We start from the raw sequence: 72,089 nt of genomic DNA, 5'->3' as shown, positions 1-72,089 counted from the left end.
ATCCTTTCATTTAACTTTGAATTCGTATAGTAATGAACACTTAAACTTTGCTCAATTTACCGGCACGAAGCCTACTAGGCACGAAGGCGAATACACATCACCAAAGATGAATGCTCTTCGACCTAGCCTTGGATATAACACCAAAGACGAATGCTCTTCGGACTTAGCTCGGATATAACACCAAAGACGAATGCTCTTCGGACTTAGCCGGATATAACACCAGCACGAATGCTCTTCGGGACTTAGCCCGGATATAACACCAGCACGAATGCTCTTCGGGACTTAGCCCGGATATAACACCAGCACGAATGCTCTTCGGGACTTAGCCCGGATCATCGGCGAGACCTTTAGCTCGGATGAAATCTCCACAAGAAGCCAGCGGGTCTTACCCCGGGCATAATCTCAAGTTTCATGTATAATTAATCACATGGTACAACATTTCACATAAATCATCACATTTGTAATTCATTTGCCTCATTCGCATATAGACATATAACATGCACCTTAACTTTATGTCGTAAATATCATTCGACTCTAATACGTATATACTTCTTTTACTAAACTTTCGGCTCATTAGGCAAACACACATAAGCATATATCCCTAATCTTTTTCTTTGTTTAATTCTCTAATAGCCATTCGGCTACATATCAAACATGTATAAGGTTTCTTTCCCAACAACCTTATCATGGTAAGGACAATAGGACATCATTCATCTATCATACATGTATATCATGGAATTTTAAATTAAATACCAAAATCAATTACTCAAAACTTACTTATTATACCTTTCGCAATATTGACACACCGTAAGCATGTCTCAGTCCTCTTAATACCATCTGCTACAGCTCGATCGGGATCGGAATTCATTACAGTATAAGAAACACTTTTTTTTTAATTGTCAAAAATCATCACACTATCACTTTATCACTTTATGGCATGTATAAATAGACTCATGCGTGCTACATTAGTCCTAGAATCGACTAAACTGTAGCTCTGATACCAATAAAATGTAACACCCCTATCCCGTATCCGTCGCCGGAATAGGTAAAGGGGCATTACCGGACTTGAAACTCATATCCGAACAGTAAAAATTTTAAATATTTTTATTTTAAAATTATTTATAAAGAATGTTCCTTTAGGTAAATACTAAAGACAGTCAGGGATACAATTTAACTGCTATAAGTACACATTCAAAATATGCCATTTTCGCATGGCTTATATACATTAACCAAAATATTCTTCTACCAACGGTCTATTCTTTACATGCCATAAAATAATTCAAAACATAACAAGAATAAGCGGTGGATAGTGATAGTGTGACTAGTTGTTTGACGATCCCAGAGCCTGTAGCTTCCAAATGAGATCTATAAAACAGAGGAAACAAAGTAAATGGAATAAGCATTACAATGCTTAGTAAGTTTTAAGCAAAACAAAGTGTTCTCATTCACTATCATTGGTCATTCATTTCAACTGTTCGATGAAGTTAATCTAGAGCTTCACCTCGAACTATAATATCAATAAACGCATCACTTGGCTGTCACATATGTACTTTCGAATAATAGTGACCTAGATGGTCAAATCTTTCCAAAGCACATTCTTCATCAATTTTCAACTTTCAATAATCCTTTCCACTTGTTCATAATCACATCCATATTTTTAAGTATTTCAACATGACAAGTACTAAATTACCGTAGGCACATAAAGAACCAAACATATTCCTTATCACATATACGTAAGATTACAAAACATAATCCTTACCTTGTACTGGCACATCTAGCTGAACCCAACCCATACTCAAATCATAAGGCTTTTGGGCGTAATATGCACTAATACATCGAATATTTCATCACATACTTCATTATACAAGCATACCATTACCAATTAGATCATTCTCATATTTGGAGTTATAATATTAATCACATTTACCTACCTCTTTGATATCGATAATTCACCTCGAAATCACTCCACCGATGAGTAAGTTATACGTACCTGAACATCTTAAATACATAATACTTATTTGATGGTAACTTATTGCAGATACTCAATATCAAAGTCTTACTTGAATCCTAGCATTTAGCCGTCGGGTCTTTAAAGCTCGGATATAGTACGAGCACGAAGCCTACGGACATTAATCAGGATAATATTCTCGCACAAAGCCTGCGGGGTTTTAACCCGGATATAGTACTGACACAAATGCCCTTCGGGACTTATCACATTTATACACTTTCACATCCATCACATTGGCCATTCGGCCTTATCACATATTTACACCTTCACATCCACCACATCGGCCATTAGGTCTTTTCTCATATATACACTTTCACATTCATCACATTGGCCATTCGGCCTTATAACATATATACACTTTCACATTCATCACGTTGGCCACTCGGCCTTATCACATATATACACTTTCACATTCATCACGTTGGCCATTCGGCCTTATCACATATATACACTTTCACATTCATCACGTTGGCCACTCGGCCTTATCACATATATACACTTTCACATTCATCACGCTTGGCGATCGGCCTTATCACATATATACACTTTCACATTCATCACGTTGGCCACTCGGCCTTATCACATATATACACTTTCACATTCATCACGTTGGCCACTCGGCCTTATCACATATATACACTTTCACATTCATCACGTTGGCCATTCGGCCTTATCACATATATACACTTTCACATTCATCACGTTGGCCACTCGGCCTTATCACATATATACACTTTCACATTCATCACGTTGGCCACTCGGCCTTATCACATATATACACTTTCACATTCATCACATTGGCCATTCGATCTTAAGCTAGATATTACGCCTTGTCATTTTATTTCGTCTTAGGTACAAAATCACATTAGTAAATTGATTCAAATACGTAAAATTTTCCATTCGGCCTTAGAACATTCATGGCCACGTCATATTTTTCAATTTAGTCATTTCTATAATAGTATCCATTAATCAAAACTCAAAATAAGTTTAATTACTTAGAGACTTACCTCGAATGTCGTCGAACGACTACGGATCGGCTATTTGGTTAGTTTAGCTTTTCCCTTATCCGAATTAGGCTCCTTAAGCTCTTGAGCTTAATCTAAAACAAATTTAACTTATTAAAATCCCATTGTGCTTGCTTATGGCCGAATACCACAAGAAATTTAATAGGCCATATAACTACTTTTAGCTCAATATAAAATAATTGTACACATCTTTAATCACCTTAAACAAATTACTAAGTATTATAGAAAATCAAAGCATACTCATCGTTAGCCTTATTCGGCCATCTCAATACGTTCTAAGTGACCATATGTATATACGTCTATACTAAAGTGCTTTACATTAATAGCACCATATCAACAATGTATAATGCCGACCCCTTTAAACCAATTATCCATACAAATATTATTTGTACACATTTCCTTACCTAAATTTCACATTCGGCAACCACTTAATCAACTTAACAAATTTTCTATACTTCAAAACCACAAGTAAATATCATAATTTGTATCATTACATCGATTAAACTAAATCATGCATTAGCTTTTAGCACATTCGGCCATTAAAGAGACAACCCAATTAACATTCAAACCTTTTTAAGCTTAGATTTCCCGAAGCCGAATACCACATAAAAACCTTTAATGCACATGCAAAGTTTACACTTTAACTAATTATACATATACTAATAAACTGAATATTATTTAAACAACCATTTGAATTGTAACGCCCCGCACCCGAGACCGTTTCCGGAGTCGAACACGAGGTGTTAACGAACTTAATTCATTTATTTTCACAGTTCATTTTAAAATTTCCAGACAAGCTGGCTAACTGCGTCACTGTCACCTTAAAAATCATATCTCGAGTTCCAAAACTCAAAAACTGATTCCGTAAATTTTCCCTGAAACTAGACTCATATATCCATCTACAAATTTTTTTCTAGAATTTTTGGTAGGGTCAATTAGTACAGTTTATTAGTTAAAGCCTCCCCTGTTTCAGGGTTTGACTACTCTGACCTTCATGCATTACGACTTAGATATCTCCCTGTACAGGGCTTCAATACTTATGCCGTTTGTCTCTAATGAAACTAGACTCAAAAAGGAATCTGTTCATATAAAGCATGACTTCTAATTATATCTGGTTAATTTATGGTAACTTTCCAAAGTCAGAACAGGGGATCCAGTAACCGTTCTGGCCCTGTTTCACGAAAACCTAAACATCTCATAAAATACAGCTCATATGGTCATTTCGCTTCTTCCATATGAAAATAGACTCATCAAGGTTCGATTACATAATTTATTCATTATTTAATTACATTCCTACTATTTTTAGTGATTTTTCCAACTTACGTCACTACTGCTGTCAGCATCTATTTTAAGGTAGATTTTACCTATTTCATAATTTTCCATGAATCAACTAGCAAATTGACATACATTATTTTCAAGGGAAATCCCGATTAGCCATGAAGTACGTAGCGCCAATAGGACCATGATTGGCCATTCCAATGGCTAGCCATTACCAAACATTTCCATACCACTTAGCAACCATATCACAAGACCATCTTAACTCATTTCCCATCTTGTTAACAGAAACATAGTAAAGCAAATCTTTATACACAATTATTATCAATTCATCCATCCACTAGGGACTTAGCCTAACGTTCAATAGCAACTCCTCCTTTATCAATTACATATTCGGCAAGAACATGGTAACTTATACTACATCAATTTTAAGTACATAAATTACTCAAACATAATCAAATTCACATTCGGTCTTGGTACATAATAAGGTAGCCGATTCTTTTTCCTTAGCACCCAATGCTCACATATGCTCATTTGTATAGTTCAAACACTCATCTACCATTGTTCATCTAAATTTATCATGAAACAACAACCATCACCCTTATTAATTACCATAGCCGAAACCCTACTCATTCCCACAATCAAAAATTCAACATGGGTTACTAAAATAACTCGATATGTGACATCCCTAATTTGACTCTAGTCGGGAAGTGGTTTCAAGACCCCAAAACCGAGTCACACAAGAAATTGATTGTTAAATTTCATGTCTATATTATGTTACAATTTGTGTGTGAAATTTTGATGCTTTGATTTTGTCAATTGAATGCAAATTTAATCAAAAAGGGCTTATGTGAGAAACATTGAAAATGTGTTGGTTAAATTTTAAAATGGCCAAATTGTTGCATGGATTAAATATGGGGACTTGCATGTCAAAGTCCCCATTCTTCATGATAGTGGCCGGCCATGTTGATGTTTATGACAATATATATGTATTATTTACTAGTTTTAAGGCAACTAAATGGTTTTATAATTTTATAATATTATTGAATGAAGAAATAAGTGAGAATTTGGGTGAAGAAAAAAAAAAGCTTCATCTTTGTTATTCATGACCGAATTGTAAGAGGGAAAGGGGGAGCTCCATTCGGTCACTTTAGGCTTGAATCAAGGTAAGACTTCTAATCAATTCTTAAAATTCTTGTTAATTTTAAGTTAGCTACCAAGCTCTTTATTCAACCCATATTAAAATTTTGATTTTTGGAAAGGATTTGAGCATTCGACCATGGGAGAAATTGAAGAGGATAGATTGTTGTTCTCATGTTTTAATGAAGTTTGAGTTAGTTAATACTTAGTTGTTAGTAATTATATTTACTTGAACAAATGCTTGGTATTTAAATGTTAAAATGTAAGCTATTGCCGTTTGGGTTATAGAAGTGAATGAATTAGAGGTTTGGCATTGTATATGAATTTTAAGGGTATAATTTGAATAATGTGAGTAGGGTTATGCATAGGTTTCGCTTTGATAATATTGTGTAAAGTGATAAGTAGAAATACTATGATGACAAAAGTTTAATAACATTTGGCTAAGGACTATAAGTGTTAGTTAATTCGGTATAAAAGTATGGGTGTTAATTACTTCAGATTTAAAGTTGTGAAGAGTAGGTAATGGTCAATTAAAGTGATGAAGGTTAAATTTTGAAGTTTGGTTAAATTGGACATTCGGCATTACGTATGACATTGGATAAGAGTGTAGGAAAGTTTAAGCTTGAATGGTTAGGGCTAAATGGGGCATATAATGATCTTAAATGGATTGTATGCATATGAGAGTGTAAGTATTCGTGTGTACAACATTGAAGATAAATGGAAATTGGTATTGTGGTAAATGTTGATAAGATGACAATGAATTAGCTATATGTTTTGGAACTATGCTGTAATTTGAAAATAAAAGTATATAATATTAAGGCATGTATTATACATATATGCATGTGTGTATGCGGTTGTGCATAATTAGGAGTAAATGGTTAAATGATGATAGTCATATATAGGTACGAACATATATATATATGCCTTATGTATGTACCATGTACACACGAGGACATTCAAGTAGATGATTAGATTCATGTATAAGAAGCATGATAAATTAAGTGACTCTTTGCTTGTGAATGTGAATTAGATATAAATTAAATAAGCATGAAATTGAGTCATGGCATGTTTTATTAAATATGATACATATTGAAATCTATTGTTTTAGATATAGATTAAATGATAAGTTATTTCCAAATGTGATTGTTGAGTGAATAATATTAGTTAAGTACTTAAGCAAATCTATTGTTTTACTTAAGCTTAAGAGCAAAGAGGATCAAAGTCGGATAGGAGAAAAGAGAAAGTAAACGAATAGCCGTGGATATCTAGTCGTCGACCACTTCCGAGGTAAGTTTTAAGCGATTAAACGTTGAGTAAATTCAACCATAATAGGACATAATGAGTTGATTTAATAAGATATGATGTGGCCATGATATGTCTTAAACTCAAATGGTAAGTTCATATGTGTTTGGACTTGGAAATTTAAGAGCAAATTGTAATAATTTGCTTGGACAGCAGCAGTAATGTGATTTTAGAAAATCACTATAAATTGTTGGTGTGGAATTATAGGCTGAATAATATATGTAATCAAATCTTAGTTGGTCTAGTTTCGTATAAAAGAGACCGTGGAAGCAAAGAAATTTCCTATAAAGAGATATTTAAAGTTGTGTGGGACAGGGTCAGAATGACTCCGAAATCCCCTATTCTGTTTTAAGAAAATCACTATAATTTGTACAAAAATGGTTACAAGATAAAATTTATATGCTTAGACTCCTTAATGAGTCTAGTTTCAAATGAAATCAAATAGAACATACTTTGAATTCTGTACAATGAGAATTTTGATTCGTAGTGAAGACTGGTCAGGTTAGTCAAACAGTGAAACAGGGGAAACTTTAAGAAAAATCTGGTATTGATTGGCCAAACCTAAAATTCTGAAAATTTTATGGATGGAAGATATACGAGTCTATATTCAGGGAAAATTAACGGCAAGTGATTTGGAGCCTTGTAGCTCCGGTTATAAATAATTTAGTGACCATTGGTCAGGAAAACAGCTTGTAGTGAATATGTGATTTTTGTTGTAAACATGGATAAAACTTGTTTTAGTTGCTCATAAGCTATTGATTAAACCCATACTTGAATTCTAATTGTGATATTGTAAAATGATATATGAGTGTTAGATGGATCTTTGATATTAAAATTTGTGAAATTGTAAGTTTATGAGTATTCGAATATGAAATGATAGTATGGCGTGAAATTGAATTATTCATTGGAAAAGTGATTGATGTAGATTCAACCAAGCCCAAGTATGTACATGATAGTATATGTGGTATGTGAAGCATATTTGAATAATTGTGATGTGAATACATGAAAAATTTATATTTTGGTTTAAGATTTTACGCGATGAATGTGAATGTGTATATATGTGATAAGGCCTAATGGTCGATGTGATGAATGTGAAGGTGTATATATGTGATAAGGCTGAATGGCCAATGTGATGAATGTGAAAGTGTGTATATATGTGATAAGGCCTAATGGCCGATGTGATGAATGTGAAAGTGTATATATATGTGATAAGGCCTAATGGCGATGTGATGAATGTGAAGGTGTATATATGTGATAAGGTGAATAGCCAATGTGATGAATGTGAAGGTGTATATATGTGACAAAATGAGTGGCCAACGTGATGGATGTGAAAGTGTATAAATGTGATAAGTCCCGAAGGGCATTTGTGTCAAGATACTATATCCGGGTTAAAACCCTTGAGCCTTATGCGAGAATATTATCTTGATTAACGTCCATAGGCTTCGTGCTTGTACTATATCCGAGCTTTAAAGACCCGACGGCTAAATGCTAGGATTCAAGTAAGACTTTGATATTGAGTATTTGCAATAAGTTACCATCAAATAAGTGTTATGTATTTAAGATGTTCAAAAGTATTACTTACTCATCGGTGGAGTGATTTCGAGGTGAATTATCGATGATCGAAGAGGTAAGTAAATGTGATTAATATTATGACTCCAAATATGTGAATGATCTAATTGGTAATGGTATGCACGTATAATGAAGTATGTGATGAAATGTTCTTATGTATTAGAGCATATTCTGCCCAAAAGCCTTATGATTTGAGTATGGGTTGGGCTAAATGTACCAATACAAGGTAAGAATTATGTTTTTCACATTTACGTATATGTGATAAGAAATATGTTTGTTTCTTTATGTGCCTACCAGATAATTCAAGATTTGTCATGTTGAAATACTTAAAATAAGGGTGTGATTATGAATAAGTGGAAAGGAACATGGAAAGTTGAAAATTGACGAAGAATGTGCTTTGGAAATATTCACCATCTAGGTCACTATTATTCAAGGTATATATATATAAGACAGACCAAGTAATTGTCTATTGATATTATGGTTCGAGATGAAGCTCTAGATTAACTTCATCGAACAGTTGAAATGAATGACCAATGATAGTGAATGAGAACACTTTGTGTTGCTTAAAACTTACTAAGCTCGCAAAAGCTTACTCTGTTCAATCATGTTTTGGTTATAGGTTGTGGATTCTGACTACCAGCTCGGGGATCATCAGCACTTCGTCACACTATCTACCATTGCGGCAACTATGTAATTAGACTTAGCTTATGGCATGTATAGGATAGACAATACAGTAGAATGATATTATGACTATTGTATATAAGCCATACGAAAAATGGCATCTGTTGGACGTTTACTTATAGAAGTTTAGATTTTATCCTGGCCGTGTTTAGTACTTATCTAAATGAATGTTCGTTATTTCAAAAAAAACAACATTAAAGAAGGGAGTTTAAAATTTTATTCTTCCGATCTTATTCCTAATTTCGTAACGCCTCATCCTATTCTCGCGGCGATTACAGGATAGGGTGTTACATTTAGTGGTATCGAGCTACGGTTTAGTCGATTCTAGGACTAACGTAGCACATGTCAATCTAGTTATACATGCCATAGAGTGATAATAAGATAGTGTGATGATTTCGACGTTAAAAAGTGTTTCTCATATTGTAATGAATTCGATCCCAATCGAGTCAGTAGAGATGGTATTGAAAGTCTTGAGACATGCTTATGATCGTCAATATTGAGAAAGGTATGATATGAGTAAGTTTTGAGAAAGTGAATTTGGTATTTAATTTAAAATGCCATGATATACATGTATGATAGATGAATGATATCCTATTGTCCTTACCATAATAAGGTTATTGAGAAAGAAATCATAAACATGTTGTTTGTGTAGCCGAATGGCTATTAGAGAATTTAACAAAGAACAAAATTGGGGATATGTATATATTCTTATGTGTGTTTGCTCATTGAGCTGGAAGTTTGGTAAAAGAGGTATACATGTATTAGATTTGAATGATGTTCACAACACAAAGTCAATGAGCATGTTATATGCCTATGTGCGAATTAGTGGACTTGAATTTCAAATGTGATTTTGCTATGTGAATCGTGGTAACATGTGAATAAATATGTACGAGACTCAACGATGTGAATCCGAGCTTAAAGACCCGATGACTATATGTGTGGAGATTATGTCGGATTAAGATCCGCCGGCTTTATATGGAGATTTCATTCGAGCTAAAGGTCTCGACGATGATCCGGCTAAGTCCCAAGAGCATTCGTCTTTGGCGATATATATCCGGTTAAGTCCGTAGAGCATTCGTCTTTGGTGTTACATCCGGCTAAATCCAAGAGCATTCATGCTAGTGATATATCCGGCTAAATCAAGAGCATTCATGCTAGTGATGTATCCGGACCGAGTTCAAGAGCGATCATCTTTGGTGATATGTATTCGCCTTCGTGTTTCCTAGCGTGCTTTGTGCCGATGATATGTATTCGCCTTCGTGCCTAGCGAGCTTTGTGCCGGTGATATGTATTCGCCGCCGTGCCTAGCGTGCTTTGTGCGGTGATATGTATTCGGTCCTTCGAGCCTAGCAGGCTTTGTGCCGGTGATATGTATTGGGGCCTTCGTGCCTAGCAGGCTTTGTGCCGGTGATATGTATTCGGGTCTTCGAGCCTAGCAGGCTTTGTGCGGTGATATGTATTCGGCCTTCGAGCCTAGCGTGCTTTGTGCTTGATATGTATTCGGTCTTCGTGCTTAGCGAGCTTAATGCCGTGATTCGAGCAAGGTTTAAGTGTTCATTACCGTATGAATTCAAAGTTAAATGAAAGAATACGTTTAAAGTGTACATATATGATGTTTTATAGACTTGGTTAAGTTTGTTTTCAATGTGTAATAACGAATGAATAAGAGCACTATGTGTGTGAATGATTAGAGGCACTTGTGTGTGTGCGAATTCCTTTAACCGAGCACTACGAGTGCGAGATCGGTCGATGGGCACTAAGTGTGTGAAGTGGAATTCATGTAAGACCTCGTGCAGGGACGAAGGCATTGATTTGAGATAGTGTGTAAGACCATGTGCGGGACACGGCATCGGCTCGATATGTGAGAATATGTAAGACCATATCTAGGATATGGCATTGTAAGAGCTATATGTGCTTAATGAGTATCCGTAATGATTTGAATGATTCAACGGGTATATTTAAGATGATAAATTAAGTAAGATTAGAATAAGCGATACCGGTATGTGGAAGTTGATTTTCTGTTGGAAATAAGTTAAGTTGAATAGTGAGAGATGATGGAGTTATAAAGGATATTTATTGGGATGTTTGAATATATGTGTACGTTCGGTCAGGGTTACACTTATACATGAATGAAAATGTGGGTTACAAATATGTGGGTTGATGATGTGAATTATACATGTTAATATGTGCTTAATATGTGTTTGAAACGCATTTGTGAATTAAATTAAGTGATTATTGCTTATGAAATCAAGAAAATGAGATATATGTGCCTACTTGTAGAAATGTTTATGTATTTGTTTTAAGATAAGAAAATGATTTTATAGATCGATGCGAAATCAATAATGAATTACAATTGCTATCGATGAGTTAATGTTTATATGGACATGATGTAATAAGAGGACATTATCCTAACCTAGCCGCTAGTAAGATTTTCAGGGATGAAAATCCCTAAAGAGGGGGAGAGTTGTGACATCCCTAATTTGACTCTAGTCGGGAAGTGGTTTCAAGACCCCAAAACCGAGTCACACAAGAAATTGATTGTTAAATTTCATGTCTATATTATGTTACAATTTGTGTGTGAAATTTTGATGCTTTGATTTTGTCAATTGAATGCAAATTTAATCAAAAAGGGCTTATGTGAGAAACATTGAAAATGTGTTGGTTAATTTTTAAAATGGCCAAATTGTTGCATGGATTAAATATGGGGACTTGCATGTCAAAGTCCCCATTTTTCATGATAGTGGCCGGCCATGTTGATGTTTATGACAATATATATGTATTATTTACTAGTTTTAAGGCAACTAAATGGTTTTATAATTTTTATAATATTATTGAATGAAGAAATAAGTGAGAATTTGGGTGAAGAAAAAAAAAGCTTCATCTTTGTTATTCATGACCGAATTGTAAGAGGGGAAAGGGGGGAGCTCCATTCGGTCACTTTAGGCTTGAATCAAGGTAAGACTTCTAATCAATTCTTAAAATTCTTGTTAATTTTAAGTTAGCTACCAAGCTCTTTATTCAACCCATATTAAAATTTTGATTTTGGAAAGGATTTGAGCATTCGACCATGGGAGAAATTGAAGAGGATAGATTGTTGTTCTCATGTTTTAATGAAGTTTGAGTTAGTTAATACTTAGTTGTTAGTAATTATATTTACTTGAACAAATGCTTGGTATTTAAATGTTAAAATGTAAGCTATTGCCGTTTGGGTTATAGAAGTGAATGAATTAGAGGTTTGGCATTGTATATGAATTTTAAGGGTATAATTTGAATAATGTGAGTAGGGTTATGCATAGGTTTCGCTTTGATAATATTGTGTAAAGTGATAAGTAGAAATACTATGATGACAAAAGTTTAATAACATTTGGCTAAGGACTATAAGTGTTAGTTAATTCGGTATAAAAGTATGGGTGTTAATTACTTCATATTTAAAGTTGTGAAGAGTAGGTAATGGTCAATTAAAGTGATGAAGGTTAAATTTTGAAGTTTGGTTAAATTGGACATTCGGCATTACGTATGACATTGGATAAGAGTGTAGGAAAGTTTAAGCTTGAATGGTTAGGGCTAAATGGGGCATATAATGATCTTAAATGGATTGTATGCATATGAGAGTGTAAGTATTCGTGTGTACAACATTGAAGATAAATGGAAATTGGTATTGTGGTAAATGTTGATAAGATGACAATCGAATTAGCTATATGTTTTGGAACTATGCTGTAATTTGAAAATAAAAGTATATAATATTAAGGCATGTATTATACATATATGCATGTGTGTATGCGGTTGTGCATAATTAGGAGTAAATGGTTAAATGATGATAGTCATATATAGGTACGAACATATATATATATGCCTTATGTATGTACCATGTACACACGAGGACATTCAAGAGATGATTAGATTCATGTATAAGAAGCATGATAAATTAAGTGACTCTTTGCTTGTGAATGTGAATTAGATATAAATTAAATAAGCATGAAATTGAGTCATGGCATGTTTTATTAAATATGATACATATTGAAATCTATTGTTTTAGATATAGATTAAATGATAAGTTATTTCCAAATGTGATTGTTGAGTGAATAATATTAGTTAAGTACTTAAGCAAATCTATTGTTTTACTTAAGCTTAAGAGCAAAGAGGATCAAAGTCGGATAGGAGAAAAGAGAAAGTAAACGAATAGCCGTGGATATCTAGTCGTCGACCACTTCCGAGGTAAGTTTTAGCGATTAAGCGTTGAGTAAATTCAACCATAATAGGACATAATGAGTTGATTTAATAAGATATGATGTGGCCATGATATGTCTTAAACTCAAATGGTAAGTTCATATGTGTTTGGACTTGGAAATTTAAGAGCAAATTGTAATAATTTGCTTGGACAGCAGCAGTAATGTGATTTTAGAAAATCACTATAAATTGTTGGTGTGGAATTATAGGCTGAATAATATATGTAATCAAATCTTAGTTGGTCTAGTTTCGTATAAAAGAGACCGTGGAAGCAAAGAAATTTCCTATAAAGAGATATTTAAAGTTGTGTGGGACAGGGTCAGAATGACTCCGAAATCCCTATTCTGTTTTAAGAAAATCACTATAATTTGTACAAAAATGGTTACAAGATAAAATTTATATGCTTAGACTCCTTAATGAGTCTAGTTTCAAATGAAATCAAATAGAACATACTTTGAATTCTGTACAATGAGAATTTTGATTCGTAGTGAAGACTGGTCAGGTTAGTCAAACAGTGAAACAGGGAAACTTTAAGAAAAATCTGGTATTGATTGGCCAAACCTAAAATTCTGAAAATTTTATGGATGGAAGATATACGAGTCTATATTCAGGAAAATTAACGGCAAGTGATTTGGAGCCTTGTAGCTCCGGTTATAAATAATTTAGTGACCATTGGTCAGGAAAACAGCTTGTAGTGAATATGTGATTTTTGTTGTAAACATGGATAAAACTTGTTTTAGTTGCTCATAAGCTATTGATTAAACCCATACTTGAATTCTAATTCGTGATATTGTAAAATGATATATGAGTGTTAGATGGATCTTTGATATTAAAATTTGTGAAATTGTAAGTTTATGAGTATTCGAATATGAAATGATAGTATGGCGTGAAATTGAATTATTCATTGGAAAAGTGATTGATGTAGATTCAACCAAGCCCAAGTATGTACATGATAGTATATGTGGTATGTGAAGCATATTTGAATAATTGTGATGTGAATACATGAAAAATTTATATTTTGGTTTAAGATTTTATGCGATGAATGTGAATGTGTATATATGTGATAAGGCCTAATGGTAGATGTGATGAATGTGAAGGTGTATATATGTGATAAGGTTGAATGGCCAATGTGATGAATGTGAAAGTGTGTATATATGTGATAAGGCCTAATGGCCGATGTGATGAATGTGAAAGTGTATATATATGTGATAAGGCCTAATGGCGGATGTGATGAATGTGAAGGTGTATATATGTGATAAGGTTTGAATAGCCAATGTGATGAATGTGAAGGTGTATATATGTGACAAAATGAGTGGCCAACGTGATGGATGTGAAAGTGTATAAATGTGATAAGTCCCGAAGGGCATTTGTGTCGATACTATATCAGGGTTAAAACCCCGCAGCCTTATGCGAGAATATTATCTTGATTAACGTCCATAGGCTTCGTGCTTGTACTATATCCGAGCTTTAAAGACCCGACGGCTAAATGCTAGGATTCAAGTAAGACTTTGATATTGAGTATTTGCAATAAGTTACCATCAAATAAGTGTTATGTATTTAAGATGTTCAGGTCGTATTACTTACTCATCGGTGGAGTGATTTGAGGTGAATTATCGATGTCGAAGAGGTAAGTAAATGTGATTAATATTATGACTCCAAATATGTGAATGATCTAATTGGTAATGGTATGCTGTATAATGAAGTATGTGATGAAATGTTCTTATGTATTAGAGCATATTCTGCCCAAAAGCCTTATGATTTGAGTATGGGTTGGGCTAAATGTACCAAATACAAGGTAAGAATTATGTTTTCACATTTACGTATATGTGATAAGAAATATGTTTGTTTCTTTATGTGCCTCTGATAATTCAAGATTTGTCATGTTGAAATACTTAAAATAAGGGTGTGATTATGAATAAGTGGAAAGGAACATGGAAAGTTGAAAATTGACGAAGAATGTGCTTTGGAAATATTCGACCATCTAGGTCACTATTATTCAAGGTATATATATATAAGACAACCAAGTAATTGTCTATTGATATTATGGTTCGAGATGAAGCTCTAGATTAACTTCATCGAGCAGTTGAAATGAATGACCAATGATAGTGAATGAGAACACTTTGTGTTGCTTAAAACTTACTAAGCTCGCAAAAGCTTACTCTGTTCAATCATGTTTTGGTTATAGGTTGTGGATTCGACTACCAAACTCGGGGATCATCAAGACTTCGTCACACTATCTACCATTGCGGCAACTATGTAATTAGACTTAGCTTATGGCATGTATAGGATAGACAATACAGAGAATGATATTATGACTATTGTATATAAGCCATACGAAAATGGCATCTGTTGGACGTTTACTTATAGAAGTTTAGATTTTATCCTGGTCGTGTTTAGTACTTATCTAAATGAATGTTCGTTATTTCCAAAAAAAAACAACATTAAAGAAGGGAGTTTAAAATTTTATTCTTCCGATCTTATTCTAATTTACGTAACGCCTCATCCTATTCAGCGGCGATTTGACAGGATAGGGGTGTTACACGATACCTCATTCAAGATTAACCAAAATTTCAAGAATTAACATAACTTCTTACCTTAATGCTCACTTAAGATGACTTAATGCCTTTTCTCCCATCTTCCTCTTTACATTCGGCCAAGAAGAAAGAAACTCAAGCTATTTTTTTTTTCATCACCCTTCATTTCCTTATTTCAATTACTTTTTCCTTATTTATTTATTTATTTATTTATGTCATATAATATAAAGCTACTAACTAATAATTAATACATATTGTATGTATTTAACCCATCATGGCCGGCCACTACTTGTCATAGGTGGAAATTTGACATGCAAACCCATTATTTTCATAACATGCACTAATAGATCCTTATAGATTAACCTATCACATTTCAAAAGTGTCACACACAAGTCCTATTAACTAAATTCACATGCAATTGACTAAATTCAAACATGAAATTTTCACACATGCATATATACCTCATAATAAGCATCAAATATGACGGTTAATTATTTTTGTGACTCGGTTTTGTGGTCCCGAAACCACTTTCCGACTAGGGTCAATTTAGGGCTGTCACACCAAGTCCTCCCATGCCCTTTGGTTTACACAAAGTCTTGCAAGGTAGCATTGTCCAGAATCTGCCCTTATCTTTACCTGCCAACCACGTTTTGCTTAGTTTAGCTTGGATATCCTCGATTACTCCTTTCGGAGCTAAGAAAATCGACAGAGCATATGTTGGTATAGATTGAAGGACGGCTTTAATGAGAACTTCTTTGCCACCAAAAGAGAGCAGCCTCTTTGTCTAGCTGGTGATCCTACAAGACAACCTGTTATTAATGTCCTTAAAAGCCTCTTTTTTCTTCTTACCTATTGGAATGGGCAGACCACGGTAGCTGTTCAAATTTTCCACCACCGACATGCCTAAAAGACCGCTAAAAATATTTCTTTCAGCTCTAGGAGTGTTGGGACTAAAGAGAATCATTGATTTTTCACAATTTATCTCTTGTCCAGAGATGTTAGAAAAAGAATTAAGCAAATGGACCAACATTTCCACATCACTCTTTTTATTTTTCACGAAGAGGAGCACATCGTCAGCAAAAAATAAGTGGTTTATCCTCGGGCCATTTATACTAGCCCTGATGCCTCTTAAAATATTATTATCCTGGGCTTGGATAAGCATTCTCGAGAACGCTTCCATGCAGAACAAAAACAAATACGGGGAGAGGGGATCCCCTTGTCGAAGACCCTACTCGGGGATAATAATATCGGATAAAATATTATTGCATTTAAACATATATTTAACCGAACGAACGCATTTCATAATTTCTTTGATCCACTTCTTGTTAAATCCCATCTTTAGCATAATTGTTTTGATGAAATTCCACTCCACCCGGTCATATGCTTTGTTCATATCGAGCTTGACAACAAACCGTTTGTTAGGACCATTTTTAGAGCTTTGAAGATAGTGAAGGAGCTCGTGTGCAATCAGAATATTATCATGAATCATCCTCCCCGGCACAAAAGCGCTTTGATTCTGACTGATGCAGCTAGGCAAAACAACTTTTAACCGGTTGGCATAGACCTTTGCAATAATCTTGTAGACAAACCTGCATAAACTTATAGGACAAAAGTTAGTCAACTCACAAGGGTCTTTAAATTTAGGAATTAAAATGATCACAGTCTCATTAAGGTTAGAAATATTTTTGTTCCCATTAAGGACATCCAGGCAGAAATTAATAGTGTCGCGTCCCACAATCTCCCAGTGATGTTTGATGAAATTTCCCGAGAGACCGTCGATGCCAGGAGCTTTATTTGGATCCATCTGTTTAATGGCTTGAACGACCTCATTCTCCATATAGTCCCTAGTGAGCCACTCATTTGTCTCCCTGGTCACACTTTCCTGAATATACCCCACCTCTTGAATATCAACCCTTTGACCATTTGACTTAAACAACTTCAGAAAATAATTTTTCGCCACCTGACTTATGTCCTTGCTACTTGTCACCCAGTTTCCATCCATATCTCTAAGCTTCTGAATAAGATTTTTCTTTAACCAACCAGTAGCTTTAGCATGGAAATATCTAGTGTTCCGATCCCCCTCCTTAAGCCATTTTGATCGAGACCTTTGTGCCCAGTAACTTTCTTCCCTAGCATAAAGAAAATCAAGCCTTTTACGATAATGAAACAGGGACACTTTATGGTGCCAATGCTTCTGCACCAATGGGGGCCCAAAATTAGCTTTGGTGCTCGACCCTCCCATACATCCAATGCACCAAGTTGCCGATACTGCACGATGCTCTGACACATCGAAGGGACCGGTGGTGCCCGATGGCCTCGCACCACGGGATGGCACACGATGCCGATGGTGTACGAGGCTGCCACACGACGGGGGACCAAAGGTGTCGGAGGGTCTTGTTGAAAAAGAGGAGGGACAGGGATGATTCATTCATTGTTGGGTACCAAACATGCAACAGCATCCGAATTCTACCTTTGGGGCGGTTCATTCATTATTGGGTACCGAACATGTAACGGTATCAGAATTCTACCTTTTGGGATTAGGGAGGGACTCATTAAGCCGTTTTTATATCCCGGGATGGCTCACCGGATCATTATCGGGATGGATCATCGGAGCACCACCGAGAACTTTTGGACGATGCTTGTAACACCCCTGACCTTTATCCATCGCTAAAACAGGGTTACAGAGCATTACCAAACTTTATGAATTAAATACAGACATTTCACAACCTTTGTTAAACATATTATGAATCAATTATGTTACACTCATATTGGCCCTTAGATGGGCCCTCAAGGCCCAATATACATCTTAGAAGTGAAACGGGACTAAATCGGATCCTCAGGGAATTTTTCCTAAAATTTTAAAAATTTTCTTAGTAATAGGGGACACATGCCCGTGTGGCCGGCCGTGTGAGTAAGAGACACACCCGTGTCTTAGGCAGTGTGGGCATTCGATATAAGGCACACGGCTGTGTCCCAGCTCGTGTCCTTACCTGTGTAGCTCTCTGACTTGGGTCACACGGCCAACCACACGTCCATGTGCTAGGCCGTGTGCAAAAACATGGGCATTATATTTTGAAAATTTAAGGTGCAGGGGACACACGGCCAGACCACATGCCCATGTGCTAGGCCGTGTGTCACACACGGCTGAGACACAAGCCCGTGTCTCTGCCCATGTGGACAAAAATAGGTCATTTTAAGGCCACTTTTCTCACCCTTTTTGATATCAACCTATACACAACATTTCAATAAATCAAATAGCCCCAATCAAAAAATCAACACACGCCAAAAATCATGTTTTAAACATAACATAACATCACAGAGCTCATTTATCTAAACTTACCAATATAATTCATTTCATTGATTTACCAAAATCTACTACTAATTACTTGTATACAATTATATATATATATCATTCACGACCATACTTCAATTTAGTTCTTTTTCAATTCAACCCTATACATGTCATATAAACTATAAAATATATAACAAAATCTACCGGAGCAACTAGATAGTGTAACCCAATGTGTTGTTCAGATCTCCCCAATTCTTGAAAATCTACAAAGAACATTAACGACACAAGTAAGCTTAATGAAGCTTAGTAAGTTCATTGGCTTTAAACATAAATCTTACCGAACATAATATAACAATTCATTTAAATAAATTGTTTAATATGCATTTCCTGCCAATCACAACTTCAATTGATAAATTCGCTTATTTGAACTCAATATCAATAATAACTTTAAATATTCAAATATCAAATTCCATATCACTTACCAACTCTTGTCAAATTAGAGAACATCTTACGGAAATGAGTACATCATAGACGAAAGCCCAGAGGCTGCACAGAAGCACATAAGTGCTAAACGGAAACCCGTAAGGGTTCAACGGAAGCTCAGAAGAGCTGAACGAAAACCCATAAGGGTTAAACTGAAGCTCAAAAGAGCTAAACGGAAACCCATTAGGGTTAAACGGAAACTCATTAGGGTTAAACAGAAACTCATATGAGTTAACTGAAACTCATAAGAGCTAAACGGAAAGCAAACACGAGAGTTCGCAACAAATGCTGAACCTCAATTTACTTGGAAAATTTACCGTCAATTACTATTTTTCACTGAACGACTGTACTCAATCTTGCGTTCCGTTCACTTTGAACACTTGATTCAATTTCACAAATTTAATAATAATTTTATTTTCAACAAATGTTACGAATAAATACAAAATACCATTCATCAAATAAACATATAACATTAAAATTTTTAACCATACAAACTTACCTGAGCTAAATTGTAAGTTTGTAGTAGTTAGGGACTATTCTGTTAATTTTCTTTTTTTTTGTTGATCTACGGGCTCTTGATCTAAAATATAAAATTATTCATCCATTAGCATATTTTTAAATTTCAATTCACTTTACAATCAGTACCCTTCAAATTTTGAAATTACACAATTACCCTAAATTTTATAATTTTTACAATTTAGTCCCTCACCAATTGACCTATCAAATAAGCTATTTTTCTTAACTAACACTTTATCTAAATATTATAAGCTATTATATAGCCTTTGATAAACAGAATTTAATACCAAACCCTAAGATTTAATATTTTCACAATTAAGTCCTAAAATTAATTTCTATTGAAATTACTTGATAAAATCATCATATAACAAAATTAGAGCTTCAAATTCATGTTAATTCATCATAAACATTTAGCACTCATCAATGGTAACTTTCAAAATTACCCAAAAAATAAAAAAAATAATGAAATAGAAATTGGACCTAGTTGTAAAAATCTTAAAAACATAAAAAATTTAAGAAAAGAACAAGAATTGCACTCAGGTGAAGCAAAATATGAAAACCAGCTTTTAGAGCTCTTCAATGGTGTTTTTGGGCAAAAAATTGATGAAGAAAAATGTCTAGAAACTTTTAGATTTTTCAATTTGATATTTAATTTCATTTGTTTCCAATTTTGCCCTTTCATCACATGATTTTTGTTTTCTTTTCAGCTTATGCCGCCCCTGCCTTCTAATAGGTGTTTATTTCTCTTTTTGGTCCTCCCTTATTTACTACTCTTGCTATTTAATCATTATTTATTTAATTAGTAAATTTTGCATATTTTTCAATTTAATTCTTTTAATTAATTAACTATCAAAATGTTAAAATTTTCTAATGAAACTTTAATATTAACTCAATGACACTCTGTAAATATTTATTTAAGGCTCAATTTATAGAATTGAAGTCTTAATACCTCGTTTTCGAAACTATTTTACTTAATAAATTCTTCTAAAACACACATAATCAATTCAAAGATCTTTTTGAAATTATACTTGACTCGTAAATATTAAATAGTAAAATTTTTCTAACTCATTCGTTGAATTTAGTAGTCTTGAATTACTATTTCCGACATCACTAAAAATTGTACCGTTACAATACAATACTTCCTAGAAGAGATTGTGCCACCTTAAGGGCATAGGAGTGCTCGGCTTCAGGGATATTCAGCTCTTTAAGTTGGCTCTTCTCGGGCGTCAAGTGTGAAGGCTTATTAACAACAAAAATCCATTATGTTACAAAGTTCTAAGCTCAAAATATTTTCCTCATGGGGACATTTTCCATCCCAAAAAAATTGACAAAGCCTCGTTTACTTGGTATAACATTGACGTTGCGGCTGAAGCTCTCAAGGAAGGGTTCGAGTGGCAAGTTGGTTGTGGTGAGCGCATCAACATTCGCACTGACAATTGGGGAATGGAAGGTTTAAATGGTGGTGCTGTTAAGTCAAATTTGTTGAATCCCAATGAGTATAGAGTTAAAGACCTGTGGCTTGATGAGAGTAGAAGTTGGAACATTCGTAGGGTCCGTGAGCTGTATGGGCAAGACTTGAGTGATAAAATATGTAATTTACCGATTGGGGACGAGAATCATAATGATATAATGGTATGGTTCCACAACTCTTTAGGCTCGTTCACGTCAAAGTCGGTTTACTCATGGCTGTTGTTGAAACAAATGGGTTTTGGTCCCCATAGGTTCTTGTGGAAAGCATTATGGAAGCTCGACACCATCCCTAAAATTCTTGTGTTTACCTGGCGAGTGGGACATGAGATTCTTCCAACCAATGTTAAGATTGCTTCCGTTCGGCGTGGCTTTGGTCAAGAATGTCCCAGGTGCGGTGCTGAGTATAAAACTCTTATACATGCCCTTAAAGATTGCCCTACTTCGAGGGCAATTCTCTCTATTGGTGGTCTGGATAAGAGTATCATCTCTAAGGATTATAAATGCTGTATCGACTGCCTGGAAGTGCTGGATAGAAGAGCGATGGCTGACCTCCTGACTGCTTTGTGGAATTGTTGGAATAATAGAAACAACTTCTTTTTCAGGGCAAAGGAAGAAGAGGCGCAGGTTGTTAGGGGTAAGGACAGTATGATTAGTAAAGATTTCCGCATTTGTAATTTGTTGAATGAGTCACTGCTTTCCTCTCAGCTTGTCGCTAAAAAAAGGGAAAAACCTCCTAAGGGCCATGTTAAAATAAATTTTGATGCGTCGATTTCTTATAACAGAGTTGGCTATGGCGTAATTATTAGGGATGAAGATGGTTTTGTGTTGAGAGGTGGTGGGGGTTTTAAGGACATGCAGTTGTTGGTGGATGAAGCTGAATGGTACGCGTTTGACGAGAGCATTAAGCTGGCGTGTAAACTCAATATTAAAGGGGATGTGATCTTTGAGTCGCATGCCTAGTCAACAAAGTAAAAAATCATCAAAGGGACGTGACGGTCATAGGTGCGCGGATCAAGGAAAACATTAAGGCCTTTGTAAATTTTAATTCAGCCAATTGGGTTTGGACTAATCGAAGTTGTAATTCGGTTGCCGGTTTTATTTGTAAGAAAATGTGTGCAGAGGCATGTACTTTGTTCTTTGATATGGATTAATCCTTTGGATTTCCAAATTGCTGTAATTTGTGATGCAATTTAATAAAACGTTGACCCTTGTGGTCGGTTTATGTTTAAAAAAAGAAAACAATGTCGCCTGGCAGCAGCGTGATTTCTCTCCAAGATTGGTGCGATTGTTTTCTTGTTTTTGTTTTTTGGTGTCTGCCTTTATTCTTTGGTGAATAATTGGGTAGTAGGGGTGGGTGTTGTGTGCCCCTGTTGTGTGATTTCCCATTGACGGAGCCGTGTGTCTTCTTCGAGGATTGTACGGTGGCTGCTATTTTTAGTGCGGTGAGTGGGGTTGCGTCAAATCAAGAATTGCTTTCGAGAACTTGTGGTGATCGTTAATCGGTGAATTTTGTCTTTTTCCCCTGAATCTTATATTTTCTTTTGAGTCTTGATTTTACGTGCTCCTTTTTTTGCTTCTTTTCTTCTCATGCATGAAAAGTTTCTTTGACTTGTCTACGTTCGTTTACATGAATAATCCTCTTCTTGGTTTTTTATAATTTTTGCATTTATTACGTGTTTTCTTTATTCCTGCATGAGTCCTTAATAGTTTCCCAAGTACGAAGACTTCTATCTTATAGGGTTTTAGTTGCTTTATGTCTTCTTTTGTTTCATAGTTTTTTGGTCATCTTTTATTTTGCGTTGATAGTTTTGGCTTTCTGATCGTTTTATGTTTGTTTCTCCGATTTCGTTTTCTGCAGTAGTAAGGTTAGTTTGGTTAGTCTCTCTTAGCAGTTTTCTGTTGTATTGTTTCTCCGTTGTTTTGTTTGTCTGTCCTCCGATCGTCGTGCCTGTTCTCGTGCGTCTGACTTTTTTTGTTTCCTTGTGCTTTCATATTCCGTTTGAGCTGAGGGTTTTCTTGCCTCCTGTTTTGGCTGCGTTTTTTGTTGTGAGCTAAAATCGAGAGTAGAGAAGAAAAAGAGAAGAAAGGAAGAAGAATTTGATAGGAGAGAATTCTGATAATTTCCTTCAATATTTCATAACTGTACCCATATAGCTCAGACTTAAAATAAAGAAAACTAACAGCAATAACGTGAGTCATTCTGTTACAATCAAAACGCTCCGTTTAATTAACCTCTATGCTTCGTTTTGCTGAGTTAACTCTATAGTCAAAACTCACCGTTTTGTTTAAAAATAGCTCCTTATTTCTAATTTATTTTTTTAGCCCATAACAATATTCCCCCCAGAAACAAATCCTTGTCCTCAAGGATTGAAATTAGGAAAATTGGTCTGAAGAAAGTCAAGGGATCCCACGTAGCATCCTCAGGAAAAGAGTCAATCCATTCAACTAAAACCTCCATAATAGCTTGGTTCCCTCTTTTCACAATCCTTCTTTCCACAATTCTAACTGAATCCTCAATAAGTGCACCATGAGTATCGACCAATGGTAATTGAGCTTGAGTAGGCTTGGAACCAACATGTTTCTTCAGCTGAGAGACGTGAAAAGTAGGATGGATACGGGAGCCTAGAGGTAGCTGCAATGTGTAGGCAATTTCTCCAACTTTCTTAAGCACCGGAAAAGGTCCGAAATACTTAGAAGATAATTTTTGGTTAAGCACCCTTCGAACAGTTTGCTGCTTATATGGTTGTAAACGCAAGTACACCAAATCACCCACTTGGAAGCTCCGTTCTGACCTGTGTTTATCAGCGAAATGCTTCATGCAAGATTGAGCCCTTTTTAAATGATAATGCAATAACTTCCTTGCTGCCTCCCTAGCTCGCAAACTTCTATCAACCACAGCTACTGAAGAGGTTCCTGCGAAGTAAGGCATGTGGGAAGGTGGTGGTGGGCCATACAAAGCCTCATAGGGAGTGAGTTGAATAGAGGAATGATATGAGGAGTTATACCACCATTCAGCCAATGGTAACCACTGTAACCAGTTAACAGGAGCTTCACCAGTCATGCAACATAAATAATTCTCAAGCCAATGATTTAGAGCCTCCGTTTGACCATCCGTCTGTGGATGGTATTTCGTGGACAACAAAAGCTTTGTACCTGCCTATCGAAACAACTCCTGCCAAAAGCCACTAACAAAAATTCTGTCCCGGTCAGAAATTATGGAGTCAGGCATACCATGTAGCTTATAGATGTGAGTCAGATACTCTTGGGCCACAACCTTAGCTGTATAGGGATGAGAGAGGGCCAGAAAATGACCATACTTAGTCAAATGATCCACTACAACTAGATTAGAATCCTTCCTACCTGACTTCAGTAATCCGTCAATGAAATCCAAACTGATAATCGACCAAGCTCGATCAGGTATAGGCAATGGTTGGAGGAGTTCTGGGGAAGCCACAGTTTCACTTTTACACCTTTGACAAACCAAACATTCGCGAGTCCAACGTTTAACATCAGTAGTAAGGCCCTTCCAGTACAGTAAACCAGCCAATCGTTTCTTGGTAACATGTATGCCCGAGTGACCTCCCACTGCACTTGCATGAAAGTGCTGAAACAATTTTTGGCACAATTGTAAGTCCTTCCCAACTACAATCTTCCCTCTTCGACGCATAAATCGGCAGTCCCATAAGTACTTGTGATCATGATTAACCAGTTGCTGAATGTCTTGGATGATCTTCTTGAGCTTAGCATCCAATTCATATGTATTTTGTACCTGGACTAATAGATCATATATGGCTGAACTAGTAGACAAATGGAAAAATTGGCCTTGCTCCAACTAAGGTTGTTGGGACAACGCGTCGGCCACCTTGTTGTTTATCCCTCTTCTGTATGAGACTTCGAAGTCATAACCCAACATTTTTTCCATCCAACGCTACTGAAATATAGTAATAGCCACTTGATCAGCTAAAAATCACAAGCTTTGATGATCAGTTCGTATTTTAAAGTGTCGCCCCACCAAGTAAGCGTGCCATTTTCGAACAGCTAGTAGGACCGCTAACATTTCTTTTTCATAAATTGATAGGGCTTGATGACGCACCCTTAAGGTCTTACTAAAAAATACCACTGGTTTCCCTTGTTGTTGTAGCACCGTTCCAATGCTAAACCCACTCGCATCAGTATCGACAGTAAATTCGAGCTGGAAATTAGGTAAGCTCAGGACAGGTGCTGCACATAGGGCCTCTTTTAGTGATTGGAATGCTGCTGTTGCCTCATCAGACCAAGTCCATCCATTTTTTTTAACAAGTCCGTCAGAGGTTTTGCGACGATTCTATAATTCCGGATAAACCTCCTATAATACCCGGAAAGACCAAGAAAACTTCGCAATTCCTTAATTGATTATGAAACAGGCCAAGAAGAGACACATACAATCTTAGATTGATCCATGGAAACCGTTCCCTCATGTAGGACATGCCCGAGGCATTCAATTTGAAAAATGCCGAAACAACATTTGCTCTTTTTAGCAAACAATTTGTGCTCTCTCAAAAAGAGAAGAACAGTTCGCAAATGTTGCAGATGATCGTGCCAAGACCGCGAATATGCAAGTATATCATCGAAGAAAACATGCACAAACTTCCTCAAGTACGGTTTAAACACAGAACTCATCAGAGCCTAAAAACTAGAAGGGGTGTTCGTAAGACCGAAAGGCATTACGAGGAATTTGTAGTGCCCTTCGTATGTTCGAAATGCTGTTTTATGGACATCAAGTTCCCACATTCGTATTTGGTGATAACTTGATCGCAGGTCTAGTTTGGAAAAAACTCGAGCCTCTCCCAACTCTTCCAATAATTCCTCAATAATAGGAATGGGAAATTTGTCTTTGATTGTGTGCTGGTTTAGTTGTCTGTAATTGACACACAACCTCTAGCTTCCATCCTTCTTTTTGACTATCACGATAGGGGAAGCGAAGGAACTATTGTTGTCACGAATTATTCCAACCTGTAGCATCTCCTGAATCAGCTTCTCCATCTCATTTTTTTGAATGGCTGGATACCTATAACGTCGAATCTTAACTACCACTCCCTCATCCTTCAAGGGAATCTTATGGTCGTGTAACCTCGATGGGGGTAATCCTTTCTTACGCAAAAAACATCATCAAATTCTTTCAAAAGACTTTGAAACCGGTCAACACACCCCGTACTTGTCATAGCTGAGAGTTTTATTTGAGTTGGTGTACTCATTTCCAAAGTGTACGGTCCTAGAACTTGGCCAACAATCGTAAAATATCTTGAACTTAAGTCACATTCAGTCGATACCAAAGAGCCAGGTGCAATACCATGGATAGTACATGGCACACCCTTAACTACAAACTGCATGGTTAAGGAACTAAAGTTCCAGATAATGTCCCCCAAAGCCAGCAGCCATTGCACCCTTAAAACCATATCACACCCCTTTAGTGGCAACACCATAAAGTCTGTTTTGAACTTATAGTTTTGGACTTCCTATGGCACTGATTTGCACATCTCTCTCGTAAATAAACAACTTCTATTTGCGACCACTGCCTTCAACTGCTCTTGGGGCGTTACTGGAAATGGTAATTTGTTGACCAACTTGGCATCGATGAAATTATACGTGCTACCAGAGTCGATCAGTATGATGGCCCAAAACGAGCCAACTCGAGCAGCAAGTCTCATAGTGTTATGGCCCTATAAACCAGTAAGAGCATGCAATGAGATCACAGGGCTTTTAGATGATTCTTCTTCCAGACTACCCTCTTCAAGCTTGTCGGAGCACTCCTGGAATTCTTCTGCTTCACTGTCAGATTGAGGTTCCCATAGGAACTGGTACAACTGAGATTTAACGCATTTGTGCACCGATTGATATTTGACTCCACACCAAAAACATAACTCTTTCTGCTTACGTTCGGCCAACACTGCTGGTGGAATAGATCGAGTGCTCAATTTGTTGACTGAAGCATTATTCAAAGACTGCGAAACTGGACCCTGTTTGGTTGAGGAGGAAGAATATCCTGACATGGTAGAGGGGCTGAGCAATGTCCTAGGAGAATTGTGTATGGGTGTTGAAGATTTCCTTGTTAGACTAGAGAGAAGCACTTCGATTTTTCTAGCTAATTGAAAAGCCTCCATTAAGGTGGAAGGTTCAAACAGATCCAAATAGTGGCTATTTCAGTCTTCAGATTACTCAGAAAAATGCTAAGAGCATAAGATTCCGGAAGGTGTAATTGATTCAATAACCCAACAAACATATCTTGAAATTATTCGACCGTACCTTGCTGCTTCAAATTCACTAACTCTTTCATTGGATTGTCGAACTGACCAAATCCAAAACGATCTTGTAAACTCTTAATGTAAGCTGGCCAAGATAGCATTTGAAGGCTGTCGTTCTGCTGAGAATAGAAATGGTACCATTCCAAAGCCCTTCCCTTCAAATTGAGTATCACGATACGGACCTTACTAGCCTCTGGTATAGCCTCCGCCTCAAAATATTACTCCAGTTTAGTCCACCATCCTCGAAAGTCACTACCATCAAATATAGGACATTCAAGTTAACTGACCTTATCAAAAACACCCATCACATTCGAATGGTTCCTCAAATTCATGCTACCCATGTCTGCCAAATTTGGCCCCTGTGGAACATTGGGAATCTTCGTAGCCTTCAGGGAAAATCCAGGTGGTGCATCCAGGACGCTTTTCCCTTTATCAAAGGTTGAAGTTGTTAAAGGACCATTCGGTGGAGGACCAAAATACTGTCCCAATAGTGTCTGCAAATACCCACAGAATTCCTCATTGAACTCCTAAAGTTTGGTGTCCATCTTGGCTTCTAGGCGCATCATCTCCTCTTGGAGTTTGGAAAGTTCTTGCTGCATGCTGCCCACCTCCTTCTGTAACCGAGTTGAGATGCCATCGCCGGCCATTGTGAGGATCGTGTGAGCTCTGATACCTTTGTTGTGAGCTAAAATCAAGAGTAGAGGAAGAAAAAGAAAAGAAAGGAAGAAGAATTTGATAGGAAAGAATTTTGATAATTTCCTTCAATATTTTCATAACTGTATCCATACAGCTCAGACTTAAAATAAAGAAAACTAACAGCAATAACGTGAGTCATTCTATTACAATTAAAATGCTCCGTTTAACTAACCTCTACGCTTCATTTTCTTGAGTCAACTCCATAGTCAAAACTCACCGTTTTATTTAAAAATAGCTCATTATTTCTAATTCATTTTTTTAGTCCATAACAATTTTCTCATTTTGTTGGGTGGTTGCGCAGGTTTTCTTGGTTTATTTTGTTCAAGGCGGTGGAAGGGATTGGGATCCTTGGTGGCATTGTGTCCAGTCTGCTCAAAATGGCCAAAGATATAAATTTTTTATTGGAAAATTTAAATTTTTATAAAGAAGAATCCATAAGAGTCATAAGCACAACCAATACCGAAATCAATATCCAGGGTTTTGAAGCTTGGGCAGTGGGGAAAATAGTGGCAAAGGAGAAAATTAAAAGAGAGGCGACGTATTGGGTGTTCAAATCGTTATGATTCACAAAAGAAGAAGTGAGTTTTGTGGCATTAAATGAATAGGTGATCTTGGTCAAATTTGGCAGCATAGAAGATAGAACAAGAATCTTCAATCTAATGCCATGGCTGTTCGATCAATGTCTTTTCACAATGCTGCCTTTCATCAAAGGAAAAGAACTAGATACTTATGAGTTTAATCCCACCCCTTTTTGGTTAAGGATTTATAATATCCCGTTGGAACATATGGATAGAGAAACCGTCATTGATATTGGTAAGGCTTTAGGAGAGGTGGTGGCCATAGATTGGAAGGATAAGAATGGAGGATAGACATAATTTATAAGACTAGAAATTAAGATAAATGTCCTAAGTCCCCTGTGAAGAGTGGTGCATCTGGTTGGAAGGGATGAAGTTGAGACTATATGTGTTATAAAGTATGAAAGACTGCCAACATTTTGCTATATTTGTGACCTTATAGGACATATAACAAAAAAGTACCCTAAGAAAGATGAAGCTCTTGAAACAAACAGCCTAAGCTTTCAGTATGGGAACTGGCTTAGGGCACAAATAGGAGGTCCCAACCAAATAGAGGCATGTGGAGAAATGGGATTGAAATCTTGGGCAAACCAAGTTCATCACATGATGTCAACAATGAGAGTAAGACAGGCACTAGGGAAGAGAATAAAAACATGATGCAAAAGGGGAAAGAAAGGGCTCGAGATAAAGATTCTGTCTCAAACTCGCCAATGGAAAAAGTACGTCAAAGTCTGCCTGAGATGGAATGGGAAGATTTAAGTGTAAAAGGAAGATACAAAAGGGAACCAATGGAGAAAACACGGATGAGAGCCCCTCTAGAATGGTTCGAAAGAAGCTGATGGATAGATTATCACCCTGTAAGGCAGCGACTGGTGACCAGCCCCGCCAAGAGCAATGAAACTCTTCTGTTGGAACTGTCGAGGGCTTGCGAACCCTTCAATAGTTTGTGAGCTCAAGCAACTCCTTGTTGTTAACAATCCCGACGTGATCGTTTTAAGTGAAACTAAGATGCAAGCTAATAATTTCACCCAGATACGTAATGCTTGCAGGATAACGAGTTGTTTGGCGGTGAGCTCAAATGGTCGTAGTGGTGGCCTCGGGATGCTTTAGAAAAAGGGTGTTGAAGTGACCATTCAAAGTTGCTCGAGTAATCATATCGATTCAGTCGTGAATATGGAAAACCAGAGCAAGATTCAATTCACTGGCTTTTATGGCCAAGCGGATCCAAATGTGAAGAACCATTCCTGGGATACCATTAAGAGAATTAGCAGAATGGTTAAAGAAGATTGGATTGTGGGAGGGGATTTCAACGCAATTATGGATGATGCTGAGAAAATGAGGACTAGGAGAAAACCAAGAATGCAAATAGATGAGTTCAGAGAAGTTCTGGAGGAGTTGCCTTTGGTCGACATAAAGACCACTCGTGGTTGGTTTGCTTGGATTAATAATAGGGATGGTAATAAGCTAGTCAAGAAGAGATTGGACCGTTTTGTTATGGCTGCCAACACTTTCTCTGTTTTTCCTTTCATCGAGGCAAATGTGATAAGGCATACCAAATCGGACCATGATGTTGTGTTGCTGGATACGTTGGTAAGGAAGCCAAAAGAGAAGCAAAAAGACCCGAGGCTCTCTTTCAAGTTCAATGCGTGCTGGGCAAATGATAAGAGAGCCAATGAGATTATTAAAAATGTTTAGTGCAGAAGAGGCAACAATATTTTGGAGAAAGTTGATAGGGTTCGTGAGGAGTTGGGTCCATGGCAATTCAATAGATATAACAAGATGAGGAATCACATCCACAAGCTATTTGAGCAGATTGATAGAATGATCGATAGGCCTCTTACGATGTCAAATACTAACAGGTTGAAGGAAGCTCGCATTAAATTGGCAAAGCTTTATGCGGATGAGGAAGGCTACTGGGCACAAATGTCCAGGATCAAATGGTTGAAGGAAGGGGATAGAAACACTAGATTTTTCCATATGTGCGGGCTGCTAGTAGACATATGAAAAACAATATTGAGTGGCTCGTGGATCATAATGGAAGTTGGGTGCACGATACAAAGGACATGTGTAAGGTGGTCGGAGACTATTTTCAAAATTTATTTACAACTAGTAATGTTGCAAATGATGATAACGGCATGAGCTTTATCCAAAGACGTGTCAATCAAGATGTTAACAACATGCTGGTCAAGAGGTTTACGGATGAGGAGATTTTGGACACTTTCAACCATATGGATCCGAGAAAGGCTCCGGGAATTGATTGCCCCTCGAGTATTTTCTTTAAAGAAAATTGAGAGGTCGTGGGTAAAGACATCCTTTCTTGTTTCCATGATATTTTAAATGGAACCAAATGTATTTCTTGCATTAACGAGACAATTATCGTCCTTATTCCCAAAATCTAATTTTCGGCCTATTAATTTGTGTAAAGTTATTTACAAAATTATCGCAAAGACACTAGCAAATCAGTTGAAAAAAGCTTTGCCACTTTGTATTAGTCAGAATCAAAGTGCCTTTGTATCGAGAAGGATGATCCATGATAACATTCTCATAGCACACGAGTTGATGCACTACCTCAATAGTTCTAAAAATGGCCCAAATAAAGGTCTCGTGGTGAAACTTGACATGACCAAGGCGTACGACCTGGTGGAGTGGAATTTCTTACAAAAAGTCATGAGAAATTTAGGTTTTGATGATGTTTGGGTTGATTTAATTATGAAATATGTTCGGTCGGTTAAGTATGTGGTTAAATGTAATGGGATTCTTTCGGATACTATTATCCTGGGGTCTCCGTCAAGGGGATCCCCTCTCCCCCTATCTTTTCTTATTTTGTATAGAGGCATTCTCGAGTTTGCTTCTCTGTTCTCAGAAATGTGGTCGTATTCGTGGTATTTGGGTGAGTATTAATGGTCCCATTATTAACCATATGGTTTTCGCAGACAATGCTCTCCTCTTTATTAGAAATAAAAAGGAGAAAGTTGATGCTTTTCTAAAAAATCCTTAAAGATTTTGAACTCCTATTGGGACAACAAATTAATCTTGGTAAGTCGATGATCTATTTTAGTCTGAATACCCTTACGAACTAGAGACAATTCTTTGGTAATACACTTCGCGTGCACATTGTTGATAAGCTGGATAATTATCTCGGGTTACCTCTTTATATTGGAAAGAAAAAATCATTACCTTTTAACCACATTCTAAACCTGTTTTCTTGTAGGATTAATAGTTGGTCTAAAAGACTATATATATCCTATAGGGGAATAGAAGTTTTTATTAAATCTATTCTTCAGGCATTACCTACTTCTCTATTTTTCTTACTCCCAGGGGCATCATCGAGGAGATGCACTTGAAGATACATAGATGTGGTGGGCATGCAAAGATAAAGACTGTGGATGGGCCATGCTCGTGTAGGATAAAGTCTATCTCCCAAAAGGGATGGAAGGGCCAAGATTTAGAGACATTCACCTATTCAACATGGCTCTTCTTGGCAGACAAGTGTGGAGGTTGCTCACAAAAAAAGACACCTGATGCTTCCATTTCCTTAGCTCCAAGTATTTTCCGGAGGGTAACCATTTCCATCCCAAAAAAGTTGATAAGTCGTCTTTTACAATGAACAACATAGCTTCTGCAGCTAGGGCTTTGGAGAAAGGTTTTGGGTGGCTGGTTGGTGATGGTAAAAATGTGGACATCCATATGGATAATTGGGATTTTGAGTGCCTTTGTGGGGACTATCATTTGCAACAAATCACACGTGCATAAAAAATGATGCATAAGTTATGGACAGTTGACCATAGGTATTGGAATAAAAATAGAGTTCTCGACATTTATGGTAAGTGCATGGGAGACCAGATTTGCAACTTGCCCATCATTCCAGGTGGCCCAAAAGACTGCCAGGTTTGGTACCATAATCATCATGGCTTTTACATGTCGAAATCGGCGTATTCGTGACTACTTCTCCAACGGATAGGTATGGTATCGAAATGAAAAAAGGGTTCGTCTTCTTTTGCCATACCATTCGCAGTGTCAGTGCTACTCTAATGTTGTTCTTTTGTAGCAAAATATACAGAACAACTTTCAGTAACGGATATCTCAACTCTCACATCGTTGAAGAACGTAGTGAAACGTGATACTTGGTGTGAATTGCAAAATATTGTAAACCATCATGTCTTTGAACGGAAGTTGTGCCCCAAACCATTAGGCTGAGGGCACGTTTGCCTGAGTGTCACACATCATCGCTTCCATCCAACCCCGAGCCCTTGGGCCTCAGTTGGATTGCGGGGGGAAATTGGCCTTCTGCGTGTTCACAGCCAACAGTTGGCCTAAATTCAAGTCCTCAACAACAGCATCGTCACGACGAGCGGTGGTAATGCTGTAAGCAACCTCGTTTAGAGTAATGCACATTCATTGATCAAGACCTTTGAACCCTTTTGACATTGCATGGATGGTACTTACATCATGACCCTAGGCGAGGTGAGATTACCAGCTGAGTTTAAACATATCAATAAACAGAGGAAAAGAAAGTTACCAGGATTGCTTTAGTAACGGTGAGCGAACTGAGAAAAGCCCATCTTGACAATTGGACATGATCGGTGTTCGAATTGTAGTCTAGAGAAGTGTCCTCAGTGTCAAACTAGGCCTAAATCTCGTGGAAAGGGGTGCCAGAGAGGGGGGTAGCCCCGTCATGCTCGAACCCTGTTACACTATGAGGCACTATCTACGAGTCGAGTTTTTTAGGTATGTAGGCCCAACCGGGTGGTAAATTTCATCCAAGGCTAAATACGGGCGAGAGACTGATAGCGAACAAGCACCGCAAGGGAAAGATGGAAAGGACTTTGAAAATAGACCAACAGCAAACAAGTACTGACGCAGGTCATGGTGACGAACCAAGCCCAGGCTTTTGATAGCCCGTGGAGACGTCGTCGCCTTAATCGTGGGATCTAGCACACACTGTCTTGGCGAGCTTCGACACCTACGTGCTTCGGACGTCAGCCTGCAGGCTCCCCATTCGGCCCGTCTTGAAACATGAACCAAGGATTCTAACATGTGTGCTAGTCAATGGGCTAGAAAACCCATAAGGTACAAGGAAGCTGATTGGCGGGATCCCTCGTAGGTGCACCGTCGATCGACCTTGATCTGCTAAGAATGGCTCAAGTGAGAGAATGCCTATCAGAACCGAAAAGATGGTGAACTATGCCTAAGTAGGGTGAAGCCAGAGGAAACTCTAATGGAGACCCACAGCAATAGTGACATGTAAGTCGTTCGTCTGACTTAGGTATAAGGGCGAAAGATTAATCAAACCGTCCAGTAGCTGGTTCCCTATGAAGTTTCCTGATACGTGATATTCGTGACAGGTTTTAAAAAATTTATAATTAATCGTTCTTGAAACTAACTATTATCACAATGAAGGCAAGTGTACCTATCGAACAGTAATATAGCTTTAGCAAGACCAGATTGTCGAACCCAAAGGAACCAAAAGTACTAGTAATTACTTTCTTTCTATTATCTAGCCTAAAAATTAAGGGATTTGTTTATCTAAACTAATTAACTAAACTAAGGGTGCACAGAGAGAAAATTGGGAAAAAGCTTTTGGGAAAACTCAATTGATTAAGACAATACCCAAGGAAAATGTGACAGCCCAAAATTGACCCTAGTCGGAATGTGGTTTCGGGACCACAAAACCGAGGCATAAAAATAATTTAATATTTATTTTATTGCCTATAATATGTGTTAACTCATGTGTGACATTTTTGATGTTTTGATTTAGAGTTATAAATGTGAATTTCACTAGAAAGGACCTAGTAGAAAACTTTGAAAGTATAATGGGGAAATGTGTGATGACTAATTAAAGCATGCATGCAAAACAATGGCCTTGCATGTCAAATATCCCTCTTTTTATAAGGGGTGGCCGGCCATGACAAGGGAGGATGGGCAAAACATGTCATAGACATGTTTTGTTGGTGCATTAGGGAGAAATATTAAACTAAGGTGTATGGGTAATAAAAAAATGAAAAAAAAATGTGTGTGTGTAGGCTTCTCCCCTCCCCATTGCCGTGAGTTGAAGAAAAGAAAAGAAAAAAATTTGTTCATCCTTTCATTCTCTCTTGACCGAAAATTCTAAGGTAGAAGAGGGAATTTTTGCTTCATGTTTGGTTTGGAAGAGGATTAGGAAGGGGTTTGGCTATACTTGCATCAAGATTAAGGTATGTTTGAGGTTGTGCCATGAGATTCATGCATGTTTTAGTTGATAGCTTGATGCTCTTATTAGCCATGGTTCAAATCTTTGTTATATCATGGGGATGGTATTTGGCCAAGGTGGATTTTGTGTTAATGCCATTGCATGTTAAATATGAAGCTTGCTAATGATATATATGATGGTGGATTGATGGCTCTTGGACTTTCTTTTTAGTATTTTTGAGTAAGACATTAAGTTCTTGGTTTAATCATGACCAAAATTATGGTGTTGTGATGTAATCGGCCATGGTACATCCATAAGTATGATTTATGCTCATTGCATGGAAAGTAAGATTTGTGTTTTGGATTTATGTTCATGTTTAGTTACAATCAACTTGAGATTCGGCTCTAGCATATATATATGTATATATGTTTGCACATGATGTATTGGTATGACATATATACTATCTCAAGGTATATACTTACTTAAGATGATGTTTCGGTTATGAAGGAAATGATAGATGTGTATTGAGTTACAATATGGAATGCATTAGTTAGTAGAATGTATGCTGTTTTTTGTGTGGTATTAAGTGTATAATTGGCCTCAACATGGACATGCATATTCGGCCACATGAGGGGAATTGGTGTGCATGCATTCGGTTAGAGGCAAACATATTGATGCCTATTCTTGGCTTAGAAAATTCGGCTAAGGAGAGTACTAACTAATGTGTTGAGTTGATTCATGATTTCCGTACCTATGTGACTTTAATGTCTAATGAAAATATGTGGGCTAAGTACCTTGAATTCCTCTTTTGATGCTCAAATGATTAAATCAATTTCTTTGTTAAATTAAGCTCAAGAGCAAAGGGGAGCTAATCCGATAAAGGGAAGGAAAAAGTAGTTGAATAGCCGTCGGAATTGTTCGACAACATCCGAGGTAAGTCTTCGAGTAATGACCCTACTTGAATTATATTAAAATGAATTGTCGTATTATGGCGGATAGCCGAATGTGCGTAGGGATTACGTTGTAAAGTCAATTGAAATCATGCTCCTTGTGTGTGTGGCTATTGAGCCGAAATTGTAAAGGTTTGATAAATATTTTGTGTTTGAGCCTTAGTAACGAAAATGAAATATGGATGTGTCGTGATTATTGATATATGTGTACATGAGCATTTGAATTATACCCGGGCTAAGTCCCGAAGGCATTTATGCTAGTGATTATATCCGGGCTAAGACCCGAAGGCATTCATGCGAGTTGTTATTTCCGGGCTAAGACCCGAAGGCATTCATGCGAGTTGTTATATCCGGGCTAAGACCCGAAGGCAATTGTGCAAGTTACCAAATCCGGGTTAAGGCCCGAAGGCAATTGTGCTTGTGGTTATATCCGGTTAAATCCCGAAGGCACGTGATTCGGAAGTGAGCAATCTTGCTGTAAAAATTTCAGTTTATACACTTGTGAAAATTCCAGCAATGAGGTATGTTTGTATGTGCTTGAATTAGTTGAGTCCTTACAAGTAAGTATTCGCTCAGTTGATAAACGAGCTACCGGCCTTTGGCTAAGTTGTTCTTTTGTGTATAAACATAAGGGCCGGTAATGTGAAGTAAGTATGATTATGAGAATGTGTATTAATAAAGTGATTCATTTAGTTATGTAAATGTAATACTTTAGTCAAAGCTGATTTCATTACTTGAGACTTACTAAGCATTAAAATGCTTACCCCGTTGCTTTGGCTCTCTGGTTTATAGATTTCGCTCGTTAGCCATCGGATTCGGGATCATTGAAGTTGAAGTCATCCACACTATCAAAGCCCCCATTTTGGTACAATTTTGGTTGAACTTTGAAATGGCATGTATAGGACTACCCTTTTGTTGTAGGTCATGTACCTTTCTGTTTTGTGTAAACTTGGATAGCCATGCGAAAATGGCTTATATAATGCTTTTAGCATAGTACTATAATCGTTTGTATGTTGATCATTATGAGGTACGGAATTGTTTTGAAACGATTAGCCATTGGAATGGTTAATCATGATCACACTTTGTGCTATGTATGCAAAAAGGGCCAATTGAATCATGGAAATCATGAAATAGGTAAAGCCTACCTTAGAGGCAGATGCTGACAGCAGCAGTGATGTGGATGTGAAAAATCACTAAAAATAGTAGGAACGGTATTAAATAGTGAATAAATTATGTAAATGAACCTTGATGAATCTACTTTCATATGGAAGAAACGAAACGGTCATATGAGTTATATGTTAAGAGATATTAAAGTTCTCGTGAAACAGGGCCAGAACGGTTTCTGGATCCCCTGTTCCGACTTTGGAAATTCATTGTAAATTAACCAGAGATAATTAGGAGTCATGCCATATATGTATAGATTCCTCTCTGAGTCTAGGTTCTATGGAAACAAATGACATCAGTATTGAAGCCCTGTACAGGGAGATATCCAATTCGTAATGCGTGAAGGTCAGTGTAGTCGAACCCTGGATTAGGGAAGACTTTAACTAATAAACTGTACTAATTGGCCCGACCAAAAATTCTAGAAAAAAATATGTTGATGGACTTATGAGTCTAGTTTCAGGGAAAATTTACGAAACTGATTTTCAAGCTTTAAAACTCAAGATATGATTTTTAAGGCGACAGTGATGCAGTAACCAGCTAGTCTGGAAAATTTTTATGGACTGTGAAAACAATTAAGTTAAGTCTGTGTGCACCTTGTGTTCGACTCCGGTAACGGACTCGGGTACGGGGTGTTACAGAAAAATCCACCTAGACTTCACTTGTTATTTCCTCTGAATCAGACGATTTATTCATTTGACTTGATCCGTAGAAATCCCTAAGTTATATTATTATCTCTTTTGAGACTAATAACGTCTAACCGTAGGTTGATTAATTGAAATATCTTTCTAATTAACACCCTAGTGTTGCATTAACTCGATCTATGGACTCCTTTATTAGGTTTCACCCTAATCCGGTAAAATCTTGTTACCCTATCTCTAGGCGTGCAATCAACTCCGCTTAATTACGACAAATTTACTCTTAGACAGGGACTTTTGCTCCTCTGAATAAGTGCATTAACTTAAATTAATATCCTGGAATATTAAAACAAGAATTAAGAACATATAATTAAGAACAAGTCAAATATTTATCATACAATTCAGGTAATAATAACAAGATCCATCTTAGGTTTCATTCCCCTTAGGTATTTAGGGGGTTTAGTTCATAATTATGAAAGAAAACATCTCAAAATAATAAAGATAACAAAGCATAAAGAAAACCCAAAACTCCTGAAGGAAATTGAAGGGAGATCTTCAGTCTTGACGATGAATCCGGCTTCTGAGATATACCAATCTGCTTTCCTTGAGTAATTTCTTGCCTCCTACTCTGTGTGTTCTTCTAAGTGCCTCTTCAGGTGTTTAAATAGGCTTTAGAATGCCTAAGAGCCCTCAAAAGTGGCCTTTTCCGAATAGGACTATACTTGGGCTCGACAGGGACACGCCCATGTGACACACCCATGTGCGATTGCTTCAGACCGTGGTTAAGGCTGTTAAATAGGCACGAGCGTGTGGTCTACCCGTGTGAATCGTATTTCGATTCTGCCAAATGGACACGTCCGTGTGGCCTACCCGTGTGAGGAAGTTCAAGCCGTGTTGATTTCCTATATTGGCCCATTTTCTCTATTTTTGACTTGTTTCTCGCTCTTTTTACTCTCCTATGATCACCTAAGTAGAAAACATGAAATTAAAGGATTAAAAGCATCAAATTCACCAAATCTAAGGAGAAATCATCCATAAATGTGCTAAGAATGGGATAAAAATATGTATAAATTACGGTTTATCATTTCCCTCAAGATAGTTAGAGCCTTAGTGAGTTCTATTGGGTAAAGCTAATGAATAAAGGCATTCGAGGCATAACGCCCTCGACCTATTCTCAAACTTTAAATAGGTAGGACGGTGCGGCTACTTCGTTGAGCAGTGACACAGAATTGAGAGCTCCAAGTGGGCCATTTTTGGGAAGCAGAATTGGTGATTCGGGATAAACTGAAAGCCTGGTTACGGTGCCCAACTGCGCACTAAGCTAAAACCCACAAAGGGTGTTGGTCGATCAAGACAGTAGGATGGTGGTCATGGAAGTCGAAATTCGCTAAAGAGTGTGTAACAACTCACTTGCCAAATCAACTAGCCCCAAAAATAGATGGTGCTTAAGCACGTGACCTATATCTGGTTATTGGGAAAGGGCCAAGCCCCGATAAGTAGGAGGGTGCAACAATCGTCACAAAACCCGACGCATGAGCTCAGGCGGAGTAGCCCTCGATGTAGATCTTGGTGGTAGTAGAAAATATTCAAATGAGAACTGTGAAGGCCGAAGAGGGGAAAGGTTCCATGTGAATGAAACTTACACATGGGTTAGTCAAACCTAAGAGATAGGGGGAGCCCATCTTATAGCGTGTCCAACGCAAGCTTTGAAAGGGAATTTTGTTAAAATTCCTGAACTAGGATGCAACGACTGACGGTAATGTTAGGGAGTCCAGAGACATCGGCGGGGCCCTTGGGAAGAGTTATCTTTTCTGTTTAACGATCTGTCCACCCTAGAAACGGCCCAGCTAGAATGTAACACCCCAAACCCGAGACCATCGCCGGTGTCGGACACGAGGGGTTAACAAGCCAAATCCACATATTTCACCCACCAATTTGACATTTCCAGACAGGCTGGAAATCTGCGTCACTGTCACCTTAAAAATCATATCTCGAGTTTCAAAACTCGGAAACTGATTCCGTAAATTTTCCCTGAATTTAGACTCATATATCCATCCATGGATTTATTTCTAGAATTTTTGGTTGGGCAAATTGGTACAGTTTATTAGTTAAAGTCACCCATGTTACAGGGATCGACTGCTCTGACCTTCGCGTGTTACAACTTGAATATCTCTCTGTACAGGGCTTTAATACTGGTGCAGTTTGTTTCTAATGAAACTAGACTAAAAATGGAATGTGTACATATAAGGAATGACTCCTAATTCTTTCTGTATAATTTATAATAAATTTTTAAAGTTGCGACAGGGGACCCAGAAACTGTTCTGGCCCTATCTCACAATAGCTTTAATATCTCTTAACATGTAACTCCTATGACCGTTTCGTTTATTCCACATGAAAGTAGACTCATTAAGGTTCATTTACATAATTTATTCACTATTTAATACCATTCCTACAAATTTTGGTGATTTTTCAAAACCACACCACTGCTGCTGCCAGCATCTGTTTTCAAAGTAACCATTACCTATTTCATGATTTCCACGATTCAAATGGCCCTTTTTGCACACATAGCACAAAGTGTGATTATGATTAACCATTCCAATGGCTAATCCTTTCAAACAATTTCATACCCCATAATGATTATCATACAAACTATTATAGAATCATACTAAAACGATATAAGCCATTTTCGCATGGCTATCCAAGCTTACACAAACCGAAAGGTACATGACCTTCAACATTAGGGTAGTCCTATACATGCCATTTCAAAGTTCAACCAAAATTATACCAAAATGGAGGCTTTGATAGTGTAGATGACTTCGACTTTAATGATCCCGAATCCGATTGCTACCGAGCAAAATCTATAAAACAGAGAGCCAAAGCAACGGAGTAAGCATTTTTATGCTTAGTAAGTCTCAAGCAATAAAATCAGCTTTAACCAAAGCATTACATTCACATAGCCAAATGAATCATTTCATTAATACACATTCACATAATCATACTTACTTCACCATCCCAACTCTTATGTTCATACACAAATAACGGCTTCATTAAGGCCGATAACTCGTTCCATCATAGGAGCGAATATTCATACGCTCTTACTCCTAGCGCATAAGCACACACAACACATACCTTGTTATTGGGAAGTTTCACAAGTGCATTAGCTGAAAATTTTCCAGCAAGCTTATAATTTTCAAATCACATACCTTCGAGTTTAACCGGATATAGCTACTTGTTCAAACGCCTTGGGACATAGCCCGTTATGGTAACCAAGACAAAGGCCTTGGGACTTAACCCGGATTTCACAATTTGCACAAATGCCTTGGTCTTAGCCCGGATGTAGTCACTAGCACAATTGCCTTGGTCTTAACCGGATGTAATTACCAGCATAAATGTCTTTGGGACTTAGCCGGATATCATTCAATTGCTCATGCACACATATACATCAATAATCATTTCCCATTCATATTTCATTTTCGTTACTAAGGCTCAAACACAAACATATCACTAGCATAATCGCCTTGAACTTAGCCCGGTATCATTCAAATACTCATACACACATAAATCAATAGTCATTACACATCAATTTTTCATTTCACATAATTCGAGTAGGGTCATTTCTTGAGGACTTACCTCGGATGTTGTCGAACGGCTTTGACGGCTATTCGATCACTTTTTCCTTCCCTTATCCAATTGTGGCCCTCTAAGCTCTTGAGCTAATTCAAACAAATTCAATTTATTAAAGTCTCGCTTGCTAGCCTTGGCGAATACACATATCATTGATTCAACATCACATAACTAAGCACTTTAGTCAATTTTCTTTAATTACGCACACATTCGCCTTAGCTCACAACAAGGTAGCCGATTACCTAAGTTAAGAATAGGCATCATTAAGCTTGCCTCTAACCGAATGCATGCACAATAATTCCCCTCATGTGGCCGATTATGCTTAGTCATTCTTGCATAAAATCAAAAATAAATTGCAAGATTTTCACATCATATGTGTACTAGGCCGAATGTACATGCAAATTTCACAACATTCTTCAACAAACTTCTTCTTTAAACAACATATTCATCACTTTCTTCATAATCAAAATATCATGTGCAATCATATATACACATATAAGTGCAAGGTCAATTTCAAGGTGTCCATAGCCATCCAAAACACAAATTTTAACTAACATGCAAGAAGCATGAACCATGCTCATGAATGCATCATGGCCGAATACATCACAATCATGCCCTTTCAACTTCAATCATGGTTAAACAAAAAAAACTCAATGTCTTACTTAAAATTGGTACAAAGAAGTTTCAAGAGTAGTCAATCCATCATTGCATGCATCATTAGCAAGCTTCACATTTAGCATGCAATGGCTTTAACACAATAACAACTTTGGCCAAATGCCATTTCCATGGCATAACAAGGATTTGAACCATGGCTAACATGCACATCAAGTTAGCAACCAAAACATGCATGAAACTCCTAACACAACCTCATACATACCTTAATCTTGATGCAAATTTAGCCAAATCTCCTTCTAGATCTCTTCTAAACCAAGCATGAAGCAAAATCCTATCTCCTCCTTAGTATTTTCGCCAAAAGGAAAGAACAAGGATGAACAATTTTTTCTTGTTTTTCTTTCACTTGCACGCAATGGGGGAAAGGATGAGTTATTTTTTGATTTTTGTTTCTCATCCAACATCATTAATTATTTTATCATTTAATTCATCATGCATTAACAAAACATGTTTCAACATGTTTTCTTTGCCCATAAACCATGTCATGGCCGGCCATTAGCTTGTTTTGGGAAATTTGACATGCAAGTCCATAGTTTTGTATGCATGCTTTAATTAGTCATCACACATTTCCTATCGTACTTTCAAAGTTCACTACTAAGTCCCTTCTAGTGAAATTCACCTTTATAACACTAAATCAATCATAAAAATGTCACACATGAGCACACACATATTATAGGCATCAAAATAAATTTTAAATTATTTTTATGCCTCGGTTTTGTGGTCCCAAACTACATCCCGCTAGGGTCAATTTTGGTGTCACAACTCTCCCTACTTAAGAAATTTTCGTCCCGAAAATCTTACCGTAAATAGGGTTGGGTATCGCTCTTTCATAGAGTTCTCGCTTCCCAAGTAGCTTCTTCTATCCCGTGTTTGAGCCATAACACTTTCACTAGCGGAACCCGCTTGTTTCGCAACTCTTTCACTTCACGTGCGTGATACGAATCGGTTCTTCCTCATAACTCATATTGGCTTGAATTTCAACTTCGATGGATCAATCACGTGCGATGGATCAGATCTATAGCGTCAAGCATTGAAACATGGAAGACGTTGTGAATCTTTTCGAGTTCGAGGGGCAAAATCAAACAATACGAATCGGGCCAACTCGTTCGGAGATTTCAGACGGCCCAATGAATCTCGGCTCAACTTGCCCTTACGGCCGAATCTGAGTATCTTTTTCCACGGCGAAACTTTAAGAAACACTTTATCTCCCACCGATACTCAATGTCCTTGCGTTTCAAATCCGCGTCGACTTCCTCGACGATCGGAGGCTATTTTCGGACTTTCACGGATTACTTTTACTTTCTTCAGATCTTTAATCAAATCCACTCAAAATTTTGTTTTCACCGAGCTCGGTCCAAAACAATGGTGTACGGCATTTACGTCCGTACAAAGCCTCGTAAGGCGCCATCTTAATACTTGATTGAAAACTATTGTTGTGCGAATTCAATCAAAGGTAGGTACCGCTTCCCATGAACCATCGAACTCGAGGATGCAACATCTCAACATATCCTCAAGTATCTGAATTATCCGCCAGATTGACCATCGGTTTGGGGGTGAAAGGCGGTCTTGAAATGCAACTTGGTACCCAAAGCTTCTTGCAATTTCTTCCAAAATCGCGAGGTGAACCTCGGATCTCTATCCGACACAACAAATCGGTACCCGTGTAATCTCACAATCGAGAAACGTACAATTCAGCTAGTTTATCCAATGAAAATCCGTGACGACAGGATAAAGTGAGCCGACTTAGTCAATCTATCAACAACAACCCAAATCGCATCCTTCTTACTTGTCGACAATGGCGGTCCGGACACAAAGTCCATTGTGACTCGATCCCATTTCCACTCGGGTATCGTGATCGGTGAAGTAATCTCAAGGCACTTGATGTTCCGCTTTCACTTGTTGACATATTAAACATCTCAAACAAAGTCGGAGATGTCTCGTTTCATACCATGCCACCAAAACCGACGTTTCAAATCGTCAGACATCTTCGTACTCCGGGTGGATTGCCATTCGGCTACAATGGGCTTCGCTTCGAATTATCGAAATAAGTTCAATTCCTTAGAACACAGACGACTTCTGAACCTCAAACAATCGTCATCATCGATCTGAAACTCCGATTCCTTGTTCGGAACACACTCGACCCGTTTTGCAACCAACTCATCGTCGACCTTCTGAGCTTCACAAATTTGATGTATCAATAATGGTTTGGCTTTCAATTTAGCTACTAACACGTTGTCGGATCGAACGGACAAGTGCACATTCATCGCTCGTAAAGCGAATAATGATTTACGACTCAAGGCATCCGCAACCACATTCACTTTTCCCGGGTGATAGTCAATGACCAGTTCATAATCCTTTAACAGCTCGAGCCAACGTCTTTGTCGCAGATTTAAGTCTCTTTGGGTCATCAAATATTTGAGACTTTTGTGATCCGAGTACACATGGCACCTCTCACCAAATAAGTAATGTCGCCAAATCTTCAAGGCGAATACGATGGCAGCCAATTCGAGATCATGGGTCGGATAATTTTTCTCGTGTGGCTTTAATTGCCTCGACGCATAGGCCACAACTCGACCTTCTTGCATCAATACGCAACCTAACCCAAGTAGGGAGGCGTCACTATAGATGACAAACTCTTTGCCAGATTCGGGTTGCACTAGAATTGGGGCTTCATCAAATAAGTTTTCAGTTGATCGAAACTTTTCGACATTTCTCCGTCCATTCGAACTTAACATCCTTTTGGAGTAGCCGTCATCGGCGTGGCTATCGTTGAGAAACCTTTACAAATCGTCGGTAATAACCTAAGAAGCCCCAAAAGCTCGAACCTCATTAATACTTCTGGAGGCTTCCAATTAAGTATGGCTGAAATTTTATTCGGTCGACTCGAATACCCGATGCGAATACCACATGACCCAAGAAGCTAACCTCTCTAACCGTAACTCACACTTGTGAACTTAGCATATAATTGCTTATCCCGTAAAATTTGCAAAGACTAACCTCGGTGTTCATCATGTTCGGTCTCATTTCTTGAATAGACCAAGATGTCATCAATGAACACGACTACGAATCGATCCAAATATGGTCTGAAGATCCGATTCATTAAATCCATAAATACCGCAGGGGCATTAGTAAGCCCAAACGGCATCACTAGGAACTCATAGTGACCATATCTCGTTTTGAAGGCAGTCTTGGGTACGTCCGAATCTCGAATTCGCAATTGATAATAGCCCGATCTCAAATCTATTTTCGAGAACACTGAGGCTCCTTCATTGATCGAACAAGTCATCGATACGTGGTAACGGATATTTTTTCTTTATCGTCGCTTTATTAAGTCGACGATAGTCGATCTACAACCTCATGGTTCCATCCTTCTTTTCACAAACAACACCGGCGCACCCTAAGGCGAAAAACTCAAGCGAGCAAAACCTCTATCCACCAATTCTTGCAATCGAGCTTTCAACTCCTTTAATTCCGTTGGTGCCATACGATATGGAGCTATCGAAATTGGAGTGGTACCAGTACCAATTCGATGCCAAATTCTATTTCCGAACAGTGGTAAACCCGCAATTCTTCGTGGAAAACATCCGGTATTCACAAACCACTGGCACCGATTCGGTTTCTTTTCGATTCCTTGTCATCGAGCACATACGCAAGGTACGCTTCGCACCTTTTCTTACATATTTCCGCCAACATTGCGATATTACACCGGGTAACCCTTTAAGTCCGTAGACTCAACCCGAATTATCTCGTTATTCGCACCTCAAATCGATAGTCTTGCTTTTGCAATTTACAACCGCATCGTGCATGGTCAACCAATCCAAACCAAGAATAACGTCAATTCATCGAACGGCAAAAGCATCAAGTCCGCCGAAAAACAAGGACCTCGGAACACTAGGGACTTTTCTTGCACACTTTGTTGACAAGCACGTAATGACCCAAGGGTTTGACACCGAATTACAAACTCGAGAGACTCAATAGGCAAAGTATTATTTGGATGCTAAGGTTTCACATATATAAGAATGAGTAGAACCGGGGTCAATCAAAGCAATCACATTAGTATTGAAAAGAGTGAAAGTACCGGTAATGACATCCGGTGAGGCAAGATCCTCGCGTCTTGCGTATGGCATAAGTCCTAGCAGAGCACGAGCCTCGGATCGATGGTAGCATCTCTAGATCCTCTCGACCGCCACTAACATTGCCCACATTTCTAGGTGGCCTACCTCGGCAATGGTAGCACCCGGGTTTCCACTCGACTTACATTTTGTTCAAGCAACCTTGGGCAATCCTTCATAAGGTGGTCGGCCGATCCACACTTATAGCAGAGCGATTCTGGAACCAACAGCTCCCGAATGCCATTTGCCACAATGCGGACACTCGCCCTCTCTCGCGATCATTTCCACCATCGGCGATCGAAGTGACTCGTGTGGTCACAGGGGTCGATCGCATCCTCGTCTAGAAAAGCCCGGCGCCTCTAGACCGGCTCACATCATCTCAAATCTCTTGATGCTCGTTGAAGAGACTTTCCGAGGACCTTTTTCGGAATTCTCCAGTTCCCACATCAACTTTTTGTTTCTCCTTTCTAAGCTCTTCGGCTTTACAAGCTCACTCAACAAGTACTACGAACTCTCGTATTTCGAGAATGCCAACGAACATCCTTATATCATCATTCAGCCCATCCTCGAAGCGTTTACACATAATAGCTTCGGACGAAATGCATTCTCGCTGCATCGACTAAGCCTCACAAATTTTCGTTCGTAGTCGAATCGACATAGAACCTTGCTTAAGATCAAGAAATTCCCTTCGCTTTTGGTCGATGAATCTCTGACTGATATACTTTTTTCGGAACTCGGTTTGAAAGAATTCCCAAGTCACTTGCTCTCTAGGCACCACAGAAGTCAGAGTACTCCACCAATAATAGGCGGAATCGCGTAGCAAGGAGATGGTACACTTTAAGCACTCATCGGGTGTACAAGATAGCTCATCGAGCACCCGGATAGTGTTATCCAACCAAAATTCAGCTTGCTCGGCATTGTCGCTATCCGTAGCCTTGAATTCAGTGGCCCCATGTTTACGAATTCTGTCGACTGGGGGCTTACTTGACCTTATTTGGTCAGTTACCGGAGGTATTGTAGGTGCGGGGGTTGCATTAGTCGGGAATGGAGGTTGTGGAACAGCCGTGTTAGTTCGAATGTATTGGTTGAACCAATCATTCATCACACTATAAAAGGCTTGCCTAGCCTCATCATTCGGATTGCTGGCCATAGGTTGAGAGTCCGCCGCCACTGTCCCTTGCTTGCGGAGCAGCGCCACACTCTCCACATCATCAGCTATTGCTCGATTGGGATCGGGATCCATTGCTATAAACAAACACAAATTCAAATTGTCAGAAATCTCCACACTATCAATTTATCACTTAATGGCATGTATAGCTAGACCCCAAACATATTACGGTAGTCCTAGAATCGACTAAACCGTGGCTCGATACCAATAAAATTGTAACACCCGAACCCGAGACCATCGCCGTTATCGGACACGAGGGTTAACAAGCCAAATCCACATATTTCACCCACCAATTTGACATTTCCAGACAGGCTGGAAATCTGCGTCACTGTCACCTTAAAATCATATCTCGAGTTTCAAAACTCGGAAACTGATTCCGTAAATTTTCCCTGAATTTAGACTCATATATCCATCCATGGATTTATTTCTAGAATTTTTGGTCGGGCCAATTGGTACAGTTTATTAGTTAAAGTCACCCATGTTACAGGGATCGACTGCTCTGACCTTTGCGCGTTACAACTTGAATATCTCTCTGTACAGGGCTTTAATACTGGTTTCGTTTGTTTCTAATGAAACTAGACTCAAAATGGAATCTGTACATATAAGGCATGACTCCTAATTATTTCTGGATAATTTATAATAAATTTTTAAAGTTGCGACAGGGGACCCAGAAACCGTTCTGGCCCTATCTCACAATAGCTTTAATATATCTTAACATGTAACTCCTATGACTGTTTCATTTATTCCACATGAAAGTAGACTCATTAAGGTTAATTTACATAATTTATTCACTATTTAATACCATTCCTACAAATTTTGGTGATTTTTCAAAACCACACCACTGCTGCTGCCAGCATCTGTTTTCAAAGTAACCATTACCTATTTCATGATTTCCACGATTCAAATGGCCCTTTTTGCACACATAGCACAAAGTGTGATTATGATTAACCATTCCAATGGCTAATCCTTTCAAACAATTTCATACCCCATAATGATTATCATACAAACTATTATAGAATCATACTAAAACGATATAAGCCATTTTCGCATGGCTATCCAAGCTTACACAAAACCGAAAGGTACATGACCTTCAACATTAGGGTAGTCCTATACATGCCATTTCAAAGTTCAACCAAAATTATACCAAAATGGAGGCTTTGATAGTGTAGATGACTTCGACTTTAATGATCCCGAATCCGATTGCTACCGAGCAAAATCTATAAAACAGAGAGCCAAAGCAACGGAGTAAGCATTTTTATGCTTAGTAAGTCTCAAGCAATAAAATCAGCTTTAACCAAAGCATTACATTCACATAGCCAAATGAATCATTTCATTAATACACATTCACATAATCATACTTACTTCACCATCCCAACTCTTATGTTCATACACAAATAACGGCTTCGTTAAGGCCGATAACTCGTTCCATCATAGGAGCGAATATTCATACGCTCTTACTCCTAGCGCGCAAAGCACACACAACACATACCTTGTTATTGGGAAGTTTCACAAGTGCATTAGCTGAAAATTTTCCAGCAAGCTTATAATTTTCAAATCACATACCTTCGGAGTTTAACCGGATATAGCTACTCGTTCAAACGCCTTCGGGACATAGCCCGATTATGGTAACCCGCACAAAGGCCTTCGGGACTTAACCCGGATTTCACAATTTGCACAAATGCCTTCGAGTCTTAGCCCGGATGTAGTCACTAGCACAATTGCCTTCGGGTCTTAACCCGGATGTAATTACCAGCATAAATGTCTTCGGGACTTAGCCCGGATATCATTCAATTGCTCATGCACACATATACATCAATAATCATTTCCCATTCATATTTCATTTTCGTTACTAAGGCTCAAACACAAACATATCACTAGCATAATCGCCTTCGGAACTTAGCCCGGGTATCATTCAAATACTCATACACACATAAATCAATAGTCATTACACATCAATTTTTCATTTCACATAATTCGAGTAGGTTCATTTCTTGAGGACTTACCTCGGATGTTGTCGAACGGCTTTGACGGCTATTCGATCACTTTTTCCTTCCCCTTATCCAATTGTGGCCCTCTAAGCTCTTGAGCTAATTCAAACAAATTCAATTTATTAAAGTCTCGCTAGCCTTGGCCGAATACACATATCATTGATTCAACATCACATAACTAAGCACTTTAGTTAATTTTCTTTAATTACGCACACATTCGGCCTTAGCTCACAACAAGGTAGCCGATTACCTAAGTCAAGAATAGGCATCATTAAGATTGCCTCTAACCGAATGCATGCACAATAATTCCCCTCATGTGGCCGATTATGCTTAGTCATTCTTGCATAAAATCAAAATAAATTGCAAGATTTTCACATCATATGTGTACTAGGCCGAATGTACATGCAAATTTCACAACATTCTTCAACAAACTTCTTCTTTAAACAACATATTCATCACTTTCTTCATAATCAAAATATCATGTGCAATCATATATACACATATAAGTGCAAGGCCGAATTTCAAGGTGTCCATAGCCATCCAAAACACAAATTTTAACTAACATGCAAGAAGCATGAACCATGCTCATGAATGCATCATGGCCGAATACATCACAATCATGCCCCTTTCAACTTCAATCATGGTTAAACAAAAAAAAAACTCAATGTCTTACTTAAAATTGGTACAAAGAAGTTTCAAGAGTAGTCAATCCATCATTGCATGCATCATTAGCAAGCTTCACATTTAGCATGCAATGGCTTTAACACAATAACAACTTTGGCCAAATGCCATTTCCATGGCATAACAAGGATTTGAACCATGGCTAACATGCACATCAAGTTAGCAACCAAAACATGCATGAAACTCCTAACACAACCTCATACATACCTTAATCTTGATGCAAATTTAGCCAAATCTCCTTCTAGATCTCTTCTAAACCAAGCATGAAGCAAAAATCCTATCTCCTCCCTTAGTATTTTCGGCCAAAAAGGAAAGAACAAGGATGAACAATTTTTTTCTTGTTTTTCTTTCACTTGCACGGCAATGGGGGAAAGGATGAGCTATTTTTTGATTTTTTGTTTCTCATCCAACATCATTAATTATTTTATCATTTAATTCATCATGCATTAACAAAACATGTTTCAACATGTTTTCTTTGCCCATAAACCATGTCATGGCCGGCCACTAGCTTGTTTTGGGGAAATTTGACATGCAAGTCCATAGTTTTGCATGCATGCTTTAATTAGTCATCACACATTTCCCTATCGTACTTTCAAAGTTCACTACTAAGTCCCTTCTAGTGAAATTCACCTTTATAACACTAAATCAATCATCAAAAATGTCACACATGAGCACACACATATTATAGGCATCAAAATAAATTTTAAATTATTTTTATGCCTCGGTTTTGTGGTCCCAAAACCACATCCCGGCTAGGGTCAATTTTGGGCTGTCACATAGAAGGAGAGTCCAGCAGCCGGAAGAGCACTGCACTTGCATGGTGGCCGGTATGCCCTCAACGGCCCTTGAAAATTCGGAAGACCAAGTGCCGACTGTGCCTAATCATACTCATAACTACATCAGGTCTCTAAGGTGAATAGTCTCTATTCAATGGGGCTTTATTCTGACTTTGTGAAATTACTTGAGAGGTGTAGGATAAGTGGGAGCTCTCAGGTAAAATTGAAATACCACTACTTTTAATGTTATTTTACTTATCCATGAATCGGAGGCGGGGCACAGCCTCTCATTTTGGATCCAAGGCATGCTTCAGCCGGCCGATCCGGATGGAAGACATTTTCAGGTGGGGAGTTTGGCTGGGGCGGCACATCTGTTAAAAGATAACGCAGGTGTCCTAGGATAAGCTCAATAAGAATAGAAATCTCGTGTGTAACAAAAGGGTAAAAGCTCGTTTGTTTCTGACTTCTAGTATGAATACGAATCGTGAAAGCGCGGCCTATCGATCCTTTAGACCTTTGGAATTTGAAGCTAGAGTTGTCAGAAATGTTACCACAAGGATAACTAGCCTGTGGCAGCCAAGTGTTCATAGCGACGTTGCTTTTTGATCCTTTGATATCAGCTCTTCCTATCATTGTGAAACAAAATTCACCAAGCATTGGATTGTTCACCCACTAATAGGGAACGTGAGCTGGGTTTAGACCATTGCAAGACAAGTTAGTTTTATCATTGTGACATTCATTTTGGAGGAACATCGGACAATTGTGAACAATGCATCATTCTTATATTGAAATTGTAACCTCTTTCTACGCTCAAATTTTCTAAAACTTTTCTCTCAATTTTTTAATTGTAGTTGAAGCTGTAGTTGTGATTATAAATTGTATATTTATGTTGTATAAAATAGTTGAGAAGTGAACAAATGTAGACATTCAAATGTACATGGACAAGGATAAAGGAAAAAAAAATTGAAGTGCAAAAAAATATGAATATATAGAAATACCATTGTAAAACAGTCACATGTGCCGATATATTTTTACATTAGTATTAATATAATTTTTTTAAAATACCCCATACAAATATGATATAGAAATACCATTTTACATTTTGTTATGTATTATTGTCAAAAGCGAAATAATGAATTATTTTTATTAAGTCCATCGTCAATAATTAGAGCACATTGAATTAGGATAAGATAAGAATGAATGCACAATGAACAAGGGATGAAATATCAGCAACAATCAATCCTTGTATAGGATAATCGGTATATTTATTTTCTAATAATATCGTAAAACATAAATCTTGTATTATGTATAATGTATTGCACCTATCCTTTACACTTATTAAATTTGTAAAATTTATACAATAATTTTATAGTTTTAGCTTTAGCAAGTTAATATTTATAATATTGTAGCTCAAATTATGTATTACTGTAATATGTGCATGTATATCAATTTTCAATCCTTCTATACTATTGTACTAATAATATTTAAGAATTAATTGATTAAAAAATAAATAAATAAATGCAACAAGTACAAAAGATTAAAATTATTAACAACAAGATTTGAACCAAGGAATTAAAGGAAAAGATTAAAAATCTTAACCAACTAAGCTAAACTAATTAAATTATATATTATAGAAATATTTTATTATCTTAATTATATTAGATTACATTCTAATGATTTATCGGACCTATTCCATACGCATGTCAAACTAGAAAAAATAATACAATAATTTTGTAAAAAAAATTCCAGTGTTTATTTCGAATAAGTAAGGAAAATAATGATTTGAATGTTTTAAAATTCAATTTTAAATTGAAAAAATCAAATTTAAGAGGCAAAAAAGAATCTTTTTGCACAAAAAATGCGACAAACCACCTTTGGCATTTGCCAGTGCGTAGATCTCGAAAAGTTATTCGAAATAAAAAAATCGTCTCAATCGGACAACCTATCGAAAAGTTATGGCCTTCTAAAGTTTTCGAAGCTAAAAACATAAATTGTTGATGAATTGCTAATTAAAAACTCATAATTTCAATTGTTTCCACCATGTACCATTTCAATTGATTTCACAGATCCCACCTTTGATCCTTCCAAAATTTAACATCATTCCAACTCTAACAGTGGTCGTGTCACAATAGTAATTCAACCTAGCATGAGAGGAATCGTTGATTCGCACAATTGGTCATCGCGCTTGGTTGAAAAGCTAGTGATACGAAGCTACCGTACGCTGGATTATGGCTGAACGCCTCTAAGTCATAGGTGGCCCGATTGCTGACCCATAGTAAGGGCACATGTTGTGACACCCCTAAAGTGACCATAGTCGGAAAGTGGTTTTGGGACCACAAAACCGAGTCATAAAAATAATTAACCATTATATTTGATGCTTATTATATGTATATAGGCATGTGTGAAAATTTCATGTTTGAATTTTGTTAATTGTAAGTGAATTTTGCTAAATAGGATTTGTGTGAGAAAATTTAGAAATGTGCTAGGCAAATGTTAAAGTGGCCTATTGATGCATCTTAGAAAATGTTGTCCTTGCATGTCAAAATACCCAAAAGATGAACTAGTGGCCGGCCATGCTATGGGATTAACCATATTATAAACACCTTGTGTTAATGTGGTATGTAGGAAACAATAAAATAAAAAAAAAGTTAGTAATAAAGAAAGGGAAAAAGGAAAATGATGAAAAAAAGAAAAAGAAAAAAGGTTATCATGTTGCTCAAGTTGGCCGAATAGAGGAAAGAAAGGAAGGGAAAAGCTTAGAGAAAATTGGCTATGGTGGTTCACTAGATTAATGTATGTTTAGTGTTGCTTTGAAAGTTCATACATCCCTTGGATGATTAGTCTAAATTCTAACTATCTTATGGATGGATTTGGGGTTATTAGAGAGTTAGTATTTGACTAAGAGGCTTCAAAAGTTTTAGTTGAAGCCTTGATACCATTAGCATGTTAGCTATATGGATGTGTTATGATGCTTGAGGTGTTAGATAAATTTGAACTCATCACCAAGTTCTTTAAGCAACCCAAGTTAAAAGTTTCGGTATTGAGGTATCTTGAGCATTCGGCCATGGTAGGAGGTAGAAGAGAAATATGGTTGTTGTTAGATGAAGTAGAGTCTAACAAATGAGCTCATATGTGCATTAGTTGCTAGATGGAGAAGAATCAGCTAGCAAGTTGTGTGCTAAGGCCGAATATAATTTTGAGCATTATTGAGTAATGTATGTGTTTTGAAATTGATGGAATGGAGAGTATGCTTAAATTGTATTATGAACAATTATATGTTAAATCAAGGTTTGCTAAGCTAGCTATTAAGGTGAAGTGCAAATGTTAGTATTTGATTTCTAGTGTATATATATGTGTATTAGCCGAGTTTTGAACTTGAAACAAAATGGTATTTAGTCAATACAAGTGACCATATTTGTAGAATGTATTAAGTGTACAATCGGCCTCAACATAGACATGCATATTGGGCCACATGAATGAGTACATAGGTTGATGTGTATGTTCGGCCATAGGTAAGCATATTGATGGCTTTATCTCGACTTAGAAAATTCGGCTAAGGAGAATATTGGCTAATATGCTGAATTTGATTCGTGATTTCATACATATATGACTCTAATGCCTAATATATAAGGGCTAAGTACCTTGAATTCCACTTTGATGTTCAAAATGATTAAATCAATTTATTTGTTGATATTAAGCTCAAGAGCAAAGGGGAACTAAATCCGATAAAGAAAAGGAAAAGGGTGATCGAATAGCCATTGAAATCGTTCAACAGCATCCGAGGTAAGTTTTAAGTGATTAAACGTTGAGTAAATTCAATCATAATAGGACATAATAAGTTGATTTAATAAGATATGATGTGGTCATGATATGTCTTAAACTCAAATGGTAAGTTCATAAGTGTTTGGACTTGGAAATTTAAGAGCAAATTGTAATAATTTGCTTAGGACAGCAGCAGTAACATGATTTTAGAAAATCACTATAAATTTTTGGTGTGGAATTATAGGCTGAATAAAATATGTAATCAAAGCTTAATTATTCTAGTTTCTTATAAAAGAGACCGTGTAAGCAAAGAAACTTCCTATAAAGAGATATTTAAAGTTGTGTGAGACAGTGTCAGAATGACTCCGAAATCCCCTGTTCTGTTTTTAGAAAATCATTATAATTTTTACAAAAATTGTTATAAGATAAAATTTATGTGCTTAGACTCCTTAATGAGTCTAGTTTCAAATGAAATCAAATAGAACATATTTTGAATTCTGTACAATGAGAAATTTGATTCGTAGTGAAGAGTGGTCAGGTTAGTCAAACAGTGAAACAGGGGAAACTTAAAGAAAAATCTGGTATTGATTGGACAAACCTAAAATTCTGAAAATTTTATGGATGGAAGATATATGAGTCTATATTCAGGGAAAATTAACGGCAATTGATTTTGAGTTTTGTAGCTCCAGTTATAAATAATTTAGTGACTATTGCTCAGGAAAACAGCTTGTGGTGAATATGTGAATTTGTTGTAAACATTGATGAAATTATTTGAGTTGCTTATAAGCTATGGCTGATATTGATGTACAAGATAAATATATATGAGATATGTATATGTGGTAAAGCCGAATGGCTAATGTGAAATATATGTGTGATATGTATATGTGGTAAAGCCGAATGGCGAATGTGAAATATGTATGAGATATGTATATGTGGTAAAGCCGAATGGCTGATGTGAAATATATGTGTGATATCTATATGTGGTAAAGCCGAATGGCTAATGTGAAATATATGTGAGATATGTATATGTGGTAAAGCCGAATGGCTAATGTGAAATATATGTGTGATATGTATATGTGGTAAAGTAATGGCTAATGTGAAATATATGTGAGATATGTATATGTGGTAAAGCCAAATGGCTAATGTGAAATATATGTGTGATATGTATATGGGGTAAAGTCAATGGCTAATGTGAAATATATGTGTGATATGTATATGTGGTAAAGCCTAATGGCTAATGTGAAATATATGTGTGATATGTATATGTGGTAAAGCCGAATGCCAAATGTGAAATATATGTGTGATATGTATATGTGGTAAAGCCGAATGGCTAATGTGAAATATATGTGTGATATGTATATGTGGTAAAGCCGAATGGCTAATGTGAAATATATATGTGATATGTATATGTGGTAAAGTCGAATGGCTAATGTGAAATATATGTGTGATATGTATATGTGGTAAAGCCGAATGGCGAATGTGAAATATGTATGAGATATGTATATGTGGTAAAGTCGAATGGCTAATGTGAATGTTGTAACATGTGATTAAATGTACATGAAACTTGGAAATGTATTCCGGGTAAGACCCGATGACTACGTGTGGAGATTATGTCCGGGTAAGACCCGATGACTACGTGTGGAGATTTTGTCCGGGTAAGACCCAATAACTTCGTGTGGAGATTTTGTCTGAGCTAAAGGTCTCGCCGATAATCCGAGTAGAGGTTAAAGCTATAAGACTTCGTAATAAGAATTGCTTATAAATATATTCAATGCGAAAGGTTAAACAGGTATGTACTCCAAGTTTATATGTGAGCTTGATTGAACTAAATCATAAGGTAGTTATGTGATGCATACGAGAGCAATCTATGAGACTATTCCTATGATTATGTGACATCGGATCAGTGTGAGAGGTTATGTGAAATCATACAATATATCTATGTCACATGAGCTCACTTTTATGTGAAAGTTTATCTGCCTATTGTATGTGATGAGATGTGCATATTCGGTAAAGGGATGGTATGCCCGAAGGAAGAGTGAAATAAAAATACGAACAACTATGTTATAATTTGATTGTTATCTGTTGACACTGCTTAAAACTTACTAAGCATTGTAATGCTTACTCTGCTTACTTTGTTTTCTCTGCTTTATAGATCTCATTGCGGCTACTGGGCTTGGGGATCGTCAGCAACTAGTCACACTATCACTATCCACTGCTTGTTACTGTTATGTTTAGAATTATTTTATGGCATGTATAGAATAGACTAGTGGCGGAAGAATATTTTTGGTTAATGTATATAAGCCATGCGAAAATAGCATCTTTTGAATGTTTACTTAGAGAAGTTTAAATTTTATCCCTGGCTGTGCTTAGTACTTATTTAAATGAATGATCTTTATTTCAAGAAAAAGTTCAAAATTTTACTGTTCTGACATGAGTTACAAGTCCGGTAATGCCCCTTACCTATTCCGGCGACGGTTACGGGATAGGGGTGTTACATTTTATTGGTATCAGAGCTACGGTTTAGTCGATTCTAGGACTAACGTAGCACGCGTGAGTCTATTTATACATGCCATAAAGTGATAAAATGATAGTGTGATGATTTTTGGCTATTAAAATGTGTTTGCTTATTGTAATGAATCTTGATCCCGATCGAGCTGTAGCAAGCTTCTGACTATGAGAATTTGCGATATAACTTCACTTAGATATGCCTAAATTATTAAGTTGATCAGTGCACGATCATGTACTCGTATTTGAATTTCGATTTGGATTGAATTATAGGGGTATAAGTGATGCAATTTTGAAAGAGTGTTATGACTATAAATGTGATTTTTGTATGTGGCTATGGAACTGGAAGTTGAATGGTCGATAAGCATGTTGTGTTTGTATTCAAGTAATGTATATGATATACTAATGTGTATTGCTATATGTGTATATGTACATGAGAATTGAGAGTGATATATCCGGCTAAGTCCCAAGAGCATTCGTGCTAGTGATATATCCTGCTAAGTCCCAAGAGCATTCGTGCTAGTGATATATCCGGTTAAGTCCCAAGGAGCATTCGTGCTAGTGATATATCCGGTTAAGTCCCGAGGAGCATTCGTGCTAGTGATATATCCGGCTAAGTCCCGAGGAGCATTCGTGCTAGTGATATATCCGCTAAGTCCCAAGAGCATTCGTGCTAGTGATGTATCCGGACTAAGTCCCAAGAGCATTCGTGCTAGTGATGTATCCAGCTAAACCCAAGAGCATTCGTCTTTGGTGTTATATCCGGCTAGGTCCCAAGAGCAATCATGTTGGTGACGATATTCGGGCCTTCGTGCCTAGTAGGCTTCGTGCCGGTAATTTGAGCAAAGTTTAAGTGTTCATTACAATACGAATTCAAATTTAAATGAGATGATATGTTTAAAAAGTGTACATACATGATGTTTATAGACTTGGTTAAGTCATTTCAATGTGTAATAACGAATGAATAAGAGCACTATGTGTGTGAATGATTAGAGGCACTGTGTGTGTGTAAATCCCTTTAACCGAGCACTATGAGTGCGAGATCGGTCAGTGGGCACTAAGTGTGTGAAGTGGAATTCATGTAAGACCTCGTCTGGGACGAAGGCATTGATTTGAGATAGTGTGTAAGACCATGTCTGGGACATGGCATCGGCTCGATATGTGAGAATATGTAAGACCATATCTAGGATATGGCATTGTAAGAGCTATATGTGCTTAATGAGTATCCGTATTCGAATGATTCAACGGGTATCGTTAACGGTGATTGAATGTGCTAAATGAATTCAATGTTCAGGTATGTGGAAGTTGATTTTCTGTTGGAAATAGGTTAAGTTGAATAGTGAGATATGATGGAGTTATAAAGGATATTTATTGGGATGTTTGAGTATATGTGTACTTTCGGTCAGGTTACAGCTTATACATGAATGAAAATGTGGGTTACAAATATGTGGGTTGATGATGTGAATTATACATGTTAATATGTGCTTAATATGTGTTTGAAATGCATTTGTGAATTAAATTAAGTGATTATTGCTTATGAAATCAAGAAAATGAGATATATGTGCATACTTGTAGAAATGTTTATGTATTTGTTTTAAGAAAAGAAAATGATTTTATAGATCGATGCGAAATCAATAATGAATTACAATTGCTATCGATGAGCTAATGTTTATATGAATATAATTCAATAAGAGGACGTTATCCTAAACTATGCATCGGTAGAAATTTTCGGGGACGAAAATCCCTAAAGGGGGGGAGAGTTGTGACACCACTAAAGTGACCCTAGTCGGAAAGTGGTTTCGGGACCACAAAACCGAGTCATAAAAATAATTAACCATTATATTTGATGCTTATTATATGTATATAGGCATGTGTGAAAATTTCATGTTTGAATTTTGTTAATTGTAAGTGAATTTTGCTAAATAGGATTTGTGTGAGAAAATTTAGAAATGTGCTAGGCAAATGTTAAAGTGGCCTATTGATGCATCTTAGAAAATGTTGTCCTTGCATGTCAAAATACCCAAAAGATGAACTAGTGGCCGGCCATGCTATGGGATTAACCATATTATAAACACTTTGTGTTAATGTGGTATGTAGGAAACAATAAAATAAAAAAAAAGTTAGTAATAAAGAAAGGGAAAAAGGAAAATGATGAAAAAAAAAAAGAAAAAAGGTTATCATGTTGCTCAAGTTGGCCGAATAGAGGAAAGAAAGGAAGGGAAAAGCTTGGAGAAAATCGACTATGGTGGTTCACTAGATTAAGGTATGTTTAGTGTTGCTTTGAAAGTTCATACATCCCTTGGATGATTAGTCTAAATTCTAACTATCTTATGGATGGATTTGGGGTTATTAGAGAGTTAGTATTCGACTAAGAGGCTTCAAAAGTTTTAGTTGAAGCCTTGATACTATTAGCATGTTAGCTATATGGATGTGTTATGATGCTTGAGGTGTTAGATAAATTTGAACTCATCACCAAGTTCTTTAAGCAACCCAAGTTAAAAGTTTCGGTATTGAGGTATCTTGAGCATTCGGCCATGGTAGGAGGTAGAAGAGAAATATGGTTGTTGTTAGATGAAGTAGAGTCTAACAAATGAGCTCATATGTGCATTAGTTGCTAGATGGAGAAGAATCAGCTAGCAAGTTGTGTGCTAAGGCCGAATATAATTTTGAGCATTATTGAGTAATGTATGTGTTTTGAAATTGATGGAATGGAGAGTATGCTTAAATTGTATTATGAACAATTATATGTTAAATCAAGGTTTGCTAAGCTAGCTATTAAGGTGAAGTGCAAATGTTAGTATTTGATTTCTAGTGTATATATATGTGTATTAGCCGAGTTTTGAACTTGAAACAAAATGGTATTTAGTCAATACAAGTGACCATATTTGTAGAATGTATTAAGTATACAATCGGCCTCAACATAGACATGCATATTCGGCCACATGAATGAGTACATAGGTTGATGTGTATGTTCGGCCATAGGTAAGCATATTGATGGCTTTATCTCGACTTAGAAAATTCGGCTAAGGAGAATATTGGCTAATATGTTGAATTTGATTCATGATTTCATACATATATGACTCTAATGCCTAATATATAAGGGCTAAGTACCTTGAATTCCTCTTTGATGTTCAAAATGATTAAATCAATTTATTTGTTGATATTAAGCTCAAGAGCAAAGGGGAACTAAATCCGATAAAGAAAAGGAAAAGGGTGATCGAATAGCCGTTGAAATCGTTCAACAGCATCCGAGGTAAGTTTTAAGTGATTAAACGTTGAGTAAATTCAATCATAATAGGACATAATGAGTTGATTTAATACGATATGATGTGGCCATGATATGTCTTAAACTCAAATGGTAAGTTCATAAGTGTTTGGACTTGGAAATTTAAGAGCAAATTGTAATAATTTGCTTAGGACAGCAGCAGTAACATGATTTTAGAAAATCACTATAAATTTTTGGTGTGGAATTATAGGCTGAATAAAATATGTAATCAAAACTTAATTAGTCTAGTTTCTTATAAAAGAGACCGTGTAAGCAAAGAAACTTCCTATAAAGAGATATTTAAAGTTGTATGAGACAGTGTCAGAATGACTCCGAAATCCCCTATTCTGTCTTTAGAAAATCATTATAATTTGTACAAAAATGGTTATAAGATAAAATTTATGTGCTTAGACTCCTTAATGAGTCTAGTTTCAAATGAAATCAAATAGAACTATTTTGAATTCTGTACAATGAGAAATTTGATTCGTAGTGAAGAGTGGTCAGGTTTGTCAAACAGTGAAACAGGGGAAATTTTAAGAAAAATCTGGTATTGATTGGACAAACCTAAAATTCTGAAAATTTTATGGATGGAATATATATGAGTCTATATTCAGGGAAAATTAACGGCAATTGATTTTGAGTTTTGTAGCTCCAGTTATAAATAATTTAGTGACTATTGCTCAGGAAAACAGCTTGTGGTGAATATGTGAATTTGTTGTAAACATTGATGAAACTATTTGAGTTGCTTATAAGCTATGGCTGAAATTGATGTACAAGATAAATATATATGAGATATGTATATGTGGTAAATCCGAATGGCTAATGTGAAATATATGTGTGATATGTATATGTGGTAAAGCCGAATGGCTAATGTGAAATATATGTGTGATATGTATATGTGGTAAAGCTGAATGGCGAATGTGAAATATGTATGAGATATGTATATGTGGTAAAGCCGAATGGATAATGTGAAATATATGTGTGATATGTATATGTGGTAAAGCCGAATGGCTAATGTGAAATATATATGAGATATGTATATGTGGTAAAGCCGAATGGCTAATGTGAAATATATGTGTGATATGTATATGTGGTAAAGCCGAATGGCGAATGTGAAATATGTATGAGATATGTATATGTGGTAAAGCCGAATGGCTAATGTGAAATATATGTGTGATATGTATATGTGGTAATGCCGAATGGCTAATGTGAAATATATGTGTGATATGTATATGTGGTAAAGCCGAATGGCTAATGTGAAATATATGTGTGATATGTATATGTGGTAAAGCCGAATGGCTAATGTGAAATATATGTGTGATATGTATATGTGGTAAAGCCGAATGGCGAATGTGAAATATGTATGAGATATGTATATGTGGTAAAACCGAATGGCTAATGTGAAATATATGTGTGATATGTATATGTGGTAAAGCCGAATGGCTAATGTGAAATATATGTGTGATATGTATATGTGGTAAAGCCGAATGGCGAATGTGAAATATGTATGAGATATGTATATGTGGTAAAGCCGAATGGCTAATGTGAATGTTGTAACATGTGATTAAATGTACATGAAACTTGGAAATGTATTCCGGGTAAGACCCGATGACTACGTGTGGAGATTATGTCCGGGTAAGACCCGATGACTACGTGTGGAGATTTTGTCCGGTAAGACCCGATAACTTCGTGTGGAGATTTCGTCTGAGCTAAAGGTCTCGCCGATAATCCGAGTAGAGGTTAAAGCTATAAGACTTCGTAATAAGAATTGCTTATAAATATATTCAATGCGAAAGGTTAAACAGGTATGTACTCTAAGTTTATATGTGAGCTTGATTTGAACTAAATCATAAGGTAGTTATGTGATGCATACGAGAGCAATCTATGAGACTATTCCTATGATTATGTGACATCGGATCAGTGTGAGAGGTTATGTGAAATCATACAATATATCTATGTCACATGAGCTCACTTTTATGTGAAAGTTTATCTGCCTATTGTATGTGATGAGATGTGCATATTCGGTAAAGGGATGGTATGCCCGAAGGAAGAGTGAAATAAAAATACGAACAACTATGTTATAATTTGATTGTTATCTGTTGACCTTGCTTAAAACTTACTAAGCATTGTAATGCTTACTCCGCTTACTTTGTTTTCTCTGTTTTATAGATCTCATTGCGGAAGCTACTGTGCTCGAGGATCGTCAAGAACTAGTCACACTATCACTATCCAACGCTTGTTACTTGTTATGTTTAGAATTATTTTATGGCATGTATAGAATAGACTAGTGGCGGAAGAGTATTTTTGGTTAATGTATATAAGCTATGCGAAAATGGCATCTTTTAAATGTTTACTTAGAGAAGTTTAAATTTTATCCCTGGCTGTGCTTAGTACTTATTTAAATGAATGATCTTTATTTCAAGAAAAAGTTTAAAATTTTACTGTTCTGACATGAGTTACAAGTCCGGTAATGCCCCTTACCTATTCCGGCGACGGTTACGGGATAGGGGTGTTACACATGTTGTAGGTGCAACGACTACAGTAGACAAGTCGCGGGTGCCTCATTGGAGGGTAATTCCTATTGAGTGGCGTGTAGAATCCTTTGTAGACTACTTAAATAGGTGACGGGGTATTGTAAATGGAAAAATGGCCTTGCTGCCACGATCCACTGAGATTCAGCCCTTTGTCGCTTTGATTTGTCTCTCCTCTCCCAAATCTAGTCCCCCTCATTCTTTTGCACGATCCAACCCTGAGGTCCCTAGGTGGGGGACTTGGTGTGCGGAGCTAAACACTTGGTCGTGTCGCCCTCTTGGGAAACATGGCACAATAGAGGCTTTGGTGGTGTGACTGTGAGCTCCCCACTGTTGGTGACTCTAAGCACTTGTTCAAATTTCTGCTGTGTCGTGCCATCATGCAGAATTTTATGGAGGACCACGAACTTATGCCATTGTCCTGGAAAGCTTTTCGCGGTCAACCGATTTATCTAAATACTTGCACCAAAGTGAATTCTCTTATTTCTCCAACCAGAGATTTGAGACCCAACATTAGGCTTCTTGTATTTGTTTGGTTTTGGGCAACATTAAAATTCATTGATTCAACTCGTACCCAGCCTGGCATATTATCAAGTCTACGTATGTGTGAGCATCAGACACCATCAACACCATGTGACATTCGTTTTGGAGGAATATCGGGCAACTGTGAACAATGCATCATTCTTGTATTGAAATTGTAACCTCTTTCTACGCTCAAATTTTCTAAACTCTTCTCTTAAATTTTAATTGTAGTTGTAGTTGTAGCTGTGATTATAAATTGTATATTTATATTGTACAAAACAATTGAGAAGTGGACAAATGTAGACATTCAAATGTACATGGACAAGGACAAAGGGAGAAAAATTGAAGTACAAAAAAATATGAATATATAGAAATGCCATTGTAAAACTGTCACATGTGTCGATATATTTTTACATTAGTATTAATATAAATTTTTAAAACACCTTATACAATCTGATATAGAAATACCATTTTACATTTTGTTATGTATTATTGTCAAAAGCGTAAATAATGAATTAGTTTTTATTAAGTCCATTGTCAATAATTAGAGCATATTGATTTAGGATAAGATAAGAATGAATGCACGATGAATGAGGGATGAAATATGTGCAACAATCATTCCTTGTATAAGATAATCGATATATTTTTTACTAATAATATCGTAAAACATAAATCTTGTATTATGTATAATGTATTGCACCTATCCTTTACACTTATTAAATTTGTAAAATTTTCAAAATAATTTTATAGTTTTAACTTTAGAGAGTTAATATTCATAATATTTTAGCTCAAATTATGTATTACTATAATATGTGCATGTATATCAATTGTCAATCCTTCTATACTATTGTACTAATAATATTGAAGAGTTCATTGATTAAAAAAATGCAACAAGTACAAAAAGATTCAAAATTATTAACAACAAGATTTGAACCAAGGTATTAAGGGAAAGGATTAAACATCTTAACCAACTAAGCTAAACTAATTAAATTATATATTATAGAAATATTTTATTATCTTAATTATATTAGATTATGTTCTAATGATTTATCGGACCTATCCCATACACCTGTCCAACTAGAAAAAATAATACAATAATTCTGTAAAAAAATTCCGGTGTTTACTTCGAATAAGTAAGGAAAATAATGATTTGAATGTTTTAAAATTTAATTTTAAACCAAAAAAATCAAAATTAGGAAGCAAAAAAGAATCTTTTTAAATGAAAACTGTGACAAACCGTCTTTGGCTTTTGCTAGCGCGTAAATCTCGAAAAGTTATTCGAAATAAAAAAAATTGTCTCAATCGGACAACCGAGCGAAAAGTTATGGCCTTGCAAATTTGAGCCATTTCTGCAGTGGTCTGGAGAGCCATTCTAACGGTGCTCCGATGAGGTATTGTGGAACATAAAAATGATGCAACGAATCCCTCAATAATTCCAAAGCTAGAATTTGGATATTGTTACATGTTCAGTAGCTAACAAATGAATAGTCCTGATCTCTCCCTTTTTGGAAAGAGCCTCTGGCACCCTGGGCCCTTACATATGCGGTAGCCTCGTACACCACCAGCACTATAAATCTTTGGTCGTGCAGGAGCATTAGGCACCATTGGCAACTGAGGCCATCTTATGGTGTGGGAACACTAGGCAGCATCGGTACTTTGGTTCTTGGATGTGCTGGAGCCTCGGACACTATCGGCAACCTAGGACATTGGTAGTGTGGGAGCCTCAGACACCATTGGCACCTTGGTGCTTGGATGTGTGAGAGCCTCGGACACCATCGACAACCTAGGACGTTGGAAGCGCGAGAGCTTAGAGCAGCATCCACGCCTTGGTGCTTAGATGTGTGGGAGCCTTGAGTAGTACCGACACCTTAGTGGTTGGATGTACGGGAGCCTCGAGCAGCATCGACACATTGGTGCTTAGATGTGCGGGAGCCTCGAGCAGCACCGGTACCTTGGTGCTTAGATGTCTGAGAGTCTAAGACACCATCGATAATCTAGGACGTTGGATGTGCGGGAGCCTCGAGCAGCATCAACACCTTGGTGCTTGGATGTACGGTAGCCTCGAACAGCACCAACACCAGCACTTTGGTGCTTAGATGTGCGAGAGCGTCGAGCAGCATCGACAACTTGGTGCTTGGATGTGCAGGAGCCTCGAGCAGCATCAGCACCTTGGTGCTTGGATGAACGGGACACCATCAACAACCTAAGACATTGGATGTGTGGGAGCGTCGAGCAGCATCGACACCTTGGTGTTTGGGTGTGGGGGAGCTTCTGACACCATTGACAACTTAAGATGTTGGTGGTGCGAGAGCATCGAGCAACATTAGTGCCTTGGTACTTAGATGTACAGAAGCCTCAGACACCATCAGTAACCTAAGACGTTGGATGTGCGGAGCCTTCAAGATTCGAGCAATTATGATTATTGCTTTGTTTCGTGAGTCCGCCTATATTCTTTTGAATAATTGGGCAAAAGGGTGTGTTGTGTGTGTCCCTGATGACGTGGCTGATTCCCATTAATGGGGGGTGGTTTTCGGTGATGAAATATGAATGCAGATAAATCAGTTTCTGGAAATCAGATTTCAAGAAAGTGGTAATTGCAATTGACGGTGAATTTTGTTTGTTTCTTGAAATTCTTTTTAACTTTTACTCTCTGTTGAAAGCAGGGGTCTTTTTCACTGTTTTTATTTACGTCTTGCATGGTTCTTGATAATATGATTGAGTTTCATGGATGCGGGCTCCACAATTTAAAAATTCACAAGTTGACTTTTCAACGTTCGGTGTTGCATGAAAATAGGTTTTCCTTGTGCTTTTTTTATTACTACTGCAGTTATTACGTACTTAAAATGTGCATGCATGATTTTGCTTGTGATTAAGGCCTGTTAACTTCTCTTTTCTTTCTTTAAGTAGCCCTTTTTCTTTTCTGTTAGTTTAGTTTTTGCCGTCTTCTTGAAATTGACTCTAGAAATATTCTATTTAGTTTTTTTTTGCTTTTTCTTCTTCTTCACTTTATTGTTGGTTCCCGGTTTAGTGCCTTGCTCTCTCGTTTTCTTATTTTTTTCTACTCTCCTGGAGTACTTGGCTTTGGCTTTGTAAATTAAGTAAGAAATGAGAGTGAAAAGGGGTTGGTTATAAACGGTGAGTTTCATCGAAGTAAGACGGTGAGTTTTAATCCCAAGAATAAAACAGCAAAACGGGGTAGGACTTTAGTTAAACTGTGAGTTTGATTATAACAGAAATTGCCATGTTGTTTTTCTTGTTATTTTTCCTTTTTAAGCATGAACTGTATGGGAAAAATAGTTATGAATATACTAAAGGAAAATCAGAATTCTTCCTTTTTCTCAGTTCTGCTTCTCTCAATATTCTTCTATTCCGGATTCGAGATTGCACCAACCTTCTGGTTCTTGGTTTTGCTTTCATGTGAGGTGGTTCGGTTATTGGTCGCTGGCATCTTGGGGGGGAGGGTCTTGAGGCGGCGAAGGTCAATATGGATAAAGATATCAACGCAATGTTAGAAAGATTGAAGTTCTCGGAAGAAGAGTCGGTAACGGTCATAAGCAACAACACCGGAAACAATCTCCAAGTGTTTGAAGCATGGGCGGTGGGTAAAATAATGGCTGTGGAAAAACCTAATAGGGAGGTGATGTACAAGGTCCTGAGATCGCTATGGTTTACAAAAGAAGCAGTAAATGTTGTAGCTCTAAATGATGAAACAATATTGTTCAAGTTCGGGTGCATAGAAGATAGAAACATAATCCTCAACCTTATGCCTTGGCTGTTTGGTAATTGCCTTTTCGACATGATGCCATTCATTAAGGGTAAAGAAATAGATACATATGAGTTCAATCTTTCTCCTTTTTCGTTGCGAATATACAATATCCCTTTGGAATATATGGATCGTCAAACTGCGTTGGATGTCGACAATGCTATAGGAGAACTGGTGGTGATCGATTGGAAGGATAGGAACGGGGGCTAGACTGAGTTCATGAGGTTAAAAATAAAAATAAAAATCAATGTTTCATGTCCTTTGAGAAGAGTCGTGAGGTGGGTGGGAAGAGATGGGGTTGAAGTCATCTGTACGATCAAATACAAACGATTACCAGCTTTCTGTTACTCGTGTGGCCTCATTGGACATACAACAAAAAAAATGTTTAAACAGATATGAAATCTCTGATTCAACCGGCTTGAGTTTATAATATACAAGAAAACAGACTTTTAGCGGCGTTTTTTTTGCCTTTAGTGGCGTTTTTAAGCGCCACTAATACTTTTAGCGGTGCTTTCCCAAGCGCCGTAAAAAACGTCGCTATATGCAACGTCGCAAAAATTAGTGGCATTTTTTCGAAAACAACGCCGCTAAAGACCAGGACTTTTAGCGGTGTTTTTAAAAACGCCACAAAAATTAGTGGCGTTTTTCGAACTAAAGACCATGACCTTTAGCGGCGCTTTTTTAGCAAACACCGCTAAAGACCATGACCTTTAGCGGCGCTTTTTTCACAAACGCCGCTAAAGATCATAACCTTTAGCGGCACTTTTCTCACAAACGCCGCTAAAAATAATGATCTTACAAAAATTATTTTATTTTAATTAAATAATATTTATTTCTATGTTAAATATTATATTATGTTTAATTTTGAAATTTGAACTTTAAACTATATACATTTAAGGATAAATAAAAATATTAATTAAATTAAATTTTCCATTAAAATTTAAACTTCAAAACTAAATATAAAAATTAATGAATTTAAATTTAATACATAAACATTGATTCAATATGTAATTTAATACATAAAAAAAACACAGACACAGAGACACACAAAGTATTAGAATTTCTAAAACATAATTCATCCTGATGAGAAAATAATGCCAAATCATCATCACATCTCATTAATCAATGGAAAAATATCATAAAAGAAGAAGAAACAATATACAACAGAGGGCTGGTTCAAGCTTTAGATGAAGCCAAAGTATTGCAATGCCTGCATATATAACTTAGTGAAGTACTTTGATCTTGATCTTGGTTAAGACTTGTTCCAAGAATAAAGAAAATTGTTAAACGGAATCTCGGTCACTGATTGAGCAAAACAAGGAAATTAGCTATACCATTTATCGAACGAAAGTGAAATCAAGGTAAAAGTAAACCCATAATAAAAAAGCGATGCTAGGCTAATCGTAAATGCTAATGTCGCAGTAAATAAGTGATGTGCATAAGTCCGGTTTCATGTTGATGGACTTGTTAAGGCCTCAAAAGAAAATAAGTAGCATATATGAAAAAGACAAAAGGGTCAAATGAAGGTTAAAGCGGATGTCATGACAAACCTCACGTGTTTAATGTCTATCTCCTTTCTCGATTTCATGCGACTCATAACATGTTTCACTTTTTTATTAAGCTCACAAATATCACAGGTTTTAGTTATCATAATCTTAATTTCTATGTCCAATAGCATTGATAAAGTAATTATTTTTCATTCAAACAAATTTGGTATTATCTTTAGTCACTTTGAAATGTCTAATCGATGAAGATGAGCAAAAAATGCCATAGTTGCTGAAAAACAAGCTCATGCCAAAGTTTGAACTCTATACCTCTAGCATATAGGGGATCTTGAACCCAAAGTATTGAAAATGTCGATCAAAAGGAAGAGGAGATAAATTTGACAATGAAACTCTAATGGAAAGACGTTAAACTTTTGGAAGAAAAAAGCAAAAGATGTTTAAGGGACTCATGTCAAAATCAAACTGGTAATGGATAAACTCGAGACTCATTAAGATAAAAAAATAAAAAAGAACCTACCTCGTGCTATTGCATCCTCTTTCCTTCTCAACTCCTGTAAAATATAAAGTTAACATTCAGTTACTACAAGGACAAATTAATCTAAGAGCAAAATGAACAACAAAATCGCCTTACATATGTTTCTTGCTTTTAGATCATATATATTTTAATCATATATAAGATAAAAACATCAAAAGAAGTCTATGATTTTAATCATTTTGTGACCAAAGAATGGATGTTGGGTAGAAAATATATAAGAAAATGCATTGAGAATCGACAAATGTACTTCAAAGTTAACATCTAAAATTAACATAACATAAAAAAAATTAACTTTTATGAATGATATAACAACATAAAATTTATCTTCTATCATATAAAAACCTCAATTATTGATGGTTTTTTACTTATTAGTTTTAATTAATCATGAGGTCTCAAAACATGAAAAAGTGATTAATCAAAAGTAGACCATGGGAACACACATCTGAGGAAAAATATTAGACAGGAAAAAAAAAGAGAATTACAATGAAAATCATCTCAAACCCTTTTATTTTTCTCTTTCCTGGAAGTAAAGTGCTTGAAATTACAAAGACAAACTGCATAAAAATTCCATTACAACATGATTCCAGGAACATCTTGTATCAGAAATCATTCAGTTGCTCTTTATAAAATGTTAAATTCAGTATGAAATAAAAGTTAATTAGGTTGAAGAAACGACTACACCAAGTCAATATAGTACCAAAAAAAAAGATGTAATTAAGGTAGTTGCTTATCTTAAACTTTAAGTCACGTTAGTGCAAATGCTAGATAAGACTTTTTATATCATCTTCCATTTCCGAACATAAATATAAAGCAAGTATGTGACAGCCCTAGAGTGACCCTAGTCGGAAAGCGGTTTCGGGACCGCTAAACTGAGTCACCAAATTATTTGAATATGATATTTATTGCCTAAAATATGTGATTATGAATGTGTGAAAGTTTTAAGCTTCGACTTAGTAAATTGTATGTGAATTTAGTCAATAGGACTTATGTGTGACAATTTTGAAATGTGATAGGTTAATCTATAAGGACCTATTAGTGCATATAATCATAAAGGTGGACTTGCATGTCAATTTTCCCCCTTAAATAGTAGTGGCCGGCCATGACAAGGTGGATAGACAAATTGTGATGGGTAAAACATATTATGAAAAGTTTATGACAACATGTTGTGTTAAGAACAATAAAATATGTGGGGAGTGGGAGGAGAAACCAAAGTTGTTTCATCCTTGCTCCCCCATTTTGCCGAAACTAGAAGAGAAAAAAAAAGGCTTCATTCTTTGTTCTTCTTGACAAAAAAAAATGAAAGAAAGAAGAAATATGTTTTGAGGATTTCGGCAAGATAGCAAGCTAAAAATTTGAGGTATGTGCATTCGGTCATAGAAAATTGAATCAAAAGTTTGGTTGCCTTGATTTTTGGCTTAGAAGATGGCTAGAATGAGGTATGTATTGAATGATTCTTGAAAATCTATGCATGTTTGAGATGATTAGTTCAAGTTCTAATCAATCAATGGCTTGTTTATTTTGTTAAGTTCGGTTTCAAGGTTTGAACAAATTATGGTTATATTTGACATAGTTGGTTTATTTTGTTATGCTTGTTATATGATAGGTATGATTTGTGTTTGGGTGATGTGTATGTGATATTGATTATATGATTCGAAAATGAGATTTGTTAATGATGAAATATAATCGGCCATGGAAGTAGCTCATTTTGGAAGTATGATTTGTGGTATATTTTTTTTGTGGTTGATTATAAAATTTGGCTTAAGTGAGGTAATTGGTAAAAGATGTGTTTATGATATAATACATATGCTTTCATAAGCTAAGTTATGTATATGTGATATCTTGCATATTGGTTGTTAAAGTAAGGTTTGAGATGTTAACGTATGAATATGTTTTGTATACTATTTAATGTTCATTAGGTACGGTTATAAATGATGCAATTAGTTTTGATTTAAATTGTGAAATTGGTTGAATTATTAAGGAATAAATTTTATAACCGAATACATGGATAAAAGGTTGGCCATGCATATGTATTTTGGAAATGGTAAAGGGTTGTATATTATGTTTGGCTATCAACTGGAAAAAATATGTTTTCACATGCCTATGAAATGTTTTGTTTGTGGTTCGGCAACTAATGGTTAAGTTGTTAAGTTACATGCTTGAGTTTAAAATGTGCCTTATATGTGGTCTATGAATTTGGTAAATGATAGATTGATATTTTGGATATTTCATTAGTCAAGTGATATTGTAACTATGGTATGATTTGATTCGGCACTTATGTGTGAAAAAAAAAGAAGGTAGTTTTATAAATGTGATATGAGTATTTTGTTTGGTAAATGAGTAGTAAATATGTTAAGAATGGTTCTAAAATGTATATGGATGCCGTGTGATTGTGTTTGATTGGGAAGTAAATTGTTTGATTTAGCTCAAGAGCTTAGAGGATCAAAGTCGGATAAGGGAAAAGAGAAAGTAAACGAATAGCCGTGGATACCTAGTCGTCGACCACTTCCGAGGTAAGTTTTAACTGATTAAACATTGAGTAAATTCAACCATAATAAGACATAATGAGTTGATTTAATAAGATATGATGTGGCCATGATATGTCTTAAACTCAAATGGTAAGTTCATAAGTGTTTGGACTTGGAAATTTAAGAGCAAATTATAATAAATCGCTTTGGACAGCAGCAGTAA

General features: G+C 36.7%; 1 protein-coding gene, 1 non-coding gene and 1 pseudogene across 2 annotated transcripts; 2 read left to right on the top strand and 1 right to left on the bottom strand.

Moving 5' to 3' along the window:
* Positions 1–21,495: 21,495 nt before the first annotated feature.
* LOC108465357 (uncharacterized) lies at positions 21,496–22,482 on the top strand. The gene has a single exon (XM_017765688.1). It carries the CDS (start codon positions 21,496–21,498, stop codon positions 22,480–22,482), a length of 987 nt encoding a protein of 328 aa, XP_017621177.1.
* Positions 22,483–33,137: 10,655 nt separating this feature from the next.
* On the top strand, positions 33,138–33,293 carry LOC128293375 (5.8S ribosomal RNA). The gene has a single exon (XR_008283559.1). It is a non-coding gene; the product is annotated as a 5.8S ribosomal RNA (ribosomal RNA).
* Positions 33,294–51,175: 17,882 nt separating this feature from the next.
* On the bottom strand, positions 51,176–51,646 carry LOC128293127 (uncharacterized; annotated as a pseudogene).
* Between the last annotated feature and the right edge of the window lie 20,443 nt (positions 51,647–72,089).

Source organism: Gossypium arboreum, chromosome 5, assembly GCF_025698485.1.
Source record: "Gossypium arboreum isolate Shixiya-1 chromosome 5, ASM2569848v2, whole genome shotgun sequence".
Lineage (NCBI taxonomy): Eukaryota > Viridiplantae > Streptophyta > Magnoliopsida > Malvales > Malvaceae > Gossypium > Gossypium arboreum.
This window is presented reverse-complemented; position numbering and strand designations above follow the sequence as displayed.

Excerpts from the sequence above, each read along its gene's own strand:
- LOC108465357 (XM_017765688.1), top strand. The coding sequence starts at position 21,496 with ATGGAAGGTTTAAATGGTGGTGCTGTTAAGTCAAATTTGTTGAATCCC.